Source organism: Topomyia yanbarensis, chromosome 3 (genome assembly GCF_030247195.1).
Source record: "Topomyia yanbarensis strain Yona2022 chromosome 3, ASM3024719v1, whole genome shotgun sequence".
NCBI lineage: Eukaryota > Metazoa > Arthropoda > Insecta > Diptera > Culicidae > Topomyia > Topomyia yanbarensis.
The window spans coordinates 319,917,724-319,978,671 of record NC_080672.1 but is presented as its reverse complement, the minus strand read 5'-3'; the positions used below and the strand labels follow the sequence as shown (position 1 = coordinate 319,978,671).

The 60,948-nt window shown below is 39.4% G+C and overlaps 4 protein-coding genes and 1 pseudogene across 4 annotated transcripts; 4 read left to right on the top strand and 1 right to left on the bottom strand.

The window, feature by feature from the left end:
- The first annotated feature begins 855 nt into the window (after positions 1-855).
- Positions 856-12,254, top strand: LOC131691942 (cuticle protein 7-like). The gene is made up of 3 exons (XM_058978722.1): positions 856-981; positions 11,215-11,668; positions 11,725-12,254. The coding sequence occupies exons 1-3, from the start codon at positions 973-975 to the stop codon at positions 11,961-11,963; spliced, it is 702 nt and encodes a 233-aa protein (XP_058834705.1). The 5' UTR covers positions 856-972; the 3' UTR covers positions 11,964-12,254.
- Positions 12,255-12,524: 270 nt separating this feature from the next.
- LOC131691139 (cuticle protein 19-like) lies at positions 12,525-12,919 on the top strand (annotated as a pseudogene).
- A 13,428-nt stretch (positions 12,920-26,347) lies between these two features.
- LOC131694228 (cuticle protein 19-like) lies at positions 26,348-26,882 on the top strand. Its single transcript, XM_058982751.1, has 2 exons — positions 26,348-26,386; positions 26,456-26,882. The coding sequence occupies exons 1-2, from the start codon at positions 26,378-26,380 to the stop codon at positions 26,786-26,788; spliced, it is 342 nt and encodes a 113-aa protein (XP_058838734.1). The 5' UTR covers positions 26,348-26,377; the 3' UTR covers positions 26,789-26,882.
- A 16,514-nt stretch (positions 26,883-43,396) lies between these two features.
- LOC131694229 (cuticle protein 19-like) lies at positions 43,397-43,904 on the bottom strand. The gene is made up of 2 exons (XM_058982752.1): positions 43,835-43,904; positions 43,397-43,758 (listed from the first exon to the last, which is right to left on the bottom strand). Exons 1-2 carry the CDS (start codon positions 43,841-43,843, stop codon positions 43,453-43,455), a joined length of 315 nt encoding a protein of 104 aa, XP_058838735.1. The 5' UTR covers positions 43,844-43,904; the 3' UTR covers positions 43,397-43,452.
- Positions 43,905-44,373: 469 nt separating this feature from the next.
- LOC131694226 (cuticle protein 19-like) lies at positions 44,374-44,805 on the top strand. The gene is made up of 2 exons (XM_058982748.1): positions 44,374-44,429; positions 44,500-44,805. The coding sequence occupies exons 1-2, from the start codon at positions 44,385-44,387 to the stop codon at positions 44,803-44,805; spliced, it is 351 nt and encodes a 116-aa protein (XP_058838731.1). The 5' UTR covers positions 44,374-44,384.
- Positions 44,806-60,948: the final 16,143 nt, after the last annotated feature.

Here is a 60,948-nt window from a genome sequence, read left to right as displayed (position 1 = left end):
TCTTCCACTTCAGCGGATGCATCCGGCGCTGGCTGGATTTTCCGATACTTCCACCAGGTTAGGTTGGTGGAATTAAGTTTTTCTTTCGGAAAATGTATCAAACTAACATACTTGATTTGTTTGTCGATTTTCTGCATTGTTTGCATGAATCAAATCGGATTGACTTATTCTTATGTAGAATAGAGGCTGGTATGTTGGGGGACTTTGGTTCTAAACTTTTTAAGCAAGAGTCTAATTTTATAAAAATACTTTTAATATGCGCCACTTTTATAGAATATACAGAGCAATTCAATCATTCAATCGAATCAAGCAAACATTTATGCCATAATTGTACCAGATAAAACCCCATTTTACTACCCTAAACACCGGTGGTTTGGGTAGCGCAGCCGTGCAAGCTTAGTGGTTTACTGTTGAAAGCGCATTGGCTGCGCTCAAATTTAGTTTCTACCGTTCTGCTCATTACGGTTGACTTCTGCCAACGAAATACTACCTATGTTAACGACCTAATATATAGTAGATATTCGATCCGAGCTGGAAAGGAACTTGTTGACTCGATCGGTCTCGAAATTCGGTCGGATCGCGGTACACGCTTCGGAAGGTTTTCAGCGCGGTATAGGCACTGTGGGAAGGGAAAATATTGTCGTCGGATGGCCGACAACCACACACGCACAGCATTCTCGGGTGTGTTTAGGTATGAAGACCAACAGCGTTGAGAAGTCCTCCAAGAAGCTGAATGACGTAGTAATCGGCAAACTAGACCTCAAACGGCTTCGTTAAAGACGAACTTAGAGCTAGACGATCATGGTGGTATAAATACTAAGTCTAGCATCCAGAACGGCATCAGATGTCCGTTTGTAACACCCCGTGCAACAGTTGCAATTGTTATCTAACAATCTAGTGAAGAGTGCTCATATTTGGCTAATAGTTTCAACCTGTTGAAAGATTTCGAAGCAGTCAAGTGCCTACCGTAACATGTTGAGAGTGAGTAGGATTACTATGTAAATCGGGCTTGTTTACCCGGGTGGATTGTTCAAACAGTGATAAGTGGCTTTGAAAGTGAAGTTGACTTCACTTGAAATGAAGCAGTGCTTGTCTGAAGCGGTGGCAGATTGGGATCAATTTGATGGATGCAATTACATAATGGATGCTTTTGACACATCCAAGGGACTCTGGTGCCGGTAAAGCGACGGTCGGATTAATGATAGAAACGCGTGGTCGTCTTCTTTTTACTGGATCTATTGCAGTTGTAGGCAGTTCCTAGGATATGTGTTTTTCATATGTGTGCTGGTAATTAAGGCAAACGAGGTCACAGTTTTAACCTAGAGCAAGAGGCGAAACATTCGTTACGCGAGTGTTTCCCGCGTTATTCTCTAGTTTGAATAAGGGCAGAAAACCGACAAAAGTGGACTCTGAACAAATGTTTCGATATTATAACGGTAGTGCAGTTAATTAAACTTCTATGTTTTTTATCAATCGTGAAAATTATATATTAATGATTTTTTGTCTATATAAATTGCAAATCAGATTCCTGGGAAGGATACTTACTGGTGTTCGTGTTTCATAATATAAAGTTTTTTTTACAAATGGCATCATCCAGCTGGTCATAAAAAATACGCTATAAAGCTGCATTTCAAATGCGAGTATTTAATACTGCTTTGGGGAAGGCTAGATACTTTTTAAAAGTTTCAAAAAAGCTTTTTGGAGACTGTTTTATTTTATAAAGGATATTAATAAAACAACATTATTTTTGGAAAATATAACTAACTATATCAATGCAGCCATTGATAAGACTACAATGTATATTATGTTCATCTATATGAGTCAATAGAGTTTTACAGAAAACTTTAAAAAGTTAATAAGAGCTGCATTATCTGGTTTATCACTTTCATGAAAATGATAGAAATGATTATCGGCCTTATACTGAGCGGTGTGTGACGTGAGGTGACTAAACTCACCTCACTTTACGTTACTTTTTTCTCCCGATTCTGAGAGCCGACTCGAGTGAGGTGAGATTCCCCATTGCGGTTAAATGAGCGTCTCACGTCACCCGAAGTGACTCTTCAGAATTAGTCGTCTCACGTCACACGCCGCGCTGAATAGGGCAATATGACTGTATTAGAACCTTTATAGACTTACTGAAAATTGGAAATCATTCGAATTGTTGCTTGGCAATAATTCTGAACAGAGAAGGGTGATGCCACGATAGTTTTCAACTTCTTGATTACTGCCAATTTTATCAATGGTTTTAGGGATTTACTCAATATTCCACACTCTAATCAGACCTTTAATAAGCTAAATATTATTTGAATGCTTATAATGGTTGGCTTTAGTGAAATACATTGGTCTGGAATTGTGGAAAATGTCTTTGATGTTATGATCTAACTTTGAAAATAATAAATACTAGCGAAAAGCGCACCGATAGAGTCTCGATTTTATTTATTCATCCACATTGTTGCAAATTGGACTATTGTAATAATATTTAATTTAGTCATCTTTCTAGGGAGAACTTTTAAACGCTCTGTTACGTTTTCCTTGGTGATTAAGTGGTGGGAAGAACAAATCTTATTGGACTAATCTAGCAATTTTCGCATCCACTTCTCGCTATTAGGCTATATTATCACGATTTAAATGTTTTTGTCGCTGATCGCCTATAACTTTTTTTATTCCTAATTATTTTCCGTCATTCTCTATCCACACTCAGTGCATGTCGTGGCTTTATTTCCCTTCCGAATGACCACATATTTTTCACCTCAGAAAAATTCACAGATTTCGGCTGGGATTGAACGCAGACCCCCTACACAAGTAGTCACGCTGACCACTAACTCACCGGCACCGTCAATTCGGTACTTTAGTTAAATTTGTGATAAAAGCAAAGTATATTACAAGAATACTTCGATTCAACATACATTTTCCGATCAAAGCGTTTACGTTAAATCGGATTACAAGTTAAATTGAAAGATAAACGAAATATATGTTTTCTAAATGAATGCCCCAAATATTTACAAGAATAATACTAATTTTATCCTCGTAACAGCGACTTTAAACCACACAATTTAGGGTAGCTCAGCTATCAATTTGAGGGTCACTGAATTGATGAAATACTTAAGCAGTACACATCTGCAGATACGCAATAGAAGAAATCGCGCAACATTTGCAAGTACCGGCAGGAAAGATGTGTTAGACGTGATTCTCTGCTCTGACAGTATTGCGCATGATTTGGCAAACTGGATCGTCCGAACGAATTCAAGCCGTCGTTATTTTATTATAAAACTCTATGATCATTTAAACGTCTCACTGGATATATTTTCATATTATAATCTCAAATCTACGAACTTGGATCTCTTCGACGTGGGCTTGGTGAATAGGTTTCACGGATATATCTATTGATTGAATCTCCAAGTGTCTTGGATGCGGTCCTAGATAAAACAAACCTACTCATAGTAGCGGCATACAAAAGGCTTATTCGCTTCGAATTATACGTGAACACCTAGATGAGCATCCTGATTGAATGCCGAAATTGCTAAACTCACAAAGTTATGTCGATATTCATCTGCTGTCTTTCTGACAGTTGATAGTGTGTCTTAGAGCATACTAAGTGATTTTCTCAATTTTAAACATTTTGTGTTATTGAAGGTGATTGTTAACCTATTCCACGAATGATTAAATGTTTCTATAGTGCGTGAAATGAGCTTTCAGTATCCATATAGTTATTACACCTATCCACAAACAAAAGAATTTTTTAAATACTCTTATAAAATATGCTGTTTGGGTAAGTTGACGGCGATGCACGCGGGGTAAGTTGGCGGTGCTATTTACAGTCCATAATTTTTTTTGGATCTCACTCCAAAGTATGAGAATTTTTGGGGCCATTCATAAACTACGTAACGCAGAATTTGCCCAAAATTGACATGTAACAAATTGTCATAAATTTTTCTATCCCCCCTCCTCCCTAATACGTAACAATTTTTTAAATAAAAGAAAATCTTCAGGAAAAACATGTTACATAACGTACTAGCTTACTCCCCCTCCCCATATGTTACAACATGTCACAATTTGTCGTAACTACCACCTCCTAAAAGCGTTACGTAATTCATGAATGATCCCTTTTTGTGTATCTCGTCAATGCATGAAACATTTACTTATGCCAATCGCCTGAATAATTTCAAAAATTTGCTTTTGAATATGGAGTACGCGTCGACGTGAAAGTTTTTAACAGCGCCTGTAATTTAGTGGCAAACGTGACTGCTTCTTACCTCATTGGATCTGAGTTCAATCCCACCAGAGGTCGTTGAGATTTTATGAGGCGAAAAATCTCTTTGGCCATATCTTCCTTCGGAAGGGTAGTAAAACCATATGGTCTCGATTCAGGGGGGAGGGGGGAGTTGATATCTACACGAAAAAAATCCTTTCATAAATTCATGAACGAAAGGTCACGATTTCACGAAAACCGCGACCAAGTTTCTGAAATTATGAATAATAACCTATTCATGAAACTATTTGTATTTTCAAAAAAAAACTTGTTCGCCCCGAATATATACATGGCGTTACATTAGAATGTTTTGTTGGGTTACTGTTGTTGTTCCCTGGACATGTTTAGTTTTTGTAGTGATTCTTGTTCATGATTTGAGAATACACAGCCGGCTGTTAAACGTTGTTCATGATTTCAAGAGCTTATTCGCGATTCTTGTCATTTCTTATCACGTTACCGTGCTATTTTGTTCATGAGTTTACCAATGAATTTTTCTGTCAGACTAGCGGGATTATAGTTCATGATTTCAGGGTCTTAGTTGCGATTTTCGTAATTTCTATTCACGCTATCGTGATATTTTAGTTATTAGAATAGTGATTCATGTTCATCATTTCAGGATCTTAGTCACAATTTTAGATATTTTTGCTACGAGTTGTGTGATTTGTGTTCATGATTTCAAGTTTTATTCACGATTTTCGTAATTTCTGTTCATAATATCGTGATATTTTATTTTAGAGCTTACTTTCAAATTTGACACGAAAAGTAATGTGACTGGCGTCAGCGGTAAAACAGGATGATGAGTTATGTTCTACCATATACCATGCGGTAGACTTGGGTGCAACGCCCAACTCCTACTTAGCAGAAGGCAAAGAATTCTTCACATTTCCTTTCGATCATGTCCATATGAGCCTGACTAGTCCTAGTTTTCCGTTGTAAGTTTAAAACCGATTCGCTCTAGAATACCTATCCGTCTTTCAATTTCATTGCTTTCGTTTCTCTTAGCCTCGAATTTGCCGAAAATAGCCAACAAAATCGATACAAAATCGGAGTATGAAAACCCGATCTTGCACCAGTACTAAAGTACTATCAAACATTGTGTGCCACGTTAGTGATGTTAACGGCACTCTTGTGGCTAGAGCATGCTAGTAGGCCTGTTCCCACATGACTTAGCGAACTCAACTACCAGATACTATCACAACGCAAACTACGCTTTGTTTGTATTAAGGCCAGATAACAACGTACCTGTGCTATAAACAAACGGCTCTTCAATGAAAACCTTGGTCTGCACCCTCTCACTAATGAAACTTTCCTTACATGAGCACTTTGTCACACAAAGCCACTTTGCATAATTTGTTTATCCAAAAATGATCTAGACTCTCTTTTGATAAGGGTCAAACTTTTTTACCAATTTTTTCAAATGGCAATAGTCTAACAATGACAAATCCCACAAAAAAATGATAGTGATTTTCACAAAATTAGTAAAATTTTTAAATAAAAATATTGAAAAAATTCTTTATCGACTCCTACACTGAACAAAATCGATTTTAAAAATTTAAAATCGATTTACAAAAAAAACCTCTTTGATTTGTATGAAATTTTGTTCCAAGGTAATTGTATTCCCTACCTACCGTCAAAAATTCATGTTAGGCACTTTTAAGGAAAAAAAGTTACATGAAAAAAAAATTTCAGTGTATTTTTATCGAACCTAAACCAATGAAAGTTATAATCATCTCAGAATCCAATAAAACTCAGTTTGTGAGAAGATATTGTCTAATTTAGCAACTAAGTATATTTTTATTAATCAAGAATCCCATTGAAAAGCATTAAACAAATATTCCATTATTACTTCTTTAGTTTTCTTGTTTAGTTCTGAGTAGGGATCACGTGATCAGATAAACGTCTCAGAGCTTAGAAATTTTCAAACGCGGTCTCAAGCGTGAACCTAACAACTCCCGCGCTCGCACGATCATGAATCGGTTCCGGAAGTTTCTACCTTTGGTATCAGCAGACTAGGTCCATGCCTTCAATTAAACTAATTAAAAAAGAGCTTTCATATCCACTGGACAACACGTTCCATGGCGACATGACCGAGAACTTCAGTGATATGGGGTAATTCACTCCCTGTCAGAATGTGAATTATACACCGTAAGCTAAATATCAGAATGACGGTCCATATCAGTCCAGACCATCCAAGAATGCACGCGAATATGTGATTGACTACACGGTCCCAAATTGAGTTTTGTACAGGCAAAGTCACATGCACGCGAGCACAAGCAACAAACACATTAACATACGAACGCTTAAGCCCTTCGCGATCAACCACGCACACCTTTACCCGCGATCGTGCAAACTTGATAACACCCCGGTAATAAGATAAACGTTTGAGCACTTACGAAGTTTCAAACGCGGTCTCAAATGCAAATCTACAAACGTCCGTGTTCACGCGATCATGAATCGGTTACGTCCGGAAATTATTTCCCATGTTCAAGCAACTTACATACATTCAGTTGGACCAATCAAAAAATAAAGCTCATATCCACTAGACAAGTGGCGACACATGGCGACATCACCGGGAACTTTAGTAATATGGAAGATCTTACTTTATTCTAGCATCAAAATCGTACATCGAAAATTAAGTATCGGATTGACGGTTCGAGCGCGATCATCCAAGAAAACACGCGAATATGCGAGAGATTATAAAATTAAATTTATACACGCGAAATTACATACACGTTAGCACACGCAACATACAAACGCACACGCGATTAAACACGTTAACATACAAATTCTCACGCCCTTCGCGATGACACACGCGATCACAAAATCTATACGTCCGCACATATTTGAACCGTACAATGAATATCACATTCAGAATCACGGCCCGCTGCAATTAACCTTAAGCAATGTTTTAGTGGGTGACGTTGTCTGTCTCGTCTGCAATTGCAGTGTGTGATTCAGACGGGGAGCCCTTCCGTGAACCTCTGCAGCTCCAGTAGGACAACTCTCAAAAAAAAGATGTTTAAACATTTCAATTCCACAAAATTGTTACCATCATAGAAATACATAATTTTACTGAACCGAATAGTTCTTGAGTTATTCTCATTTGGAGTTTTAAAAAAATGCCTACTTTGTATCCCCCCTAGGTTGAGGGATTTGAAGGTGCGTGCATCAATGCTAAAGTATCTGTGAGAGACAATTGTTTTAAGATGGTTATTGCATTACGCCTTGACACTAATGCATCGAGGAGACCGAAAGAGCTTATGGGCCTTTTAAAGTGTGGTGACCTGTCATACTCCGCACCTGCTCAAACAAACGACCGCTGGTCTGTGCGCGCTGGCGTGGTCGATGTGAATTGATTTTTACTGTTGGCCGGTTACCATTATTCCACAGCTTGATAGCGGGGTTGTTGGATAGGGGAGACTGAGGAGACTTGATCCCCTTTTTTATTTTTCAGTCCAACTCCGTGGAATGATAAAAAAAAACTATGCATTTTTTGTAGTTTTATATTGTTTCTAGGGATGACTAATAATATCATAAAAAAAAAATTCATGGAAATATTGTACTGGACATGAGCTATGAGCATTTCTGGAAAACAACAAAAAAATAGAAAATTCTTAGATTAGTGGAGCCTCGATCCCTAATTTGGGGACACTTGATTCCTTTATGAAAACGTGTTTAAAAGAGCATGTAGCGTAATAAGCCTATTTTACCCTGTTTCTATTATCATCCTACCAATCTGAAGCCTTTGGTTAGAGCAACGTCTGCCATCTTTGCTCAACGCATTGACTCAAATGGTATTGCGATAATGGGGGTACTCGATTAGAGATTTTGCTGCGCTCAAACAGAAGATTTTCACCATTCTCAAGACAATTTTGTTATTATATTGGCTCTTAATAAGAGGCGAATGAGCGTAAGGTAAAAACCTCTATAATCGAAATAAAAAATGGACCTTAATAACAAATCAAAGACGCTGAAATAATAAAATTATTGTAGTAATAATGTGGTACCCTTCTTAATAGGGCAAACACGGGTACATCACCCCATTCAATTTTATAAACGGATTGTAGTATTGATTAAATTGTTATGATTACATATTGTTATTTTTGTTACTACATATTACGCATCTCTCACCTGATTTTTTTACAAATTCCCCAAATCTCCGTTCAATTATTTGAAAGCTGTCTTTATTATGGTTGAGGAACGTCAAACGTGGGATGAATAGTTGCTACGTATACTGTAGTAAAAAATTACAGTTATGTTTCTTTACGATGAAGTGTTCATTTTTGATTTTTTTTTTTTGTTATTTTATGACAAAAATGACTTCAATTGTTCTTGTGTGAATTTGGTTGTTTTCAGTGGTTTGTATGAAGTAAAGCGAAGGGGATCAAATCTCCACGAATTTGAAGGGATCAAGTGAACCCATAGCATCTATTTCAGCAAACTTTAGTAAAAATATAGTTGAACAAAAGAATCAGCTCAATCATAACGTATTCATATAATTGACATTCTCCTGTAATTCTGTATGCAAAAGTAGAGTATGTAGTGGGTGATTTTATCAATTTTATAAAAGTTTGAAAATTTGGAAAATAAATCTTCTTCAGTTCTTCTGAGATTTTTTTTTAAATCGGTAAAAATTCGGTTACACAAGTCCAATTTCTTTTTTCTGTGTTAATGAAATTTATGTTTAGATAAAACTACGCAACTTTATAGTATATTCGATTAATGTATTCTGATCCGCCTTTGAGTTACAATGATGGGATCAAGTCTCCCCGGGGATCAAGTCTCCTCAGTCTCCCCTACGGCTCGCAGTGGAGGTCATTGTGTGTCGATTTATCGGTCGACTTCGTCATCGTGCTAATTATTTTTAAAAAATCTAAAAGTATGTAGAAGCCTATTAGTGTTAATTATTTATTGTGCTCATTTGAAACGATAAAAATACACTGAAGAAAATCCATTTAGACAAGGAAAAAAATTTTACAAATAACTTTTTTTCCTTCAAAAGAATTTTTGACGGTAGGTAGTGTTCCCTATCCTGGAACAAAATTGCATCCAAATCAAAGATGAAGTTTTTCTGTAAATCGAATTTAAATTTTTAAAATCGATTTCTTTCAGTATAGGAGTCGATGAATATTTTTTTCAATATTTTTAATAAAAAATTGGACTAGTTTTGTGAAAATTACTCCTACAGCATTTTTTTGTACGATTTGTCATTTTTAGACTATAGCTATCTGAAAAAAATGGTAAAAAAAAGTTTGACCCTTTTCAAAACATAGTCTAGATCATTTTTGAAAAAACAAGGTATGCAAAGTGAGTTTTTGTGACAAAGTTCTCATGTACAGAAAGTTTCAATAAAATCTGAGAGGGTGCTGCCAACATTCGTTCGAGTTGGCGCGAAATTCGTCTGCTGCGAAGATTAGTTCATTAACAGCAATCGAAACTAACACAGTTTCACCCGGAAAATGGCTTCATTAGAACCGAAAAATCTCATAATTTACTGCAAAATTTGCTCATTTTTATTCAAAATAATAGGGAGAAAAACTTTTTTATTCAGTTTTCTGTGGTTCATCGACAGGCTATACATATTGGGAATCCTTATAAAAAAATTGAGTCAATTCGTTGTATAAGCATTACTTGAACAGTGACCTCGAACTGCGGTACCTTACCTCGTCATCCACAGCTGTGTTGGATATGTTCAAATGCAATGAAATATGTCAAATATAATACTCAAAAGAAGAGGGGTACGAACAACTTCATAGCTTGGCTTATATGAGGCATTATATTAGCTTGGTAATGGCTCGAAAATAGCTTTAAATTCATATGTAAAGCATACACGCCTTTCAGATCATTTAGGCTTGCATGTGTTATATCAGCTTTACATAGAAATATCGAACTACTACTAATGCTACAATTCGCCTGTGCCTTTATGCATTTATAATGCTAATGTAGAGCTCGATTACATCGTAAATGCCGAGTGATAGTGATATTTACAACCAATATTACCAATGTTACTTGGGTTCTTCTAACATTTGTGCCCCGACAAAGAAAGATTCTTGATATCTGTAGGATAATAGCATGATTCCTGAAAGAGTTCTATATGCAAAAAGTACGCAAAAATGCGACAACAATTTCCGCATCGGAATAACGAAACAATTCTTTGCTGGCTGTTGGCCAAACTTGAAAAATATTTTGCTTCTAAATTTAATTTAATCCTAGAAATTTCTTTCTCTTATTTTACTAAAGATTTCACAATAAAATAAATACACTTGGTATGTACTCGTGTCCAATTGTAGTTTCTGTTTGGCTTGACAGGTGTTCTGAAATTTTTCACAGTACTTCACATCATTTACTAGGTAACTGTGTTAGCATTTTACAAAATTATTACTATTTCTTACAATAACATGTTAACTAATTTTTTTAACCAAAATCGGATTTTTGACTTCATTTTGGCGCCTCCACAGATTCACTGTCACTCTCCTAATTTCCTATATTTTGCTATGAAAATTTGAGCAATGTAGTAATAAAATTTGAGTAATATAGTTCAATTGCGACATTTTTATATGGAAATTGGTTTAAAATGCTAACACACGCTGTGGTAACATTATTTTTAAGATTTTTTAACTACTACATTAGAATAAAACAAGACAAACATTTTTGATTACGAAAAAAAATTATTTGAAAAAAATGTTGGAGGCAAATTTTTCGTATGCACCATATTCTCCTTATTTCACTTCAATTAGGAAATGTCATGTTTTTTCGCTGAATTATATTTATAAATGTCAAAATGTGGGATAAACTGTTGAAAAAACTTTTGAATGTATTAAGGATCCATCATTGAGCACGTCTGACCTCCAAAATGGTCATATGTGACACACGAATTTCATGCTTTGTGCAAATTAATGGCCTTTTTTTATTTTAGAAAAAAGTTCATCAACTTTCATTATTTCCCGTCAAAATTTTTATTTCAGTTCCTATCGGCCCTCGCCATCTTGGCAGCTACCGCCAAGTCTGCCCCAGTGCAACCGGCCCACTATGCTTTTGTAGCCCATCATCCGCACTACGAGTACGTCCAGCATGCTGTCCCCGAGGTACACTACCCAATCCATCTAGTCGAGACTGACGGTCACCAGTATGAAGAACTGCCCCAGAAATACATCGTACAAGCTCATGATCTACATAGCCATGTTGACCACAGCGCAGAGAGTTATGTTGATAGCAACGTCTATTCCAGCGGCTACAGCTCTCTGTACGGCGGGGACAACCATGGTCAGCTGTATACATCCGGCAACCATGGAGCGTACGCAAAAAGCTACAACGATTACTACGCCTACCCCAAGTACAATTTCGAGTATGGCGTTGATGACCCACACACCGGAGACCACAAAAAGCAATGGGAGGTTCGCGATGGGGATGTAGTCAAAGGTAAACTGATAAATCTGAACATAAAATTGAAAACTAAAGCTTATTCGATTCCCCAGGAGGATACATGCTGAAGGAAGCCGACGGAACGACTCGTGTTGTCGAATACACCGCTGATGACCACAACGGATTTAACGCAGTTGTCAAGAAAATCGGTCATGCCTATCACCCGGAACCCCACGTCCACCAGCCGCAGAGCGTTTACGGCCAGCTAGGCAACTACGCTGGTGCCTATGCGACCGGTGAGTACTACGGTAAAGGTGCGACTAGCTATGCCAAGGTTTGGAAACAACACTAAGCCAGCAGGATCTCCAGCATGGAATAGCAGTTCTGCCAAAGATGCAAGCAGCAGCCCGACTAGATGCGATATTTATTTTATTTACTAGCCCGAACGAATCTGGTGGAAAGTTTCAGTCAAATATGCTCTTCATCATGATTTGTGTGTTTCACGTTCATTGTATTAGAAGGAGTTAGAAATCTGTTTCAATAGCAAAATAATAGTAGCTTCAACCGAATCCTAGCAGGAATCGATGATGGACTTGTTATGTTGAAATGTTTTGAACTTCAATAACAGAATAAATAAATTGATCTGTGATAAAATCAATCAAATGTCATGCGTTTATTGATCAATTTCCCTTGGGACACTTAGGTCAAACTCAACAAAATCGAATGAGGGAAATCCCCTTGAAAAAAAGCATCTTCTTAACAAGTGAAAGTGAATGATTGCCTCACCACAATTTTCGCATTTCGCGGCACAAACATCACAGGCTAACGATATAAATATTTCGCCATCATCTCTCAACAATATCATTCATCTGGTAGCTCTCCATAATTTCACTAACTGCTCGTTGTACTGCCTATAAACAGGAAATCCAAAATGTTCAAGGTAAAACCAGCACCACAATAGGTACCAACTTTTTTCACCTGACTTACATCCCCGCACAGATCGTCGCGTTGGTTGCCTGTCTGATCGCCGTCGCAGTGACCCACGATGATGGACACCAATCGCATCCTCAGTACAAGTTCTAGTACGGGGTGAACGATGGCCACACCGGGGACCACAAATCCCAGTGGGAACATCGGGACGGAGATCATGTGGAAGGATCGTACACCGTGCAGGAAGCCGACGGAACTCACCGAGTTGTGAACTACAAATCCGACTCGGCTGCTGGGTTCCAGGCACATGTGAAGCGCGACGGTCACGCTTATCATCCGCATGGGCAGAGCTACGCTAATATTGATCAACATCATTGAAATTTCGCCACCGAGCAAAACCATTACTTAGAAAATAAATATCATAAAATTGATGTTGATGTTTTTGTTTGATTGTTAAAAACGATTATGTTAGAAGGAAGAACTGTTGTCAGAAGAAATTTTGGTTTGACTTTCATTAACATAGTGATTCACATGTTTGAATATGTGAAAAGTGACGAATGCATAAGGTTAAAGCCTAAAAGAATCTAAATTTTGTTCTTGCAATGAAAAATAATAATTTCCCAACTCGAGGGACGGGCATAACGTAGTTGGTAAATCGATTGCCTTGTACGCAGCTCACCTAGGTTCGATTCCCAACCCAGCACATAGGGTTAAAGATTTTTCCAAGAGATTTCTCTAACCCGAAACGAGGCGAATGACCTTAAGGTTAAAACCACTGTAATCAAAATAAAAAAATTAATTTGCCGAACGTTCGATCCGTATTCATCTGGTCTGAATCACTGGCTTCAAAAAAGGAGGTTATCTATAAAAATAAGTGGTAATCCCTATCAGTAAAGCAAATATTCATAAAAAAAGAAACAGGAGAAAATTTTCATTTTAGTTTGGTGGTTCAAAGTACCATCGATGTAAAATTTACTGCCGATATTAAAGCTAGGTGCAAAGAATGGAAACTTCAAATTCAAGAGAAGCATCCCAAAATCATCGCCCAGGTGAAATTCTGGAATATGTGAAGAACCTGTTGGTTACAAGTAATATCGTATTGATGTGCTGTATGTAGGGGACTAAGACGGGCACTTTAAGGTTTGAAAACTTCTACCAAATGTTTTCAGCTATTTTTAGCATACTTTTCTCACTGGGATTGAAGTTCTATTGGTGCTCCTTCAACATAAGTAGAAATGATTCCTTAAAAACTGGAAATTCCATGTCTACTTTTCATTTGAAAACTTTACTCTAAAGGATGTTCAATCAAAAATGAGATTTTTTTCAGTCACGTAGTTAAAAAACAAAAAAATCAACATATTCTGTATTTTTTATTCAAAACATAATGTTTATTCTTCATAAAAACGTCAATGAATATTGGAGAAAGGGCCCTGGTCAGCCGTACGACGCAACTTAGTCGCGATGCTCTCACATTCTTTATTCTTTTTTCGGCACTGTTTCTGTTTCTGAAAAATAATATGTGCAACGCGAATTAATTTATATCCGATTTCCAATAACTTAGTACTGCTGGAAAGGGTATTCAAAACCCAACAAAATGGTGCAACGGTTACCAGTGTAACCTTATATTTGTTTGTGTAAATCGTGATTGTTCTCGAAAATATACATTGGAATAAGTTGGCCGAGTTCTGGGTGGGGCAGGTTGGCCGAGTGTAAATTTAGTGTAGAGTAATGTGCACTTTGATATTTGTGAAATGCCAACCTTTTTCAAAGCAAAATTGATATTATGCTAATATTGATGATTGTAAGGAAATATATATATCGAGAAATAAGTAATAAACATAATTTAAAATTATTACCAAATAGAAATAAGAGATTAGAATCATGAAAAGTTGGAAATTGTTTATAAAAACGTTATTCCGTTATTTTATTAATTAAATGCCAAGCTAGTTTCATAGTCTTTGGCGTGGGCCCCTTCAATCCTGAAATTTTTCCTCCTGAGGAGTTTCTGGCAGGATTTGTCACAGATCGACCCAACACCGAACAAAACTCGTCCATTAGCATAGAATCTGCTTCAGATGTAAGCTTCTTTGAAGACGTCAGACCGTGTCAGGCGAGTGCAGGATCTGATTCGAAGAAGTGGCAAGTTCGTAAACGCCTATCGTCTCAAATTTTGACCGATTCCCCAATAAAAGCAGTATTGGAGAAGCAGAAAAATGAAATCAAACGTAAGCGTACGGTGGCGAAGGAAAAAATTCTCAAAAAGTCTAACCAGAATGAGTACAGAAATTCCGAAAGCGAAACTCGGCCAACCCGCCCCGGTCTCCTCTACTGCAATAATCGACTGCACCTTGACTAAGCGTAAAATTCTATTATTGGATATGACGTGTTCTATTAGGTTCTTATTTTTTTTCAAAAATATTTATATTCTTGTTTCGGTCCCTTAAGGTAATTTTAAATGTTTGGAATGAAAAATCCTTTCCGTATTTAATAAATTTACGTTAAATTATGTACTTTTTTATCGAACTTTGCATGGACATATGGTCGGTGTTAAGTCAGACCGGACTAAGCGACAAAACATTGATTTCGAGAAAAACGAGTTTAAAGTTTGAATCGCAGCATCCTTTACACTATTATTGGAAAATAATTTTTGCCATTATTATTGTTTTTTGTTACATATTTCAAATCTGGCAAAAGTCGAAGGTAGCTGACGATATCCTTTATCCAGTGCTATCATTATCTTATTTTTTTATGTTTCGCGACTTAGTCCGGTCTGACTTAACACCGACCATATCTACTCGACTAATGATTTTTTATAGCACTCATACATTATTTTCTTTATAAAATGATTTTAAATAAATCGGAACATTGAAATAGTTATCACTAAAATTTGTACGACGCTGAATGCAATAATTAATGATGGGGAGACTTGACCAAGATTTTGAGGGGAGACTTAACCAAGTGGCAATAACCTGAAGAAAGATAAAATGTTCTGATATTTATTATGCTAGGGTAACTACTGTTAATGTTAATCACGTCACAAAAAAATCTATCTCTATCATCAGTCTATATCTTGTAGTATTAGTAAACATTTTATTTATTTATTAACAGATTAAGGCCGAAGTGGCCTGTGTCGTATACAAAAGATTCCTCCATTCCACTCGGTCCATGGCCGCGCGTCGCCAGTCACGCAGTCTGCGAAGGGTCCGCAAATCGTCTTCCACCTGGTCGATCCATCGTGCTCGCTGCGCGCCACGTCTTCTTGTACCGGTCGGATTGCAATTGAGAACCGTTTTCACCGGGCTATCGCCCGACATTCTGGCTACGTGCCCGGCCCACCGTAGTCGTCCGATTTTCGCGGTATGACAGATGGGCGGCTCCCCCAACAGCTGATGCAACTCATGGTTCATTCGCCGTCTCCATCTGCCGTCTTCCATCTGCACTCCACCGTAGATGGTACGCAGCACTTTCCGTTCGAAGACACCAAGTGCGCGTTGGTCCTCCACGAGCATGGTCCAGGTCTCGTGCCCGTAGAGAACTACCGGTCTAATCAGCGTCTTGTAGATGGTCAACTTCGTACGACGGCGAACTCTGTTCGACCGAAGTGTCTTGCGGAGGCCAAAGTAAGCACGATTTCCTACCACGATGCGTCTACGAATCTCTCTGCTGGTATCATTGTCGGCGGTCACCAGTGAGCCCAAGAACACGAACTCTTCAACCACATCGATTTCGTCGCCACCGATGCAAACTCGAAGCGGGCGGTTCTCATTCTCTTCTCATGAAACTCTTCCTATCATGTACTTTGTCTTCGACGTGTTGATGGCAAGTCCGACGCGCTTGGCTTCTCTTTTCAGTCTGATGTAGGCTTCCTCCATCTTCTCAAAGTTTCGTGCAATAATATCAACGTCATCGGCGAAGCCAAGTAGCTGAACGGACTTTGTGAAAATCGTACCACTCGTGTCGATCCCTACTTTTCTTATTACACCTTCCAGCGCGATGTTGAATAACAGACACGAGAGACCATCACCTTGCCGTAACCCTCTGCGTGATTCGAAGGGACTCGAGAGCGTCCCTGAGACACGTACTACGCACATCACCCGATCCATCGTCGCCTTCACTAATCGCGTCAGTTTGTCCGGGAATCCGTACTCGTGCATAATCTTCCATAGCTGATCTCGATCGATAGTGTCGTATGCGGCTTTGAAGTCGATGAACAAATGATGTGTGGGCACATTGTACTCGCGGCATTTCTGCAGTACTTGACGAAGAGCGAACACCTGGTCCGTGGTAGATCGTTCGCTCATGAAACCCGCCTGGTACTGCCCCACGAACTCTCTTGCAATTGGTGATAGTCGACGGCATAGTATTTGGGAGAGTACCTTGTAGGCGGCGTTCAGCAGGGTGATTGCTCGGTAATTACAGCAATCCAGCTTGTCGCCCTTTTTGTAGATAGGACACACGACACCTTCCATCCACTCCTCCGGTAAAATCTCCTCCTCCCAAATCTTGGTAATCACCCAGTGCAGCGCTTTAGCCAGCGGCTCGCCACCGTGTTTTAGTAGCTCGCTTGGTATTTGATCAACCCCAGCGGCTTTATTATTTTTGAGCTGGCTAATCTCCTCCTGGATTTCTTGGAGATCCGGACCCGGTAGTGTAATGTCTTCCGCGCGTGCTCTCAGGTGCGTTACCGTGCCATCCTCGTCGTCTGCTGCATCGCCGTTCAGGTGTTCTTCGTAGTGCTGCCGCCACCTCTGGATCACCTCACACTGGTCCGTGAGAAGATTCCCGTTTGTATTTCTGCACATGTCGGCCTGTGGTACGTGGCCCCTGCGCGAGCGGTTCAACTTCTCGTAGAATTTCCGTGTATCTTTAGCGCGGTACAGCTGCTCCATCGCTTCGCGATCTCGGTCTTCCTGCTGGCGCATTTTGGTCCGGAAAACCGAGTTCTGCCTGTTCCGTGCCTGTTTATATCGCGCCTCGTTCGCCCTCGTGCGGTGTTGCAGCATTCTCGCCCATGCTGCATTCTTCTCTTCGACTAACTGCTCGCATTCGCCGTCGTACCAGTCGCTTTTTCGGTCCGGGCCCACCGTACCTAGTGCAGTGGCTGCGGTGCTACCTATGGCGGATCGGATATCTCTCCAGCCATCTTCAAGGGCAACTGCGCCTAGCTGCTCTTCCGTTGGTAGTGCCACTTCCAACTGCTGCGCGTATTCTTGAGCCACTCTGCCATCTTGTAGCCGCTCGATGTTTAGCCGCGGCGTTCGGCTTCGACGAGAGCTATGCACTGTCGAAAGTTTTGAGCGCAAGCATACTGCAACCAGGTGGTGGTCCGAATCTATATTCGCACTGCGATAAGTGCGGACGTTTGTGATGTCCGAGAAGAATCTACCGTCGATTAGAACGTGGTCGATTTGATTTTTTGTTACTTGGTCCGGTGATCTCCAGGTGACTTTGTGGATATCTTTGCGAGGGAAGAAGGTGCTTCGGATTACCATTCCACGGGAGGCTGCGAAGTTCACACATCGTTGGCCGTTGTCATTTGATACGGAATGCAGGCTGTTAGGCACGATCACCGGTCTGTACATTGCCTCCCTTCCTACCTGTGCGTTCATGTCGCCGATGACAATTTTCACGTCTCGCAGAGGGCAACCGTCGTATGTCTGCTCCAGCTGCGTGTAGAACGCTTCTTTCTCGTCGTCAGGTCTCCCTTCGTGTGGGCAGTGCACGTTGATGATGCTGTAGTTGAAGAAACGGCCTTTGATCCTCAACTTGCACATCCTTGCGTTGATCGGCTGCCACACGATCACACGTTGGCGCATCTTGCCCAGCACTATGAAGCCGGTTCCCAGCTCGTTGGTTGTACCACAGCTCTGGTAGAAGGTAGCCGCTCGATGCCCGCTTTTCCACACCTTCTGTCCCGTCCAGCAAAGTTCCTACAGCGCCACGATATCGAAGTTGCGGGGGTGTAGCTCGTCGTAGATTATCCTGTCACATCCTGCGAAGCCGAGCGATCTGCAGTTCCATGCTCCGAGTTTCCAATCGTGATCCTTTATTCGTCGCCTGGGTCGTTGCCGATTGTTCTGGGTCGTATTCTCTTCTGTATTGTTCGTTATGTGGGTTTTTTAAGGGGCGGCTTATAGGGCCTACGCCAACCACCTGTCTCGCCGGTGGGCCATCGTGCCAGGACTGCTTAAGGTCCCACCTGGACACCAGGACAGGTTTACACCTTCCGAAGAAGGGTAACCCCCCCTTCCCTGCCAGCATACGACCAAAGTTCCCACCGGGGTTGGTTACCCGATCTTCACTAAGGTAACTCGTATCCCAGTCGACGCCACGGGGAGGCCAGGGCAAGGAGTTACTGGGCAGGAGGCTAAGGACCGCAAGTGGGGTCTATTTTATGCCTTCAGGTACAAGAGGCTTACGCACTGCCCAGTCATTGCCAACCAATATTAGTAAACATAGTTAGCATTGATATGACTGATTTCATAACGTGTGAACATGCATGTAAGCAGTGCAGTTAAACCTTATAAGGAAGTGCATTAAAACCAGTCGAAATTTATGAAATGCAACCCTTTTATATTTTTACTGCTACCTAAGGATCTCGATCATATGAAAAAAGATTACAGTATGTTTTATGACATTATTTTTGTGCTGATTTTTCAAAATCTCTTGGTCAAGTCATTCCAGGCCTTGGTCAAGTCTCCCCGCAGTGGGGGAAGAATCCTCAATAATTTCTCGAAAAGCTAATTTTCTAATATATCTGCTACAATATTCGCAATTGATAAATTGAATCACTAAGAAAGTGCGCGTATTTTTCGCGCCAAGTGGAAGGAAGCTTTAATAACACCAATTCATAAAGCCGGTAACGTCCATGACGTCATAGATTACAGGGGAATTTCAATCCTGAGCTGCCTTCCAAAAGTTTTTGAAAGTATGCTGCTAGATATTCTCTACCCTGCAGTGAAACACATCATCACTACAGATCAGCATGGGTTTGTTAGAAAGCGCTCAACAACGACGAACCTAATGAGCTATGTGTCAATGCTGATTAGTAAATTAGAGAAACGACAACAAATTGAAGCAGTGCATGTAGATTTCTCAAAAGCCTTCGATTGTCTTCCTCATCAGCTAGCTGTTGAAAAGCTGAGGAGAATTGCATTTCCGGACTGGTTGACCAATTGGATCTCCTCGTACCTTACTAACCGCAGTGCATCTGTGAGACTTGGAACTGTACTTTCAGACCCTTTCGTCATCACATCGGGTGTACCTCAAGGGAGTCACCTTGGACCTCTTCTCTCCGTGCTCTTTGTGAATGATATTTGCAGCGAATTGACGTCGCGTAAAGTGATGTACGCAGATGATTTGAAAATTTATCGCATCATAACAACTCTGGTAGATTGTTGTGCACTTTAGTTTGACATCGATAGGATCATGGCATGGTGTGACAGAAACGGAATGACTATAAACATTCAGAAATGCAACATAATCACATTCACATGAATACTCTCGTCAATTACGTTTGAGTATGCTGTGGGGGCTGTTCCAGTAGTACGAGTTTCTTCCATAAAGGACCTTGGTGTTATACTTGACCGTAAGCTACGTTTCATCGAACACGTCAACGCAGTAACTGCTAAAGCCTATGCAGTACTAGGACTCATCAAACGAAACAACCGAGATTTCAACGACGTCTATTGTCTGAAGGCACTGTACATCAGTCTAGTACGCAGTATTCTAGAATATGGAGTTATCGTTTGGGCCCCGTATCAGACCGCGCACATTAATCGTATAGAACGTGTGCAAAAGAGCTACTTCTGGTATGCACTTCGACGGCTTCCCTGGCGTAATCGATTTGAACAACTACCATATGAACATCGCTGTGCTCTCATCAACCTGCCTGCACTACGAAACAGGAGAATTTTTCTGCAGCGAAATTTTATTTTCGATCTTCTCGCAGACAACATTGACTGCTTCTTGCAAAGCTGAACTTCAACGTTTCTGGTGGATCGTTGCGAAGAATAGATTTCTTTCGGCGCTCTTCTCATCGCACGCAGTACGGCCAGAATAACCCAATGGATGTTTGCTGCCAGCTCTTCAATAGCGTTTTTCACCTTTACGACTTTAATATAAGTAGAGAAATGTTCAAATTCAAAATAGGTTTAAGTTAGTATTTTAGTATTTTTGTCTGTACGAAAATTATTTATTCGAAGACAATATATGAGGATGAGCATGAGCATAATGACCGTACAAATTGTAGTTGCACCTCCGTGATTGACTAGAACAAGCTAAATTGCACAAAGAAGCAATGAATGGGGCCTGGTAGTAGCTATCCATTCTCAATGTGCACGTTTCGAGAGTTCTATATTTTTAAATGCCAATAACGGCGCCCGCCACGTCCTTACAATCATCGGAAAGGAAAGGAATGTTAGTGTAACAAACGTTGTTATGGAGACTGTGTATACCTCTGCATCTTTGCGTTTGTCACGGGAAAGAGTTTTTGTTAGTAGTATGGGGTAAAGAGTTACATAAATCTGGGTTCACCTTGATAAGTGATACGATCTATGCAACTCGCAGAAGTATTATCATGTGTTCACTGCTCTGGGCAGCCGGCTGCCGAGAATTTTTGATAGATGTATCGTTCGTTGAATTAATTTGGAAATGCTCGGTTTGTAAAAAAAGTAACTTCAGCTCCGGATTGCCGACAGTCGGGAGTGTTGCTAATGTTCAATTTAATCAAACGGTATGTGAACGATTTTATTATTCTGACGAAACATGACATTCCAAAAATACAATACAATATCATGAAAAGCGATTACCTTTAGCGTCTCGAGACATTTGTCGAAATAGCCATCGTAATAGCTATGTGATTGAAGATTTCGTAATACAAGTATTATTTAGAATGTATAAGCATTGGTATTTTAGGGCAAATAAAACGACAATTATTTATTAATTTCTTTCTCCGCGAACAACTGAATAAGGGGCCGATTGATTTGTTACTTGCGCGCGTTTTTAAACTAACTAAAGCGTATTTTAAACAATATAAAATAAATACCCGAAATGGCTAGCCTTGTATGTCGAATATACCACCGATGACGCTAATTTTTACACTAATAACTAGAACTAGTAACTGGCTCATACATGATTCAACAGTCATCACTGCACTCAGACACGACCATGCGTATTCCCCACGCAAATAAAATGACCAGTGGATTATTTTCCTAGTTGGTCAAATAAACACTAAACAAACAAAGAAATTAGTTTGATCAGTCCAAAGAAATGTCAGCTCGATTGGCATCAACTGGCGGATACGTGTTCCCTTACAGTGCACTATGGTCCCAAAGCTGTATTTAGGAAGACAAAACTGTTTGCGCCTAAACCGTTAGTTTTAGATATATAGTATCTTCGGCAAACTTTCTTAGAACTTTCTTGCCGATTTTTTTATATTAGTTGAATTAGGGTGGTCCTTGTGGTTAGGGTGTTCAAAGTATCAACTTCTTAGATATGTAAAATTCAGCTACATAGTGTTCTATAAAGTTATAAATCAATCAAATTGAAGCAACTTTTCTGAAGAAACTATGTAGCTATTTCTAATGGTTCATGTGCTATGATTTTTTCAATATTTAAGGTAGGGTGGCTCTTTAAAAATTGGTTTTCTATTAATATCTTTTTATGTGTTAATTTCTCGTTAATACTTTGTTCTAGAGGTTTTTAGAACTTTTGTAAATACACATTTTTGCCGAAGCAATGAAGTTTCTATCTCTTTTGTTTGCATAGTTACAGGCGATTTTCAGAACAAAAATGGTTTTTTTCAAAGCTATATATCTTCCAACATTGCAAATGGATTTTCAATCTTTTAATTTCATTTGAAAGACCGGAACTTTTGTAGTTTTTGGTGAAAAAATTGCGGGAGCGTTATTTCTGTAAAAAAATAATTAATTTTTGAAAATGGTGTATTTTTCAACAAAAATCGTTCATAACTTTTCAAATAGACGAGATAATAACTTTGTTACTTCAGCAAAAATATTCGCCATACAAAGTTCTAAAAGTGCTGCAAACAAAGTATTTACGATAAATCAATGTATGAAGTAACAAATGAGAAATAGTGATTTTAAGTGGTCACGTTTTCAACGTTCAATCTCTTATGGTAAAATCAACCGAGAAATAGTCATTGAGTGTGATAATACCGAATGTCATGGCAATTCTATTGGATTTGTAAACGTTTTTGAAAGAACAATCTACCGTACATCTAAATAGTACAGTGGATTTACAGTAGTGTTAACTGCAAACTATCGTTAATTCTAAATCGGCCAACAAAAGTTATCTATGCTCACTTAAGTAAATCCTTTTTGGTTTGGACTCAAAACGAGTGCTAGAAAGAAAATGTTTTAGTTCACGTCTTGTTATCTCAAAATAAAATCTTGAAACGAGTTTGTTATTCATAGCAGCGGAAATTATTGTATGTTTTTCCAACATTTATGCAATGTTTGAAAGTATAAATTAATTATCGACTATAATGACGGCTGTGGGTAAGTTAAGGAAAGATTCTCAATTTTTTGTTACTTCAAAACAAATAAAAGTAAGAGGTCTGAAAATCGCTAACCGCGAACTGGTAAAATAACTTATAAAGCATATTTCCCTAGCATCTATATAATGCATGATGACGATACTTGCTTTATTGGCTCCGTAATAGATAACTTTTATTTAGAGTTTACTATAGTACGCTGTACGCTATTAACACTATTCTGAATTCACGCTAACAAGTAGTTGTACGGTAAAATGTTGTGTTTTCAAACTGTCACATATTCAATAGATTTTCATTATAACACACATTGACTATTTCTCAGTTGATTGATACCATAAGAGATTGAGCGATGAAAACGTGACCTCTTAAAATCAATTTTTTTATTTGTCACTTCATACATTGATTTATCGTAAATACTTTGTTTGCAGCACTTTTAGAACTTTGCATGGCGAAGATTTTTGCTGAAGTAACAAAGTTATTATCTCGTCTATTTGAAAAGTTATGAACGATTTTTGTTGAAAAATACACCATTTTCAAAAATTAATTATTTATTTTACAGAAATAACGCTCCCGCAGTTTTTTTACCAAAAACTACAAAAGTTCAGATCTTTCAAATGAAATTAAAAGATTGAAAATCCATTTGCAATGTTGGAAGATATATAGCTTTGAAAAAAACCATTTTTGTTCTGAAAATCGCCTGTAACTATGCAAACAAAAGAGATAGAAACTTCATTGCTTCGGCAAAAATGTGTATTTACAAAAGTTCTAAAAACCTCTAGAAGAAGGTATTAGCGAGAAATTAACACATAAAAAGATATTAATAGAAAACCAGTTTTTAAAGAGCCACCCCACCTTAAATATTGCAAAAATCATAGCTCATGAACCATTAGAGATAGCCACATAGTTTCTTAAGGAAAGTTGCTTCAATTTGATTGATTTATAACATTGTAGAACATTATGTAGCTGAATTTTACATATCAAAGAAGTTGATACTTTGAACACCCTAACCACAAGGACCACCCTAATTCAACTAATATAAAAAAATCGGCAAGAAAGTACTAACAAAGTTTGCCGAAGATATTATATATCTAAAACTAACGGTTTAGGCGCAAACAGTTTTGTCTTCCTAAATACAGCTTTGGGACCATAGTGCAGTGCCATCAAATCAAAGAATATTTGAAATGACATACGACAAAATATGTGCAATTCTGAATATAACAAAATGAAAACTACTTAATTATTTGCAATAAAATAGGATCGGAAAAATTAGTTGCTTAACCAAGGATCATTCTCAAAGATAGCACTTTTGATGAATCACCTTATAAATAGGTGATAAGGGACGTGGACGAAAATAGCTGACCACCGCTCGATGTAACCATATGACTGCCCTTATATGTAATAGTGACGTTAGCGTCACTTTGGTCAAATTTCTTCATATTTCTGAGCTCTCTACGCAAATTCACGTATTTCAGTGTAATTGTCCTTCAAAAATTATGCAAAATGGCCTTTTAAAGCGCGAAAAACAAAGTGACGTAAACGCAATTTCTTACCAAAGTGACGTGCCGGTGCAATATATCTGCAAATGATTCGAATTTTTTCAAGTTGAACTCTCGCGTGTTTTTTTTGTAAACGGCCAATAAGCATGCTGCCAAAATTCAAATTCTGGATAAACCGTAGCTCGCCGTGAATGGATGTTAACATTTTATGAAAGAGAAAAGTTTTCTCTTTCGTCTGCTATTGTGATTTATAATCGGCGATTAATGGTTTGTCCAGAATTTCCTCTCAAAGTGAATTTTGACAGTTTCTACAACTTCATCGAAGACAGTCAAGCTCATCTTGAACCGTTAGAAAGTTCAATTTCATATCTAGCTAAAATTAGAACCCCCTAGTTTCTGTTTAAATAAAACGAAGAATCTTGCACCACACAACAACTTTCCAACACATATTGTAAGGCTAAGTTATTTGGTTTTAGCAAAAGTTAAAATTCCTACTAAATTTACATTCTGGACCACTGTGCACTGGTTGAAAATTTGTCCAAATTAGAAAATGTGACGGTATGCTACCAAATCATACACATCCCAAAACAAAACATACGCAGTAATCAAGGCAAATAAAGATTAGCTTTTAACACATATTAAAAAATACGTTTTGCCAGCATCTGTTTCTTCTGTACGGGCAATTTCTGTGCCTAGTGCATATGCACGGTAGTTTGTACCAATCGACAATTTTTATGAGCACTACTATTTTGGCCTGTGTTAAACCAGAAGAAACCATGTGCCAATTTAGAAAATCATAGTTAAATCGTCTCAACGTATTATATAACGTCCCATTAACACGCAGATTTTCATTTTTTAATTAGTTGGTTTTGTAATCAAAGGTAAATAAATAATCCTTAAAAATTATGATTGTGATTATGAAGCTCACCAACAAAGCACAGAGGCCAGTTTACTTAGCACACACTATGATGCAACACTTACGCACTTGTGCGAATGTTCCAGATTGTCATTTTCTATAGGATTTTTAGCTTTTCGATTCACAAGTAAAGTAGATAAATTTCAATTAGAACAACGTAGAGTGTAGCCCTGCACAAAACTTTCCTCTCAAACGAATGCTCAGAAGATGAATACTTGATTTGTCCGGCAGCACTGACCATCAACTGACATGGTTCGTTAGGAGAGTGAAGAAGATAAACAACCATGATATCATTTTATCAGCACCGTAAAAACGTAAACAAAACAAAGACGCTAGGTAATTTCTCCGAACAATAAACGCACAAATGCCAGACATAACCAACTAGGCTGGGAAAAACGGAAACTCCCTGCGTGCTGTGGACCATCTTCCAAAAGCCGGTCTTCGCCTAGACATGATATAATAGCGTCACGGCGTGCCGTTAATGAACGAGCGAAAGCTGTGACCAGAAATTGGTTCGCTTTGTAATCTTGGCCAATTTATGGCTCCCAAGTAAATGCCACTTGGAGGATGGTGGTGGAGGTACCATCAGACAGACAGACAGCCATTCAATGCTCCGCTAATTCCAACATATCTCAGTTTCAATGTCCCTCAAGGCCACCACATCCAAAAGTGCCCATCCAAATCGACCGACCGAAGCGCGCCTTGAGTGCCCCGAAAATGTAGTGGAAAAGATGAAATTTTGAGTCGTTTGAATCGGTTTGGCGACTACTCGTCTATATAGGATACGCATCTTCTGGACAAGCAGCCAAATGGCACGATCGTATAAATATTCTTCTGCACGTTGGCAGAGGCATCAGTTTACTCGCAGCATTCGTTCTAGTAGCTTGTCTTAGGAAACATCAGTCAACATGTTGAAGGTGTGCAGATGTGTGACGGTGAAGTGCAACAAGCAAGTGATACTAATTTAGTTTTAATTTCATCCGTAGATCGTCGCATTAGTAGCCTGTCTGGCCGTTGTCGTTTCGGCCGAATACTATTTGGCAGAACATGCTGAACACAAGGAATATTACGCCCATCCCAAGTACAAGTACCAATATGGTGTGCACGATCCTCACACTGGGGACCACAAGAGTCAGTGGGAACAGCGCGACGGAGATATAGTCGTCGGATCGTACACCGTAGATGAAGCCGATGGAACGCACCGTGTTGTGACATACAATTCGGACGATCACAACGGATTCCAGGCTCACGTTCAGCGAGTAGGACATGCCCATCACCCGCACGGAGAAAGTTACGCCAACATCGACCAGCATCACTAGGAAAGATTGAAACCGACGGTGTAGTGGTGTTTAGATTCTTTTCACAAGTCAGTTGTTATTTAGTTGTGTAAACTCCGAATGCCAAAACAATAAAATGTTCCTCGCTAATACAAGTGGTTAGTTCGTTTTAGTAACTCTTATATCAAGCAGTGATTCAGCTTACAGACAAAGTGGATTGCATTTCGTTCATAATTGTATTTGAGTTGAGTGCTTTGCATATGCATTATTCAATCCCGAGCAGAAGTCGAGACGTTAAAAACGCGTTTTGCTGGTGAGAGAATTCAGGAACTGAAATAAATCATGTTTACTTCTAATTACTTCTAAAAACTCTAAAATCCGCTGGGACTCTGAGGCCTATTGCCATTTTGAGGGTTGATGATAAAGAAGGATCTATTACCAATTTCGATAGATGCTATCAACAACAGAAACATGTTTATGTGGGGATTATCACATAAACGATCAATATCACACTGAATCATTGCACGTGATTCAAAAAAAAGTTTCCATGTTAAAGGTTCAAACTCTTTTTATATCAAAGGCATTATAAATATGTTATATTATTATAATATTATAAAGTCGCCAAAAAAAGGGTAAGCCCCTAACATGGGAATTTTTTTTTGAACCACGCCCAACAACACAGTATGGATTTGACGTTTATATGATAATATCTTGCTAAGGGTGGTGCAAAGTGCTCAAATCTAAAGTAATTTAGTTTTACTATTTTGAAGATAAAGCAGCGTTGGCCCTCTAGTGTAAGAGTAAGGTTTATTTATACATTCATTATGTCGCGTTCCCCACTGTGTACTGTACTGTGTAGAAATGTCTCTAGTAAAAATCGGAACAGGATATACTTCTGATTTCAAGTGGAAAGGACATGTATTAGCTGAATGAAATTTCTGGTAGTTGCTCTGCTATTGATTTCGTGAGAAAGTTGGAAAAATTGGAGTACCTCTATATATTAGAACTGGATACACGCAATACTAAGCAACCGACATATGTGTTCAACGTTAAGATAAGTAGTGATTACAAAACTAGGTGTCTGCGGATATGGTTAAGGTGGTGTGCTATCACAAATTCTGCGGAAACTTATTGCCGATGGCGTATCGAAAATGAACTTTTGCTTATTCTGCACGTTTTTATGCCGTATTATATATCAATTAGTGGTAAAATCGTTTTTAATAGTTATGGACAATGTAGGAGTAAACAATGTTCGTATTAATCCCCCCAGCATTATACAAAGTGGCCACTGACAATACTGGGGTTCGAACCGACAACCGGTGACAATTTTCTCACAGAGCACTTCTCTTTTGTAAAGAGGAGTTCTCTGTGAGCAAATGGTTACCGGTTATCGGTTCGAACCACGGTTGCGAACTGCTAATGCGGCCCATACACGATACGATTGGTCGTACGACGTGTTGTACGACCAGTCGTATAGATTGTTGAAACGATTTGTCGTACGACCGATTCGCCACACACGGTTGTAGTTGCAGTACGATAAGTCGTCCAGCCAGTTTGACGTTTTTTCTTTCTCCTGAAGAAAAGTAATGCAATCACTATGAAAATTGACTTCTTAACCAAGGCCCGGCGGGCCGAGTCTCGCATACCACTCGACTCAGTTCGCCGAGTTCGGCTAATGTCTGTGTGTGCGTGTAATTGAGAGTGTATGTGTGCATGTATGACCGACAATCTAACATTGTACTATGGGGGATCTAGGCCAAAAAGCTGAATAAAATTAGTATTATTTTGTATTTATAATTCATGGGAAGCATAAATAATTGATCTTGAGCACTTTTGCATAAACATCCACCTATCAGTGTGAAATTTTTTTCTTTAAAAACCCAACCTAATTGAAACTATTATGATTGATGGCAATAGTTTCATTTGTTGAGTCATTTTCTAATTGATTTTGTTTTATTTGACTTGGTAATGGGGACAACACATAAAGTACAGGGTGCGCCAGCTGGATGTAACCTTTTTCAACATTGAACAACTTTGTGATTTTTCAGCCGATTTTCACAAGTAAACAAGTTTTTTTAGGATATTTTATGCCATTTATTATAAACCAGCTTTAGAATACAACGTCGATTAAATGACCATCCACATTTGATATACAAAAAGCGGGAATTTTGCATGATATTGGACAGCATTTCGGGCTTAATCGCAGCAATTTCAGCTCGTATATTAGATCTGAGTTCGTCAAGGTTCTTAGGTTTGCTGGAATAAACTTTTTTTTTCAAATAACCCCACACAAAAAAGTGTGGTACCGTTAAATCCGGAGAACGAGGAGTCCATTCCAAATCACCATTTTTGAGACAACGCGTCCTAGGAATTTGCTCTGCAAGAACTTGATTGTAGCGGCTGCGGTGTGGCAAAGTGCCCCGTCTTGTTGAAATTAGAAGTTTTTTAGACTTTTTTTCTGCATTTGTGGACAAAGTGCGCCAAAATCCAACGATAGCGTGCGCCGTCGATGGTCTCTCCTTCTTTGAAAAAATAAGGACCGAGGATTGTTTTGGAGCACACTCTGGCCCAAACAGTTACTTTCTGGTCATGCAGTGGTGTTTGATGTATAACGTGTGGGTTCTGTATTCCAAATTCTACAATTTTGTTTATTTTTTGTTCCGCCGGAAAGGGTGGTGTGAGCTTCTTTCGTCATTAAAATTTTGTCGCAAAACACACGCACAGTTTTCACTATTGAACGATCGTTTTCATTGTTAAGCGCTACGATTTAATCGTGTAAATCGATTCATAGATAAAATGGCAACAAATGACGTTTCGGAATTGTGTTTATCTGTCCAAATCAGCTGGAAAATAACGGAGTTGTTCAATGTTGAAATTGGATACATCCAGATGGCGCACCCTGTATTGTTAATCATTCTAAACCTTTGTTTGTTATTTTTCTTAACGAAAAAAGTGGTATTTTTCCCTCCCCTAAGCTTTGCATTGCAAACATCATCAAGCATATTTGTACATCAGTTTTCAAGACTGCTTTAAGATGGTTATTGCATTATGCTCGCTAGTGATGCATTGAGAAAACCGAGAGAGCCTTTTTTATGTTTTGTGTTTTCTCATACTCTACACCAGCCCAAACTAACGGTCAGCCAAAATCCTGTGCACACTGGCGTGGCCGATTGGTGGATCACCATGGATTGACTTTTACTGTTGTCTGTGTTTGCAGTAGAGATGGGCGAATCGGTCAAAAGAATAAACTCTTCAAAACGAATGAATGAACTGCGACTCTTCTTTAAAGAACTGCGATTCACTGGCGAAATGATTAATTTTTATGAGCCCTATGAGATCCAACAAGAACCGAATGAGTCGATTTGACAGGTTTGCCATGATTATGAATCTTTATAGCGAATGAAACAAAAGGAATGACAAACATTGAACATTATTTGTCTGCACGGAATAAAACATTGACAAAACAGTTGTTATATCCAAAACATAATGGTAAAATATGTGCATCAATCAACCGAAGGTGAAGCAAAGTCCTCTCATGGTTTCCAAATTGGCGCAGCCGCTTGCTGAACGAAAGCTTTCGTAAATTTTACACATTTAATGTACACTGCACGAATGTTATCGTTGATAACGATATTTTTTTTCGTGAATTAAACGAAATGTTTTGTTTATTTGAATAAACGTTTATGTATATTACGAACGATTTCATTGCTTAAACGAATTTATTTCGTTCATCTTAGAAAACTTTGCGTATTTATTAACCTGTTGTTGTTTTCAGTCGATCTTTTGAGATCGTATGTATGTTTGATAAAATCCAATTTTTTAATTTAAGGAAAGCGATGTGGCCAAATCGATTTTATCGTGCTACGAAGAAATGGCCGGTTGATGAACGAAAGTATACGTAAATTTTACTTACTTAGTTTACATTGCACGAATGTAATCGTTGATAACGACATTATTTTTGGTAAATGATACCAAATGTTTCGTTTATTTTAATAAACATTTATGTATATTACAAACGATTTCGTTGGTCGCATTCGATCTTTTATGATCGATGTTTGACAGCACCGACTTTTTTTAAATTAAAGGGATCGATCTGGCAAATTCGATTCTATTTCAACCTACTCATCATTGTTGAGGACTAGAAAGATTGTGGTATGTAGAAATGGCCGCTTGATGAACGAAAGTTTTCGTAAATTTTACTTATTTAGTGTACATTGCACGAATGTCGTGGTTGAAAACGACATTATTTTTCGTGAATGAAACGAAATGTTTTGTTTATTTTAATAAATGTTTGTGTATATTACGAACAATCTTGTTGGTCGCACGAATTCATTTCGTTCATTTAAGAGAATTTTTCGTATTTAATAGCATATTATTTTAACATTGCTCTTGCAGAGAAAAACTCTAACTTATTCATACAAAACCAACTAGCAGTTCGCGATGGCTCAACTACACATTTGTCTTGAACATAGTTTGCACTAAAAGTCATAATGAAAAAAGTTATATTAAAAAAACTAGATTTAAGGGGGTTGCCAAGTAAAACGCTTTATCAATCAATAAACTTGAATCCTACAAGCTCAAGTTCTTCAACAAAAAATTTTACTATGAGCATTCCTAAAACTTTGTCGAAGACACCAACTTTCTACCTCGTCAGTATAAAAAGTTAATTTTTTTAGTTCGATCGTAGTAAGCCATGCCTAATTTCAATTGTTATCAGATTGTGGGGAATATTCATACGAACAATTCCTCCAAAGACACGCTGTGAATATATTCGATGGTTTGGCCTCTAGTGAATTAAGTTCACGTTTTGCCTTTCTCAATAGAAAGGTATTGCAATTGCTCTGAAAACCGACTTTTTAACGGAGGCCCGGAGGGCCGAGTGACATATACCATTCGATTCAGTTCGTCGAGTTCGGCAAATGTCTGTGTGTGTATGTATGTGTGTGTGTGTATGTATGTGTGTGTATGTGCGTCTGTGTGTGTGTAAGCGAACACAATCTCACTCACTTTTCTCAGAGATGGATGAACCGATTTTTACAAACTTAGTCCCAAATGAAAGGTGCAACGTTCCCATAGGCTGCTATTGAATTTCTAATGGATCCGACTTTCGGTTCCGGAATTACAGTGTGATGAGTACGATCACGCAGAAAACGTCGATTTTAAGAAATTCTGCAATGAATGTATAATGGTGAAAATTTTTCCAAAATGTGACCACAATTGCTTCGATTTGTAGTACTAGGTCATTAACAGCCATTCAAAGTCTCTTTGGTCACATTGGCCACCATCATCGGTTCCGGAAGCCCCGGCGGAAGTATCCAAATTCTGACTAACAGTCACATCGGTTTCTCGGAGGTGGCTAGACCGAATCAACCAAACTTAGTCTCAAATGAAAGATGTTGCGTCCCCATAAATGGCTATTAAATTTTATCCTAAACCGACTTCCGGTTCCGGAGTTACGGGTTGTGGCGTGCGATCACATAGCAAATTGTGATTCAAGCCGATACCCCGATGGAAGCAAAAACGCTTTTAATCCACCTAACAGTGTGATGAGACATTTCTTATAACTCTTATCACTCTCTTCGGATATTATATCGTTTGAGAACATTTAGAACTTGATGCTTCGCGATGTTTTTGATAACACATACTACATGGGATTGTGGCAGGACACAGAGAATCGCTCAAATCAGCATAGGACAACATCAGTGCTAGAAATCTCAAACCAAATCAATGGGAAAGCGAAAAAGTGGCCCATAAAATAGACATACAAACGAATTATTGCTAATTGCTCTGTTAATAAAATATCTAAATTCCTCAATCAATGCATTGTGGTGGGAAAACTGAATTTTCCTAAAGGGGTTATGTATATTGTACTGAGCCAAAAAATCGAATTTTTTTTTGAATCGGAATGAAGTTTATACTTTACTCAAATTTTCAACGCGACTGAGACCTAAATATCAACGCTTTTTCTGGAAAAAAGCGATACTAGCAGTGACACCATTCAAAGAAAATCAACAGTGAATATTTCCAGACTTGGTTTTATTTCCTATTTAAGAAATATTGTGTTTTTTACATCCTAGATTGCATGATTCACTGATCGAAACCCAAAACTTCATGAAGTATTTGAAATTATTAAATTAAAATTTGTGTTTGCTATTGAAATTGACAAAATGATAGTATCGCCCCTTTGACGATTGTTTACCCACCTATCAGCATTGAAGTATCACCCTTACATTTTGTTTACAATACCAATTTTACAATTGGTGGGGGTTTGGTGAAAATTGATCTTACTGTCCAAACGGCATAATTCCGAAACCGTAATTTTTGAAGTTTTAAAATTATGCAGAATTAATTTTTCAAAAAATAGTAACAGAGTTCGTGTTTTTAGCGAATTTGTTGAGACTTTATTGTAGTCATGAATATTAACCTGAGAAAATTCACCATAAATACTTCTTGGACGATATACCGTCAAAATTATTTTATCAAATGATGCGCTGTTTAACGTTTGTAAAACTCATCGAAGATACTAACCCTCCGAAATTGGCGGTTTCAAAATGATGTTATCTTGACCTTAAATTACTGTTTTTGAACATTTGACCTATACATATAATTGGTCATACAACAAAAATCAAATTCTTATCAAAATCGATCAGAACCTGCTAGAGTCGAATGGAAATCGTAATTTTTCATAAATTTCTCTCTACATTCGGAAAGTGTTATCCTCGATATTAATCATATTACGTTTTCGTCTCAACTCGACGCATTCCCAAAATGAAAACCTGTTTTAATGCACCTAGTGGTGCAATTGTGCTTTTCTCATTTGTCCAGATTACGATTCCATGGCTGGTTATGTTCAATACAATGGTGGAATTAAATATTACATGTTCAGTTCGATTTGCACATACGTACAATGGATCGACAGCCACGATCTTGAGATACTGACCGCCGCTGGTTTCAAGCGATGTTTCAGTATCACATAGTAAGATCCGGGAGGTTCGGGTCCTGCCGAAAATTTTCAACTTGTTAAGAAATTTTAAACTAGTTTTAATTTTAAAGTAGCAACCACTTACTGCATACTCCCTCCGGGCCGGTATGATTGACGATTTTTAGAGTGATTGGATAACCTTTCTATATGAGAAAGGCAAAAATGTCCCAAAAAATCAATTTTTGTCAAACATTATTTTTTTCGAGTTTACATCAAATCTCGATGTTTCATGCATTATAAAGTCATTTGGCATCAAAAATACAAATTTGATTTTGAAAATTTTTCATTTCAGTTTATATGGGAATTTGCTGTGTGATTGCACTCTTCAACTCGTAACTCCGGAACCGGAAGTCCAATCAATAAAAAAATCAATTGCAGCCGATGGGAAGGTTGTACCTTTCATTTGAGACAAACTTTGTGCAAATCGATCCAGCCATCTCTGCTTAACAGAGGTCACATTTTTTTCCACATACACACATACACACACATACATACATACACACACAGACATTTTCCGATCTCGACGAACTGAGTCGATTGGCATATGTCACTCGGCCCTCCCGGTCGGGATTAGATTGACGAATTTTAGAGTGAATGAGAAAGGCAAAAACATTTTAGCAAATGTTGAAAGTTATGCATTTTTTTGGTGAGCTGTTCTATGTTTCATAGACATTAAATCAATTTTAACTTCGCTTCCTTTTAAATAAAGATCCTTATTACAGTACATCTCTACAAAAACGAGCTCAATTTGAAAAGAAATCTGAGGATTATGATTGATTACAGAACTCTGGAATTTTCTATTGGAATGTTTTCAGGCAGGATTTTGATATTGATGCAATTAGACAACTGTGAAATCAAGACCAATAGATCAGTTACATATCAGGACCCCATTCCGACAATTTATCAAAAGTCCTCATGATGTTTACAACAACAGGATATCAATGTACGGATCAGATAATTGTTATTGTAATATTGAATTGAATCAGTCTGCATCAATCCATTTTTTTTGGGTGTGGTGGGGGGGGGGGGGCGTTGTATGGTGTTAAACCCCAAAACCTTCTCTTGGCAACGCCATTGCTTGGAGTTATTTATTTCGCTTTTTATTTTCCGATATGTTTCAGATCGAGCCGATGGTCATGAGTTAGAAAAATTGCAGTCAGAAGGTTCGCACAAATGAACATTTTTGCACTGATAAGTTATCAAGTTTCTTCCAGACAACTTGGAAGTGTTCGGTGATTATTTCTAGCGGTTGTAGATAGAAAAATGAAATACAAAATTCGTTTTATCGAAATAATGTTTGGCTTATTTCAATGGATTATTACTATATTGAACAATAAATAGGCGACAAAGAGTAATCCACAAACAACAAGCCATAACTTTTAAAGTATTCAAAATAGATATTTGAAGTCTTCAGTAAAGTTATTCGCAAAAGTAAGAGCTACAAATTTGTAGAAGGCATCATTTCGATATAATCACTTCCAAGAAAATTTGTGAAAATATCTCACTCATAGGGGGATTAATCAGCAAAAGCACAATACCAAAAGAAAGGGCATATTGCTTCCATTAAATTCTCCGAAGATACTATTGACCTAAAATAAGCCGTTTTGGCGTTAAAAATAGATTACATGTTTTTGGTCATATTTCTGGCAATGGGAAATGATAAAAATCTTTCGTCCGCATTTAATGTTAAATATCTCTTTTGATAATAGTCCGATTACAACAATCTATAGCTTGTTCGAAAGATATTTGTTAAAGCTATCTAAAAACATATAAATTGTTAATCTATATTGTCAACTTCGGCAAATAATTCCAAGAAACTGCAAAAAACGCCATTTTTACACATTCAAACATTCATATCTTGGAAACTAAACATCAGAATCAAAAACAAATTAATAGCGTTCATACTGTTTTTTAGTTCTTTCATTTAAAATTGGTTTGGATAAGATCGGTTCAGCCATTGCTGAGAAACACGAATGAGAATTTGTCCGTTACATACACACACACACACACAGACACACACACACAGACATTGTCCCAAATCGTCGAGCTGAGTCGATTGGTATATAAGACTCGGCCCTCCGGGCCTCGGAAAAAATCTTGAAAGTTTGAGCGAATTCTATACATTTCTTTTATAAGAAATGTAAAAAGGTAAAAATTTCGCTAAAATGTCTCTCAAATAACTTAACTTTGCAGTTCTAGGCCACCGACGGCCAAACAAACTTTCGTTGACTACATTGACCACCATAGACGGTTCCGGAAGTGCCCGGGAAAAGCGGCCATCTTTCATAACTAGCAAACTCATATCAGTTTCTCGGAAATGGTTGGGCCGATTTTCACAAACTTAGTCCCAAATGATAGCTATATTATCCCCACAGATGTCTGTAACATTTCGCACGGACCGCTTGTATGGTTCCGGAAATATAGACTGAACGGTCCGTTCAGCCGGAACTCAAATTTTTTATTCAAAGGGGGGACCCCATGAAATTTCAGAAATCGAATTCGTATTTTTGATGCCAAACATCTTTAAAATGTATGAAACGTCGAGATTTTATGTTATCTCAAAAAAAAAATTTTTTTATAAAAATCGACTTTTTGGGACTTTGCCGATTTTGCACCTTTTTTCAGTTCAATATTACCGTGGCTGTTTTTTCTTTTTCAAAATTTTAGAACTCGAATAATGATTTATTTTCCTGTATATAGTTGTCATGTGATGTACAATAATAAAATGTAGTATATGCATTTAAAAGCTTTTAATGAATATAAACAACGCACACATTCTCGTGATTCATGATTGAGAAAGGCACAATTGCACCGCTAGGTGGATTAAAATAGGTTTTTGGCGTTTCCAACCACTGTGCCAGAGTTAAAAATATTCAAATTCATTGAATGAAAATTGATCATATTCAGCCGCATTTATTTTCAATATTCAGCGACGCAGCTGAAAACGTCAAACGAACAAACCGCCCTTTCATCCATGCAGATTTTCATCCATCTCCGATTATTACACGAAGCGACCGTGCAGTAACGAATCAAACGCATCAAAGTAGGCTCTGGCACAATGGAAGCGATGATGATTGTTGTTTCATTTGCTTTACCGGCATTTGAAAACATTTTCCTAGATAATTAGTGAATGAATATATTGTACGATATTCAACTGAATGATGAACATGGATATTTGAATGAAAATTTTTTCTATTCACCGCGAGTCGCATCAGGTTCATTTTCAGTCGTCAAAAAAGAGATTCGATAATTTTTAACTCTGCACTGTGCAATGTCTTCAGGGCGACCAAACAAAAAGATGACGCTTACATCCAAACATCATGGCGTCATAAAAATCGTAACCTGCCTCGCGTTCTAGCAGACATGATAACATCCCGGTGATTATATGAACGTCTCAGCACCTATAAATTTTCAAACGCAGCCTCAAGCGTGAACCTACTGTGTTCATGCGATCATGAATCGGTCACATCCGGAATTCTGGGTACCAGCAGTCTAGGTCCATACCTTCAATTGGACCAATTAAATAATGAAAGCTCTCATATCCACTGGATAACACATTCCAGAAATTCCTCCGTCGAAAAACTTAATCGGAGTAGGGTGATTTCACCGCCGTGGACTGTCCTAGCAGATCGCAAAAAGGCTGGCAGCTTATTGACCCACGGAAATCAGCAGCTACACGGTTCACTGAGACGGGAACAAAATGGCGACGTAATAGATGGAGACGAAAAACAAGAAAAGACCGAAAGCAAAATGATTTAAAGGACGAGCCATTTCATGCATCAAGTGAGGTTCCGAGACAGCTGCGGAAAACTCGGGGGCCAAAGGAATAGATGCGAAGAAAGCACAACGCTCCCCCTCTCCCCCACGAAATAATACCTTGATATAGTTCCGTGGAGAAGAAGGGCGAACAAAGAGTAAGGAGTATTTTTGTGGTTAGATTCGAAAGAGAGTCGCGAATCTCACACAGTACCAATATACTACAGGCCAGATTTTTGAATCTTTTTAAACCTTACTATAAAAAACATAGAGAGAGAAACATTAACCCAAATCATTGGGCTAAGTCGATTGGTATATAGGGAAAATGTCTAGAAAGTTTGAGCGAATTGTATGCATTTCCTTTATAAAAAATGTAAAACTACATAAATAATAATATGGGGAACGTGCCAATCGAGCCAATATATTCTAATAAGCTGTCCTGACAAATTACAACATTTTCCATGCCGAATATTACGAGTAGTCAGCGTACAGATCTTCTCCGCTGCAACTATTATCGCCAAAAAGAAATGCACAATTACATCACTAGGTGAATGAATCTGCACGACAATCAAAACAGATTCATTGCCGAATGTGGCAGAAAAAACATATACTTACAAACTTTCACTCATACATACAACTGGTCGTACGACCAGTTTTTAAGCATGCCAAACTACCATACGATTCGACCCGGTCGTACTACAAGTCGTACGACAGAGGCACACACGTTACGATAATCGTTCAGACGGTCGTTGCGACCCAAATCGTACGACCGGTCGTACGACCAATCGTATCGTGTATGGCCTGTTTAACTTTTATTTCGACTAGCACCTAAAACACAGTCACAGCTAGCGGCAAGCCTAGCTGCTGAGTACTGCCATAGCCGTCTAGTATCCGAATGAGTGCTGTGTGTTTGACACACGCAAGCGAATTTGAGTACAGTCACTTCGTTGCACTCATGTACAGAAGCCGAAGGTTCGGCTGTTTCTGAGTGGCGATAAATATTAACCCCATCATGCCCATGTTTTTGCCTTTCTACTATAGAAAGGTTATGCAATCACTTTGAACATCGTCAGCCTAATCCCGGCGAATTTTTTGACTAATAGGTTTTCTGTATTTTGACAGGGTCGTAGCTAGGAGTATCCGGTGAGAAGTTAGCACCCCTCCCCCCCCACACACACACATCAAACACCACCCTTCCCTAAACCCCCCTTCTCCATCAACTCCCCTGTCCACGAATAAAATTTCCTATTGCCTCCAAAATAAACTTTCCTAGTGGGTCTGAAATTTGGTTTGAAATGATTTTGAGTTTAAAACTATTTCAAAATTGAAACTTATATGAAATTTCTTAACAAGTTGAAAATTTTTGGCGGGGTCAGCACCCCCGAACCCTCCTCCTGGATCCGCCACTGGTTTCAAGCGTTTCACTGTCGACACATAGCATCTCAAGTTCGTGGGTGTCGATCTATTTTATGTATGTGTATGTATTGTACTGAATACGGCATAATTGAACCACTAGGATAATTTAAACGGATTTTTATAAACAACAACGTTTTTATACATCCATAACTTTTGAATTAGCAAGATTTGCACACAAAAACAGGCAAGGCCAATAACTGTGACCACTACCTTTCATTTAAATACCAACAGTTGCAAATATTATCCGTAGAACTGAAGCTATTGCAAATAGTCTGATTGCATTTCGGTGGAAAAGTGCTGCCAGAGACAGTTTCAGTTAGAATAGAAAAATGATTCTTTTTATTTCGTTTACTTGACACGGCTCATAGCGGTAGCTTAACGAAGCCGTGGATCATTCAAATGTTTACAATATGTAAAAAATAAAAATTAAAAAAAATATTACTGATTGTCCGTTGGATCTCGCGCGCGCAACTTTTTATTGCGAGCGGAGACCTTCTTTCGCGGCTCGCCTACTGCGTCATGGGGACCATTTAATTCTCTCCTGTCCTTCACATCAAAGTCATCATCGTTAAAAGTGCTTTGGTGCTCGCGACCAGATGTTCTTTCCTGCTTCTTGCACTTACGGGTGACAAATGGAAATCCATCGTCATTGTTATTATCTATTATATGTAGAGTTTGACTGTGACGGCTTACTGTGGTTTTTTATTTATTTTTGACGGCTTAGTTAGTCTTTATAGAATTAGTAGAACGCATTTTAATTTTTGACCCAAAATTAAAATACGTTCTACTAATTGTATAAAGACTGACTAAGCCGTCAAGAATAAATAAAAAATCATTGTTATTATCTTCTTCACCGATGTTGCTTACAGTGGTTTTCGGGGTGCTGTATGCTGCTTTGGCAGTTGTCAATATGGACTGAACAGCTGCCACAAATTTGGCAACCGTTTGTGGTTCAGGTATTGGTATTGAAAACTCTTTTTTGGGTTGGTTTGCCGTGGATGCGTTGGCAATCGGTAGAGATGCATTCTCCTCTGTATCTTCCGCGCAAGGTTGTCCGTGGTGCGCTGTCTGATTACAATACTTGCACGTAGGAGTTTACCCCTCATGGGTGCATAACGTAGTTTGGTTAATAGCAGCTTCGTGGGTTTTGAGTTTTATAGTCAAGTGGGAGGGGATAGGTCTTTCGATCCTTATAGGGTAAACTGGTATAATATGCCCCCCTTAAGCAAAAATTGCTATATTTCACCATTCGACACTATGATCTTCTTACTAACTACTCTAATTTATTGTTATATTAGTTAGAAATTAGTACCCGTTTCATTTTTTTATTAAAAACATCCTGATACAAGTACTATTAAACATTTTCCAAAGATGCCCAAATTCTAGTTTTTCTTTCACCCAGGGCAAAATGCCTCCGGTGAAAGTGTAATATGCCCCACAACAAGAGAACGGTATGCGCCACAGCAATCGGTGAGTATGCCCCACAACAATGGGTGGGGCGTTTTGGCCGGTGATGAGCTGTTGTGAATACATGAATAATTCTACACACACATAGTTTTAAGCCAAGCTAAAAACTAAGATAGTAACTATAATATTCCAATAAGCTACTCGAAATAGATCTATCAAATCCCACGGTTTCTAATTGGTTGTAATGCTACTGGAAAAAGTGTGAGCTTACATCAAAGTAGCTCTTTTGGAACTTTTGTGTATATTGTTGTTTTGCAATATATTAAAAATACCAATTTAACTTAGTACGTTGACTTTATGAAACGATACTGTTATCAGTCATTTTTACATTTTAGATAATTCAGGAATCCTGGGAATCAAAGAGGGGCGTTTTGCCCCGGTGGGGCGTATTATACCCTTTTACCCTACTCAGCCCAAGAACACCGTTAGGTGAACCCGGGAAGAAATTTCTCCACGTATCAAGTGTAACGCATTCTACTTCTCCGTATTGCGACATGTATTTTGCAATTAGATCAGGAGGGGTACGTGGTGATAGGTCATGTAGCTTGTAAGTAGGGGTTAGTCCACTACTCGGGTTCTTGTTTGCCCGGCGGACCCTTATTTTCAGGGCGGCCTAGGTGCCTCTACCGGAATTTCGGATTTTCATAACACGACAAACTAATAGAACACAAATAAATTTAATTTTACCGTGTTTATTTCCACCAACTCTCCCTTCACTGCACACTGCTGTTGATGACGCACTGCTGCGAGCGGTTTCCTCCGACCGGACGGGACAACAACGGCCGAGTTCACTCTATTTACGTTGGCTGCTTCGGCATCGGTCCTTAACAATTAACTAGAGAGGTGAGCTTGGCTTTTTTGTTGGAACCTCTTTAGCGACGTTGGTGACGAATCAACGGATTCCCTTGCTCCCCGCAAGGAATCCCGGAAGACATCGCAGTGTTCTTCCCAGGTGGAGCCGTCGTCCTACCTGCTTCCCTCTCCTTGACTGTTAGCTGCAGAGGAGAGCAAGGCTCGTTCGACTTATCCTCTGCAGGGAGAGCAGCGGGTGCGTCGGATCCTTAACGGTTAGTCGAGAAAGCGAAAGCTCCTTGGGAATTAGCTTCCCCCGACGGCGATCCAGCACCACTAAACAAACGAGCACCCGGACCACGGGCCGGCACTTTCGACAGAAATTGACCGTCGCACACGCGCACTGAACGTTGGTTACGGTGGCGGGAAACTGTCCCGAAATAAAAACAATAATTTTCTGGACGTCTTTTCGTTGCCGTGGTCCGTCACTTTCTAACTATTTTACGATGACCGCCTTCCACCTCGACCGAAAACACCAACTGCCTCGTCGCATAGCTGTCATCGGTGAGCAGCATAACCAACGTATACTTATTTTTGCAAGAGGAGAGCGGAGACCTATCTAAACCCTATGTTAATTATACACAAACATAAAACAAAAAATATCTAACCTATCAGCACGAACAAAACCGTTCACAAACGCGAAACTATACAAAAAAAATACAAACTAAATGTGAACGGTATCGAACAGCGGGGAGCATAACTTTAAGTAAACAAATACACTCCACGGAGTGTATACACAAAACAGGGTATATTTCCACTCAGTGCTAAATTGTTACCCTGACGGGTTACAAGCTTTACATCTACATTACAGACACTTTATACACAGACTAGCAAAGTGTAAACGGACTGTCAAAAAGTGCAGCCAAACGAGCATGAGGGTTTTGAGAGGGGACTATGATTGATATTATAACAACTGGAGTTATATTCAGATAACTGAATTGAAAGTGGATTGCGGACAGTTTTCTATACTATCAATATTTAACCCATTCATGCTCATGTTGTTTGTGGACAACAACGTTTTTAAACAGCTATAGCTTTTGATTAAGGCAAGATTTGCTCACAAAACAAGTAAGGCTAATAAATGTGACTATTGCCTTTCATTTGAGTATTATCAGTTACAAGGATCAACTCTAGAACTGCAGTTATTACAATTAGTCTGATTGGATTCCGATGGAGCAGTGCTGCCAGGAACAGTTTACGTTGATGACGGAAAATGAATTTTTCATATATCTTCGTAGCGTTCCAGTATAATTTAAAACTGATAAAACTTATCAATTTAGGCTGTCTTTTGGTACGGTTTCCACGAAAGTGTACTATAGTAAATATTCTAGGAGAATTGTATTGAGCATTGGAAGGTAAATGTTGAGCAGCTTCCAACACTGTGAGGGAAGCACCTGTCTTTATGAAAAAAGGTTTTTCGTGTTTCTTGACTTCACCGTTTTCAAGGAAAAATTGCTTTGAAACCCTACCTTCACTAGAATAATGTTGGGCATGAAAGGGTTAAGTATATGACTCAAGCCTTTTCCTCGGAAAAATTTTCTAAGAGTAAATGCTTCTTATTCCTATCTTTTATAAGAAAAGTAAAATCTGCTTCTTTCTAAGATAAGCATAGCTCCAGCATCTCGAACACAATTTCATCAAAACTGTAAACTTCCGGAACTGGCAATAACCCTACACCAAAGACCTCAACGGCTCGCAAACCAGCTCTCGATAAGACGAGAAAGAGCTCAGCAATCGAAAAGGAGTTTATATTGCCCTGTGTAAAAAGACAAAAAAAAACACCAATGCCCTGTCTCACGGCGCAACGCAATTAGATCTGGCACACGTTTGCCTCACATGCAATAAGCACACGTTTGTCGAGATGTGCGTTTACATAATTACACACGATGCCGTTCCGACGCCGTCTATCAGACGCACCTCCGCGAGATCATTGACAGACTTCGTTGCACATTTCAAGTAGCTATTGATGCACACGCCCACTCTCCGCGACGGTGGACGGTGCGGTTTATGTGAATTGCAACTTTCAAACAACACTCGGTCATTTGTAATTGGCCGTGAAACAGTGACCGTTAACGTACCTGAAATTGGGGATTCGATGCAACACTATAAATGTATGGAATGTCATACATATTTGATGTTTCTCTCAATTATCCTCTTCGAAATTCCAGCGACGGTTTTCAATTGGAATCTATATTTTCAAAATTTGGTCTAGCTCTTTGGTATTCGATCGGTTTCAGTAGTGCTGGTGGATGTTTGCATAACTTTCTCCGTGGGGGTGGTGGGCGTGTCCCTTGCGCTGAACATGCGGCTGGAATCCAATTTTGTGGTCTGAGGTGTAGTCAACAATGCGGTGCGTTCCATCGGCTTCATCCAGAGTGTACTGACCCTTGACATGATCGCCATCACGGTGTTCCCACTGGCTCTTGTGGTCATGGGTGTGCAGATCCTTGACACCGTACTCGAATTTGTACTTTGGATAGCTGTAGATTTCGTCAATGGCCATTACGGCGACGGCAAAGCAGGCAACCAGAGCGATGATCTGCGAATTAAAATTAAATAATTGATCTAATTAGTTATCCAATTAAACTATGGCTGGAACATCGATGCCGACAAACCTTAAACATCTTGGATGTTGGAGCGATTGTTGTTCAAATCAAACGTTGGAACTTGACTGATACCTACTAGGTGCTGCGGAAGAATATTTATACGAAGCGCCTTGGCGTACTGTAGGGTTGATTTTCCATTCTTGTAACAAGTATGACCACACGATCGAATACAAATTTCGCCCGACTATTTGTCAAGCGATCAAAGGCAAAAAATGCATGTTGCGCACATATAAGTTGGTTGCTATACATGATTGATTATTGTTCGATCGGGGGATATTCGAATTTGCGCGCTCCACGAGTACGATATAGTCAGCGAACCGTGAGTTTCTGGCTACTTTACATAGTCTATAACAAGGTTAATATGGAAAACTGAACGAGCGTAAAAAAATGTACTTTCAATTAAGCTGTATGGCACTTGAGTAGGTGCGAAATCGTTTGGATCGTTTAGCCTGCGGACAAACATTTAAGATGCCGTGGAAGAAAAGACAACTTGTTTTCGGTATAAATATTCTGCTCCGTGCAAGACAAGTCATCAGTCCAATTCCAGCTTTCCAGTTGCATGAGTTTTCAGCTGCAAATCAGCATCAGCTTCAAGATGTTCAAGGTAGTAGCAGATCACGGCACTGGTGAAAAGAGTAAAATGATAAAACTGGTTTCATGTCTCTTCCTGACAGATTATCGCCCTGGTCGTTTGCCTAGCCATCGCCGTTTCGGCTTATGATGATCACCACAGCCATCCCAAGTATAAGTACGAGTATGGTGTCAAGGATAGTCACACCCATGACCACAAGAGCCAGTGGGAACAGCGAGACGGGGACCATGTCAAGGGTCAGTACACTCTGGATGAAGCTGATGGAACTCATCGCGTGGTTGACTACTCCTCGGATCATCACACCGGATTCCAGCCTCATGTTCAGCGCAACGGCCATGCTCATCATCCACATGGCGAAAGTTATGCCAACATCCATCAGCATTACTAAGCCGTCTGATCTCATACCAAAAAACAATAACTGTGTGTTAAAAATAAAGAAACTGAAACAAATTTGTTATTGGGTTTTTCTTATTCCGGTGTATTTTCAATAAGCAAAAAATTGATTAGATAGGTCTAATAGTAGTCAACAGATGAACCAAAAAAATATAATCAATTGCAAATTTATGAGAAGTAGATTTGCAATTGTTCCATTTTTTTCAAAATCCCCATATGAACTGGTACTACGATTATCCACGCATGAAATTATTTAAATTGGTTTCAAAATTGTTATATAGCCCAGCGGTGCCCATTAGAGTGAGACATGGTTATATAAAAAAATAAAATCTAGCTCCGAGCAACTTTTTGGGTCCCATTTAGCTCCCAGAACAACTCTGCAAATTTTTAGCGCGATCGATGAAACTATATTTTTGCGCCTACTGTTTAGAGTTTACATGGGATTTCGTATGGGGAAATTGTCTTTTGCAAATTAATTCTTCCAAGAGTCGCCCGTTGCCCCTAAAAATAAATAGATGTCTGATTTTAATAGGAAATTTGTCAAGGAAACAAAGTCAAGAAGACTACAAAACGATCTGATACTTGTGGAAAAAGTTATTAAGCAAAAACTGATTGATGCCCTGAAGATTGACGAAAATTTCAATTTTCATAGCATCACTGCTTTTGACGATCTGTTTATATACAAAATTTACCCGATGATTGGGGTTCCTAAAAATTCAATTATGAACACTAGTATTTCATTATTGTTAATATTCATTGTAAACTTTAGACTACACCCACTTGATTTTTTCCGCCGAATCTCAACATTTTTAGCACCTTTTGCCGAGATTTGAACAGCCCGGCACTCGGCAAATTCATTTTTCACGGAGATCTCAGTAAAAGCTACAATTATTTGCTCAGACTCGGGAAATATTTCGCTGAAAATCCGAAAACAAATAGGACTTTGCCGAGATATTATTATGAACATTTACCGATTACTCGGCTGTGCCGAGCTCAACTAAGTGTGTACATATTACATTTTTGTTATACATGACATGAGCGCTATATACAAGAAAAGAAATCAATATTCGAGTTCTAAAATTCTGTAAAAGAAAACATGGCCAAACCAAAAACTTAAACTATCAGAATCAGTAATTGACGGTTAGAGACATAGTTTGTTCGTCTTGATCAGCTGTGTTAATACGAATGTTATAATTTTAATTATCTTCTGATGGCTTGTATTAAAACAGTTATTTCGTTATCTCTAATAGAAATACCGAAATATCGGTACACATACATCGAAATTCAAAATATTCGAGCATGAGAATATGAAAAAAGCATTTAAACGAATTTCGCGCCAACTCGAACAAATGTTGGCAGCACCCTTCAGATTTTAATGAAACATTCTGTACATGAGAACTTTGTCACAAAATTCACTCTGCATACTTTGTTTTTTTTTTCAAAAATGATCTAGACTTTCTTTTGAAAAGGGTCAAACTTTTTTTACCAATTTTTTTTTTTTTCAAATGGATATAGTCTAAAAATGACAAATCCTGCAAAAAATGTTGTAGGAGTGATTTTTAAAAATTAATCAAATTTTTGAATAAAAATATTGAAACAATTCTTCGTCGACTCCTACACTGGAAAACATCGATTTTAAAAATTTAAAGTCGATTTACAAAAAAACATCTTTGGTTTGGATGAAACATTGTTCCAAGATAGGTAATTATGTTCCTTACCTACCATCAAAAATTCAAGATGGGCGCTTTCAAGGGAAAAAAGTTATTTGAAAAAAAGTTTTCCTTGTCCAAACTGAGTTTTTTAGTGTATTTTTATCGAAAACTAAACCAATGAAAGTTATAATCATCTCAGAATCCAATAAAACACAGTTTGTGAGAAGATATTCTGCCTTATTCTACATTACGACGAATGTGATTTGTATTTTCAATAACAACAACAAAACCAAACGGAAGCCTACTTCGATCAAATTCATTTGATAATCTCATTCTTCGCACAGAGGAGTAACTAGAGCGAATTCCTGGCCAATAAGCAAAATATTTTTTTTTGTTTGTGCAGTCGCTACCTTGCTGTTGCCGTCCGTGATAGAGAAGAAATTTCAATTTAACACCGACAGAAATATCCCACCACTATTCCGAGTCGGTTTTTTTTCTGACTGTACTTTGAAGCTAGCCGAGTATGAGCCGATCTTCAAATACGAAATGTGTCGTGTAGAGAAAATCGAAACTCGTCTTTTTTTTTAATTCGTTTATTTGACACGGCCCATAGCGGTAGCTTAACGGAGCCGTGGATCATTTATACGTTTACAATACATGTAAAAATAAAAAAAAACAAACAAGAATTAATTAATTGGATCTCGTGCGCGCAACTTTTTATTGCGAGCAGAGACCTTTTTTCGCGAGGTCTGTTGGCAAACAGCGTCAGGGGGGTCATTTAATTCTCTCTTGTTTTTCACGTCCCGGTCTAAGCTGGCTTGGTGTCCGGGATCAGATGTTCTCCCTTGCTTCTTGCACTTATTGTTGATCAGTATAAATCCGTCGTCATTGTTACTGCATTCGTTGCCGATGTTGCTTACAGTTGCTTTTGGGGTGCTGGATGATTCTTTTGCGGTTGTCATTATGCTCTGAACAGCTGCCACAAATTTGGCCACCGTTTGTGGTTCAGGCATTGGTATTGAAAACTATGTTTTAGGTTGGTTTGCCGTAGATGAGTCGGCAATCGGTTGAGATGCATTTTCCTCTGCATCTTCCGCGCGAGGTTGTCCATGATGAGCTGTCTGATTACAATACTTGCACGTAGGAGTTTTCCCCTCATGAGTGCATAGCGTAGTTTGCATAATTGTAGTTCCGTGAGTATTGAGTTTTATTGCCAAGTAGGAGGGTATAGGCCTTTCAACCCGCATCCTCACTACAAAAACGCCGTTAGGAGTACCCGGGAAGAAGTTTCTCCAAGTATCAGGTGTAACGGATTCTACTTCTCCGTATTGCGACATGCATTTTGCAATTGGCTCAGGAGGGGTACGAGGTGATAGGTCATATAACCTTACATCTATATAATCATTCTCAATGTATACGAGAATCTTAATTCCAACGTTGTCACTTTCAACCACGTGTTTTAAGTTGTTCTTCAAAACGAAACGCTCGGCTTGTGCTAACGTGTTGAATGATATTAACACTACATTGCGAAGATGATGATACTGAAGGTACAAGACTTCCGCAAGCCTAAGTTGCATTTTTACCTTCAGAAGGTATTCCACTTCACTAAAACTCGGTCGTTTTAAACAAAATTTAAAGTCAACGACCGCAGCGTTGGGTCGGAGTAGAGCTTTTTCGTCAACTTTACTCATGATGACAAGAATAATCCGATATTTCCTTTGTTCTCGAGACAATGCACGCTAGATCGAGAGGCCTGTTGTTCACTTGGCTCGATTGTACGTCTGACTGCGGCAGAAGTAGAAAGTAGACTAAAACTCGTCTTTATCCACATTGTGTTTGCTTCGCTTGATGCGAAATACAATGACAAGCGACGTGCTACACACTTCCAGACAATCTGACGCGTTAATATTTATTGTATAAGAATTGATGAAACATGAGTGCGATGCAGAGAAAATTTGAATGTGTTGCTATTGCCGTTTGGAGAATTTTTTGTTGGGACCGTTTCAGTATTAAACGTCTTGCTATTAGATTTTTTATTACAATCCTTCCCGTCATGTAGGAGAAGCAAGACCTACGGTTTGGATCCACGCATCCGAACCGAGGGTCCGGATCCAGACAGTTGTCTGGATCTAAGCACCAAGTCTGGGCGCCTGGTTCAGGTCCGGACATGGTAAGGGGATGGGCTAGATGCAGGGACTGGTCCGGGTACTGGTCCAGATCTGGGAACGTGTCCGGATCCTGGTGTTGGTCCGGATCCGGTATCAGGGAGGTCCGGGTTTGGGAACTGGTCCGGATCGGGAACTGTACCGGATCCGAAAACTGCCTAAAATTTTTATTTCACGGTCCAACCTTCCTAATAAAAAAAATCCGTTATTCCGGCTGGTTTCTGCCAATATTGGGGCAGATTCCGGTCTGAATTTGGGCAGAAATCCGCCAGAATACCGGCTGGTTTGACCCGATACTAACACCATCATAGAAATCGACAGAATTATCCTACATACGAACAGAGCCGAGGCTGACACATTCTGAAAAAGTGTTTGGTTATGTGATACACATACAATAACAGCAACCGAAATTCGTCATTCTACCTTTGCGAGACTATGAGTTCAATACCGCAATGCGCAATGGCGTGGTCAGTTTCCGAAAAGATAATAGAATCTTACCCAAATGTAATAGAAACATACCCGTCGGATTTTGGGTGTATTTTCAAGGTAAAATGTAATAATATTTTAGTGAATTGATCGCAAATCCAAAGAGAAAGTATTCAAAATTTCAACCAATTTCGGAAGGTTAATTCACAAAGATAGTTTTATCTCACTAACCATTGAAGTAGGAATCAGATATTATACTAATGTTCCTATAACATATATACTAACAAACATTGTAATAATTGAAGCCGATATACATAAAAATGACTTCTCGATCAAAGGGATGCTCGTTTGTGAAACAAGTTCTCTAAATATAAATATAAATATAAATACACATAACTAATCAAATTCAACGACCACAAATACACCATAAACTAAAAATTTATTTTCTGATACCAATTATTCACAAAAAGTTAGTTTCCTAGATGGACGGACAAATAAATAATGGTGTCCATATTATATAAACTTAGATATTTGTTGTTCCAGAATAAAGTTTTAGACCCAAAGAAAGAACAATTCAAAACTTGTCTAGTTTAAAAGAGAAGCAGGTTTCCTGATAGTGAGTATATCAGTGATATTGATTTGTTTGTGGTAATATTGTTCTACCTGAGACAAAAAATGTACCGAGTAATAATATTATTCAGATTTGAAATTTCAATTAACGTGAAATTGGCTAAATGTCGGCCATTGTTGTCTTCGGAGGTATTTATTAACGCAACAAATCCCTCTTTCTGACACTGTATGTCTAAAGATTCATCCCCCTAAAAGTAGGATTGTTCTAGACCCCCCGATAGAGCATTTCAAATTTAGTCTCTTAGGCACAGCTCCGTTATGGTTTAATTTTTAACCGAGGGAGCAAAAATAGTTTAAGAATTTATTGTATATACATATTTTGGAAAAGATAAGTAGGTTTTTTATGCCTTTTTGAGAAGAGATTTAAATGAAATTTCACTCAAAGGGGTTTTTCCCTACTTCGAAAAAAAAATTAAAACGTAATAAAGTCATAATGAATTTAGTCTCAGAGGAGTATCTAAGAAGCCGCGTGGTGTCCGGCGGGCTGAAATCTTTTTGCACTATTTCAGCCAAGAACAGAACCTCTGGGAACTGCTCTCATGTCGTAAGAGGCGACTAACAACATGCTAGGAATTCCTAGGTCAAGGTATTGCTCCGTACCGAAGACTTAACCTAGACGGACCTTAATCACGGAATCACTGACATATAGTCACCTTTTCTGATTCGCTATTCTCGATTGTGTACCAACGTTTTAAGTTTCTTCTGGCGGTTGAATAATAGCCGTAAAGGACAAAATCTAATTCTACACTAAGTAACAGCATATATTAATATACCGGCTCCTCCACGCCAAGGTTTAACATCCAAAGCTTTGGTTTAAAAACCGTTTAAAAAAAAGCTGAAGCTATCGAATTGCACAAAAAGTTTTATGTTGCAAGCGATCTGTAGATGTGTTAAATTAGGTATTTTTTATGAAATCTGGAACCGTCTACCGACAAATCTACATTTACGAATACCTCCAAGGTGACTTCTTGAGGTCTCATGAAGGCCTGACACTAGCTTTGTACTTTTGCTTTCCTAAAACAGTGGTAAACATTTCAACACTCCAGAACTTCACTTTGTGAGAAAATGTAGGGACATCGGAAGCTAAAACTTCGTAAAATCGCACTCCTGGTCCTTTCTTCAAAATCATCCAGTGCAGTACTCTACGTCACTCGTTCGAATTTGCACCGCTCACATGGTAGTCGGTATTTGCTAATATTGCTGTTCTCCCATTCATTCTTCTTTTGGATCACCGATGAATCCCCTGTCGTAGTGTTTATTATATTTGTTACGCATAATAAACAAGTCGTTTGCAATTGGTATTTAACCCAATTATGGGAACGTGTCTGATACGGAGAGTGGAGATGCCAACTTGCCATTAACATTTCGCAGTGAATTTTTTCACAGTCATTTGGGATATCTTGTATACATTTGTACGCTTTCTTTGTACTGCAAACTTTGAAAATGATTATTGAAGTATTAATAAGAAGCATTACTCCCGATGGCCGGCTGTTCGAAGTTCAAATTGTTCGTTTCCAATTCTTGGAAATTGATCGCGAACGATTTCGTACATATTGCTAAGATCATATTGTCTATAGATGAATAGACCTCTATCATATTCCACGCGACTTTATCCTTTCATTACGCCCCACGGAAGAATAATTTTTAAAATGCCTATTTGAATGGATTCATATTTCTACAGGAGGTCGCACACCTGAAAACTTTGATCTAAAATGAAAAGACAAAGCGCGTGAGTACTTATCTCCCTACCTACTAACACCAATCCTATCCTGTGACGCTTGTGGATGATACAGAGAATTCATCGGTCATAATAGTCACAAGTGTTGGACTAACATTCCTTCCCATCCCAAAATTGACCTGCATTGGCGTGGCCATCTACGTTATTGATCATACTATAATCTTAGTCTCTTTAGGTTGCACGTTGAGTATGATGAACTACTCCCAAGTATCATTCAATTGGTTCAATATGCAATTTCAACAGGCTTTGATCAATCACGGCAGGTCCGTGCGCAAGGGGATGGTTTTAGGGGTTTAAACCCCTCCCATGAGGGTTTTGAATTACTTTTTAAAATTTATTAACTTCCTGTTCAGGGATGAAATTATATAGTGAGCCGTGTCATTCGAGTACGATCACTCTTGAAACAAGTCGTAGAAAAAACCAAGGAAGAAACCCCAAGAAGGTGGCTGGAAAGGAATGTAAGTTATGTTGGTCGGCATCTCTGGGCCGGTTCACATTTCGGCTTGTTTCGATTTTAGTTGTGAGTAGATCAGCTAAACAGCAAAGGTCGGTCAGCGGGCTAGCAACGGGATCTAAGGATAAAGCATCGATAATCGAGATATCGTTATCTGCAGAAATTTTACTGCCGATGATCTCTCCGTCGGAGTGACTGACAGCTAAATGACTCGCGAAAATGGTTATCGGTATCGGCAGAAATACCGCCGCCGAGATATTCTCAGCAGCAGCTATCAAATGAAAAAGAACGAGTAGCACCAAGAATGATAAAAAACCCTGGGAAGGTGGTTGTAAAGAGATGTAAATCATTATGGTCGACACCTTCGGATCGGTTCGTGTCTCAACAGGTGATGATATTTGCAGCAGACCTGAGCAGGTCAGATATACCGAGAAGGTTGGACAGCAAGCAAGAAAAAGCATCATTGAAAAAAAACATGAACCATTAACACAAAACAAAAACAGGTAGAGTACAATCCCCACTGAAGTTGTGCCTACACAAAAAAAAATCGTTCATAAATTCATGAAAAATTATCGCTATTTCGTGAACGATTCACGAAAACCGCGACAGTTTCTAAAATTATGAATACTAGACCTCGTATCCATGAAACTATCTGTGTTTCTACTGTGAGTACTCTCTAAGAGGGCTGCACGAACCGCGAACTCAGGGTCGTTCCGTAGGGTGGGGGATATTTAGGGTTTCTTTACACGGCTTCGAGATTCCAAATATAACAAAGCGTAAACGTGGATTACCTTTAATTTGTGGTTTATTCCTGGCCTATCAACTATCGATCTATTATTAGGGTCGCTTCCTTCACGTGCACGTGGTTGGTGGCTGGTGGTGGATGGGGATGGCTCGAGGTCGTTCAGCTGTTCGGCGTTTATGTGACGGTTCCTTGATGCTCCGGTTGTTCAGGGGCTCAGTGAGTTTGACGGGCCTGAGTGGGAAGCTGACACTTGGCGAAACCTGACAGTTGGGTGAATAAATCCTTAGTAATTAACCCTTGCCAGGTGGTCAGTGAAGGGTTTTCCACACTGAGAGGTTCCCGTGTTGGCGGCGATCACACCGATGGCGCTTGACGGGACCTGGAACCGGGTGAGGTCGGTACGAAACCAGGTGGCCACTTTTCCGGTGTCTTCTCACCCCGTCTGACGACTTTACCTTCCGATCCTTTGTGATTAGCTGTCGTTACAGTCGCCTGCAATCAGCGATCGTGTAAGCTTTTCTTGGGCTGATTTACTAGGAATCTTAATTTTGCACTTTTAGCACGTCTGCACTACTTCGGTCGTCAGACCCTTCTGAACTCCTCTGTCCTTCCCTGGCACCTTCTTCCCCCTTTCCTGTCACTCCCCATCCACCCAAAGCTGCGATCCTCCCCATCCGGCATCTTCTGCAAATCACTCCCACTAGCCACACTGTCGTTACAAAACGTTTCATCCTTTCCTATCCCTTAGCATTCTTATCATATTTATATTTTCAATTTCACCGTTACATTTCAATATTTTATAACTTCAATTTCAATTCGATTTAATCTAACAATCTTCACAACACCTACAACTCTAGTGACCGATAATCTCGCAATTCATTAAAAATTCGCCACTTCTCGTATCAACAAACCATCTATACCTGGCCTTTGAAACCGTTCGGTCACAGTCCCCCACACTCCGGGGAAAAAAGAAATGCGATATCCATGAGAGCATTTCTTTTTCGCCATTATAACGACTCAACATACTACTATTCGAACCGATCCAACAAAAATTATTTGATTGAGGACACTTCAAGTATATCTCCATTTTCATATCTTCTTAATGTTCCCACTGAACCGATTACACTTCCAAATATAAAGAGCTTCAACGCTCGCACATTCCCCGTTCAATCAACCAACGTGAACAAATTCCGCATTATCCTCGGTAAAAAAAGTTACGTCTATCTCCATCTCCCGTAATCTGCATCGTAAGTATGCCTAACTTTATAAATTATATTGCGAAACTAACTAAATGCAAGTCTACGTCACATTTGACTGCCATGTTCCCCCACATGTACCAACCATGTAGAGCTAAGATTCTATTTCGCCGTTTTGATAATGAACCCCATTATCTCTAATATCTATCTTGACGGGACCAGACCAACTCCCGACGAATTATCAGATCCCCGCCGGTATCAACGTATTTGCTATTCTCAAATGAAGAAATTTCTAAAAATTGGTCAAATTCCCCAATTGTGCCGATTTTCTATTATTTCTTTACCGGTCAATTTGAACCTGAAACAAACTGACGCAACGCTTTTGCCTTCTTTATCGACTTTTCGTTAGCTAGGTCGTTTGTTACTACCAACTGATACTTATCGAACCATCAAATGTGATTTTCAGCGTGATTACAAGTAATCGTTTGAGGATGGTTCATAGTCACCCCCATTGTCCATGGTGCGGTCCTATTATTAAGTTTTAATCGTCCAGATCGTATGAGCCCTCGTACATCATGATATACGACGTTCACCTCCAATACCGGTCCCTGGGTGAATCACTATCTATTGCTCAGGTAAGTCGCGTATTGTTATAACAGCCACCATCTTTATTCTACAATTAATTTATTCTCATCTACTTTTCAGGATTTAACCTGGTTTCAATAATTGCCCCGGCCATATCCCAAGATTTTTGCCATCAGCGTCCACTAATTCATATGATGAACTGCCGTGCCTCGCAAGTATAACGCATGGTAGATACTGCGGCCCATATTTACTATTATATTGTTCACTGGCACTGGATTGTTTAGGGTTTCTCCTATAGACCAAGTCTCCCACGTGGTGTGGTTTAGCAAAGTTTCTTCGTCGCAGATCATACTTCATTTTAGTATTCTCATGTGCCTTTCTTAATTTTTTTCTCACGATTTCACGTATCTCCCCAGAAATTGTGCCCATTCTCGAAATTCTATTTTCAATTGACTCTTCAACTTCCTCTCTCCGGTGATCAGAGCCGCGACTGGCAGTTTCCTGACCAAAAATTACGTAGTGTGGTGTGAACCCAGTTGAGGCATGCACCGTGTTGTTGAAAACGAATTCAATGTCTGAAATTTTAGTGTCCCACTTCGTTTGATCTTGGCGCACGTACGATCTTATCGCGGCATTAATTGAACGATTTACTCGCTCCACAGGATTAGCCTGGGAGTGATACTTGGAAGTGAACCAATGCTTCACCCCGAAGTTTTCTAGCGTTGTCGAAAAATCTTTGCTGGTAAATGTTGAAGCGTTATCCGTGATGATTTTTTCCGGTACCGAATTACGGTGGAACCAACCATCTCGGAGAACGTCCACCAATGACTTCGCGCAAATTTTTCGAACGGGATATAATTGGATCCATTTCGAAAACACATCCAGTATGACCAGTAGGTAACTATTACCTTTCCGACTTCGAGGTAGGGGGCCCACGTAGTCGATGGCAATGGTTTGCCAGGGATGCTGAGCGGAACGTTGTTCACCCATTAAGGGAACCACGGCGACCGTAGGTGCTTTATTCTCTTTGCAGAGTGTGCACTGTTTCACGTGATCGCGAATGGAAGTGACCATTCCAGGCCAGTAATAATTGAGTTTTACCTTTGCCAACATTTTGTCGATTCCTATGTGCATCGAGTTTTCATGGGATTCCACTAAAATTTGAGTTCGACTCTCTTCCGGAGGTACCAATTTCCAGTCAAAACGTGAGTCAAAAGGGAAATCATGGGATCGCACCATCTTGTAAAGTTGTCCGTCCGTCACCCTAAAGTCCATGAACTTCTCGGGGTTATCTAGTACTCTTTTTCGCATAGAGGTGTACCACGGTGAAGTCGTCAAGGCTGACACCATGGAAACACTTCTAGAGAGGGCATCCGGTACGATATTGGTTTTACCTTTACGATGGACTATTGTCAGGTCGTATTGTTGGAGTGTCAAACTCCATCTGCTCAGTCTCGACGCAGTTCGCCACTTGGAACGTAGAATAAACGTCAAGGCGGATGCGTCAGTAACTAGGGTGAAGTGGGTTCCTTCTAAATACCCTCTAAAATTCTCGATAGCTAATAGGGCAGCTAATGTCTCCTTTTCGGTGGCCGCATAGTTTCGTTGTGCACCGTTAAGTTTTTTGGAAAAGTAGGAAATTACTTTTTCCTCTCCCTCTTGAATTTGAGTTAGAACTGCTGCTACTGCCACATCACTGGCGTCCGTGCTAACAATAAACTCTTGCGTAAAGTCTGGACTGGCGAGTAGCGGTGCAGAAACTAACCACCTTTTGATTTCTCCAAACGCGAGTTCTCCTTTCTTATTCCAGGTCACCGTCTTCCCTTGTGTTTGTAGCATGTCCGTCAATGGACATACCACTCCACTGAAATTGGGAATAAAGCGGCGGTAGTAGTTGGCCATTCCTAAGAACCGGCGCAGCTTAGTTATGGTATTTGGTTTCTCATACTCCATTATAGGTCGTACCTTATCTGGGTTGGGGCGTAACCCCTCTGATGACAATATGTACCCTAGAAATGGCAGTTCTGACACACAAAATCGTGATTTGGATAAATTTACCGTCAGATTCGCTAATCGGAGTCTCTTGGCGACTTCTCTGAGCAACTGTAAATGTTCCTCAAAGGTATCTGAAATTACCACAATGTCATCCAGGTACACGAAAATTCTTGGTTCTAGTTCGCCGAACCCAAGTACTACATCCATTAGTCTGGAGAGCGTAGCTGGACTGTTTATGAGCCCAAATGGCAAGCGGGTGAATTGATACATCCCTCGCCCTGCAACGTTAAACGCAGTGAATTTGCGCGACTCCTTCTCCAGCGGTATCTGTAGAAAGGCTTCGGAGAGGTCAATTGTGGATAGATAGTTCGCCTTCTCCAAGCTTCCCAAGATTCGCCCTTGATGAGGCAAAGCATACGCATCCCTAACCGTGCGTTCATTCAACTTGCGTGCGTCTATGCACAACCGTAAGTCTCCGTTAGTCTTTTTAATTGGTACCATATTCAGTGACCAATCGGATTGAGACTTTTCTATTATTCCGCGTGCTAGCATCCTGTCTACCTCCGCTCTAATTGCTGTCTGCATGGACGGAGAGTAGTTGTAAGGAAACTGTCGCACCGGTTTCTCTTTTAAAAATTGCTCCATTATGACAATTTTATGTTCGCTCAGTGGTGTGGTATCCAGTTTCCCTGGCACCACCGATTTAAATTCTAATTTTATCGTATCTATTTGATGTTGTTGTTCGTCTGTTAAGTGCGCAGGTCGAAATGTCAGCTTATCGGACATTTCTTCTACTTCTGTTACGCAATCAACGAACCTCGGTTCAATACCAAATAGTTTCCAAAAATCGACCCCGCAAATACAGCCCACTTGTAGTTGTGGTACTAAGAGGGTTCGAACCAAGCGCAGCTGTCTCCCAACTTCGAACGGGATTTCCATTTCTCCTAAAACTTCTAAACTTTCTCCGCTCGCTGTCCTCAGATCGATCGACGTCTTCGGCTCAGTTATTTTCCATGACAAAAATTTCTTATAGACCGTAGGCCCGATTAGTGTACACATACTCCCGCTATCCAATAGCCCGGTAACTTTTACTCCAAATATTTTTAGATTTATATATGGTCTTTGATCTAATTTATCACTAACGATAATTTTCAAAATGTGATTAGTGGAACGGTATGCGCTTATATTCGGAACACCTCGCGTCTTTAGGCGGTCCGAATTCCGTTTTTTAAACAATACGGGCAGTGTGTTTTCTCGAAACCTTTGAATGCGCAAATAGTACAGAAGACTTTGAGTGAATCTGGACATCTATTATAGTGATGTGATTTTCCACAGTTATAACAAGTGTTCGGTGGAGGTGGCCGATGGGCCGCAACCAATCCATCCAGGCTTCTGGCGTCCGAAGCTTTTGCTGTACTAGCGTAGGAACATTCTCCTTTCGGTTCAAATTTTTGTGAGTGCGTGTTGCTTTGTGAGAGATGTTGCTGGGACTTATTTCTCCATTGCTCATTCGATTTTGATTCATGGAATGAACGGGGTTGAAAATTTCGATTATTCGTAGAGTGGGTTGGAAGGGATTGTGAGTCATACTGAACATAGCTTACCTCTCGTGGTTGAGTGAAAGCATGAGTATATAATGGGCAGTTAGTTGCGTCGATTTCATGGCACACGGCTATCAGAGAATCCATCGTGCACACTGATTTTCCAATCATGGCTCTTTTATAATCAAGTCTCAAGTTTCGTTTAAGGAGGTCAAACTTCTCCAACTCGTGAAGCGGCTTGTTCATATTCCGGAATAGTTTCTCCATATCCAAATAGTAGGATTGGAAAGTTTCATTTCTTTGTTGTCGACGTTGCATTAATTTTAGGTGTATCATAGAATCCAATTCGGGGTGGATGAACATAGCTCTAAGCTCATGAACCAAATGGTTCCAATTCATCAAGCGATTTTGAGAATTCATGGTTAGATACCAACTCAGAGCATTACCTTCGAATAAGTGTATCGCGGATTCGAATAACTCTTGTTCGCTGGTACGCTCAGAAAAAGCCATATGGGAAATATTCCACAGAAACTCGTTGAGACCAAGCCCGTGATCGTTTCCTGAATATTTCCCAATTTTCCATTCAACTACCGATAATGTTTTACGACGTATTGGCTGGTAGGGTTGAGTCATAGAACAATTCGAATAGGTGTTAAGTGGTGGGGCTGGATAGGGTACGTGTGGGTGCAGCTGTGATTGATAGCGTGAGGATGACGGGAAAGGTTGAGATTGGGGAAATACCGGGGTTTCGGGTTGAGTTATGCTGGGTTGCGCCCTGGTATCATTTCCTATCCAGTGTGAGTTATTATTTATTGCCCCTGGAAAACTGAATTTAGGTTGCTGAGGTTTCAGATGTCCTAGTTGATCTTCATAGTCATCTACCCTTTCTGGTCCATCTTCCTCTACCAACTTATATGAAACCTTTTGTTGTGGGAACCCACTCAGCCTCGATTTCAAAGCGTTTATGATTCTCTCTTTTTCGGCTAGTTCTTGACGTAAAACTTGGCAGCGTTGTCCAAACGTCGATTTCATTTGATCTAATATTTCTTCGAGGTCAAGAGAAATGGAATTTTTAGAAATATTAAGACGGGGGTCGTGCTGCAACTCGTCATCAGTACCTTTGGCTGTTCTGTCCAGAGTCATTCGGTTAAAGTCACCAGTCAGATCAATCAAGTCCGATCCGGGTTCTTCGGAGTGTCTGGTCATTACCTCAGATAGATTTCCTGCCAAGTCGTGATTGAACTGAAAATGCTCTTTATATAGGGCCATAGCCTTTTCATACTCTTTGTGTACTGCTTCTTTCTGATCTCCATCTGTGCGGTTCCTAAGGCGAATAAGGCGACTAGTTAAATGTATCATTTTCATTTCATATTCTGGTTTGTCTAAGCTATGCTCTAACATTATTGCTAAACTTTCTCTTTTGGCCTCCAATATTGCCAGCTCTCTTTCGGCATCGCCAGTAAACATAGCCAAACTAGTAACCTTCTTGTCTAATTCTTCTTTCAGGCAACTTGCTAGCTGACGACGGCGTTTTGCTAGGGAAATATCATCATTAATCACAATGTCTCGTATTCTGAGTTCAAAATCTAACTCATCCTCACTAAGCAAATCTACGTTGAGATGGAGATATTTATGTAGAATAACGACATCCACCATTTTGCTGAGCCACCGCAGTACGAGGGCAACGATAATTATTTGTAGCTAATTGAATAAAGATGACGAAAGTCTCCTGCTCTATACGTTTGAGCGTCTAACCGTTAGTATTTATCCTATCCATAAAATCGACAAATTGTTTTTGGAGATTCCCCCCACACTCGATCCTTGAAATACTCCTCAGATATTAATTTTTGTTGGGCGCCACTGTGAGTACTCTCTAAGAGGGCTGCACGAACCGCGAACTCAGGGTCGTTCCGTAGGGTGGGGGATATTTAGGGTTTCTTTACACGGCTTCGAGATTCCAAATATAACAAAGCGTAAACGTGGATTACCTTTAATTTGTGGTTTATTCCTGGCCTATCAACTATCGATCTATTATTAGGGTCGCTTCCTTCACGTGCACGTGGTTGGTGGCTGGTGGTGGATGGGGATGGCTCGAGGTCGTTCAGCTGTTCGGCGTTTATGTGACGGTTCCTTGATGCTCCGGTTGTTCAGGGGCTCAGTGAGTTTGACGGGCCTGAGTGGGAAGCTGACACTTGGCGAAACCTGACAGTTGGGTGAATAAATCCTTAGTAATTAACCCTTGCCAGGTGGTCAGTGAAGGGTTTTCCACACTGAGAGGTTCCCGTGTTGGCGGCGATCACACCGATGGCGCTTGACGGGACCTGGAACCGGGTGAGGTCGGTACGAAACCAGGTGGCCACTTTTCCGGTGTCTTCTCACCCCGTCTGACGACTTTACCTTCCGATCCTTTGTGATTAGCTGTCGTTACAGTCGCCTGCAATCAGCGATCGTGTAAGCTTTTCTTGGGCTGATTTACTAGGAATCTTAATTTTGCACTTTTAGCACGTCTGCACTACTTCGGTCGTCAGACCCTTCTGAACTCCTCTGTCCTTCCCTGGCACCTTCTTCCCCCTTTCCTGTCACTCCCCATCCACCCAAAGCTGCGATCCTCCCCATCCGGCATCTTCTGCAAATCACTCCCACTAGCCACACTGTCGTTACAAAACGTTTCATCCTTTCCTATCCCTTAGCATTCTTATCATATTTATATTTTCAATTTCACCGTTACATTTCAATATTTTATAACTTCAATTTCAATTCGATTTAATCTAACAATCTTCACAACACCTACAACTCTAGTGACCGATAATCTCGCAATTCATTAAAAATTCGCCACTTCTCGTATCAACAAACCATCTATACCTGGCCTTTGAAACCGTTCGGTCACACTACAAAACTAGTTCGCTCCGACCATATACATGGCGTTATACTTGAATGTTTGGTTGGGTTACTGTTGTTATGAGTCTTGTTAATAATTTGGGAATATACAGCCGATTTTGATGATTTCAGGA

What these genes read in the sequence shown, in the direction of transcription:
- LOC131691942 (XM_058978722.1), top strand. An exon ending in CGATGGGGATGTAGTCAAAG is followed by an intron (nt 11,669 to 11,724) that starts GTAAACTGATAA and finishes TCGATTCCCCAG; the next exon opens with GAGGATACATGCTGAAGGAA.
- LOC131694226 (XM_058982748.1), top strand. Translation starts at nt 44,385, where the DNA reads ATGAGTTTTCAGCTGCAAATCAGCATCAGCTTCAAGATGTTCAAG. An exon ending in TCAGCTTCAAGATGTTCAAG is followed by an intron (nt 44,430 to 44,499) that starts GTAGTAGCAGAT and finishes TCTTCCTGACAG; the next exon opens with ATTATCGCCCTGGTCGTTTG.